General features: G+C 34.5%; 1 long non-coding RNA gene across 1 annotated transcript; it reads left to right on the top strand.

The window, feature by feature from the left end:
* Positions 1 to 51,887: 51,887 nt before the first annotated feature.
* On the top strand, positions 51,888 to 54,271 carry LOC149535876 (uncharacterized). The gene is made up of 2 exons (XR_016357292.1): positions 51,888 to 52,049; positions 53,083 to 54,271. It is a non-coding gene; the product is annotated as an uncharacterized LOC149535876 (long non-coding RNA).
* Positions 54,272 to 72,089: the final 17,818 nt, after the last annotated feature.

The following is a 72,089-nucleotide window of genomic DNA, read 5'->3' as shown; positions in this document are numbered from 1 at the left end:
CATGGACAAGTGTCTCATAGTTTACTTGTGACTGTATGACGTGGATTTATTGAATCCACATTAGTAGAGAAAGTGGAAGAAGACATGGTCACCTATCTAGACATTAATCTTAGCGATTTAAGAAGATAAGGCCACATATTCTCTTTTATCCCCATAAAATAGGGCACATTGGTGAGTAAAATTATGATTTTTATTAATTAATTAAAATTAATTATTGTTGGAAAAATGAGGTAGCACATGAGATGGATCGAGTAGGTGGAATACAATACTAAATAAATCACTTAATAGGATTATTTAGAAGAATTAGAATAGTGTACAACCAACTTCAGTAAATTAGATTAATAAATTAAATAATTTATTAATACTAATAGAAGAATCAATAATTAAATATATAAATATTTAATAACTTTATAAAAGTGAATTAACTTAATAATATAAATAATTTATTAAAGATAATATAGTGACACTATTAATTAAATATTTAAATCTTTAATTAATTGACTTGAAAATTATAATTGTTTACATTTGGCCCCTCTTTGGAAGGATGTGTGGACAATATATTATTTTAAAGACAACTAGTGCTTGATCCTATTCACCCTACCCCAAGACTTAGAATGACATATACAGTACAAGATGTTTGCTCAAAAGATTGATCAGATTCATTTATGATGAAAGTTCAAATTAATTTGACCAATCTTTCAATAGGTAAAAAGAAAGAATGGGTGAAGTGATAGAAAATGATTAAGATAATGGTATATAGTAAGTCTACTAGAGCAAAGTTTCATAGAGGTATAAATATGGAGAAAACAAACTAGGGAAGTCATTATTTGAACACTTGGCATATGGATATTGGAGGAGAGCTAGGACAACAATTATGTTGTTTTTGATTGTAGAGCACCATTTCAAGTGAGTCTGAAGGTACTAGTAGCTAGCCAATAGTGGAGAGTTGGTAAGTGATCAATACCTTTTACTCAATTTTTAGTTGTAGCATGATACTTGGATAGAGTTTGTGGCTTTTTATATATTTTTGATAGGTTGATAGGATAGGTTAGAAGTTTTTTGAAGTTGTCAATTTGTTCAGATAGATGCATAGTTGCGGTGTACAAATATGTAAGTGTACTACATCAATGCTTAGTAGTTGAAGATAACACATATTTATGAAATAAATATGTGCATTAACTGTTGGAAATATTCAGGACTAACAAGGTTATTGAGAGGGGAGGGGTGAATCAGTAAACTTTAAACAATTTAAACAAATTCAACATAATAACAAATTCACCATTCATTCATCTAATTTATTATATGCATGAAAAGATTAACACACTGATTTGATGACCCAGAAACCTTTCAATTTGAAAGTAAAACTGGGGTGGGGATGATACCCACAAAACTTCAATACTGCAGTATAAAGTTGGCCGGTTAAGGCTTACAATGATCACTTCTGGTGATCTGCCCTATTAGGAGCAAGTAGGACTGCTAGATCCACCTTGTTAGAGGATTTACAAACATACAATGAAGTATGCACTCTGTTAGGAGATTTACAAAAGACTGTTAAGTCTACCTTGTTAAAGGATTTACAAAATTAATTCACCTGTTAGGATGAAGCAGTGGATCTACTTGCAACTTGTTTGCTTATTAGTTCTTATGTATTGATCACTTGATGTGATGGATATATCTTTCCCGCTCCTTGATAACCTTGTTGAATAATCTGCTACTGATTCTCTTTCAATTCGCTCTTACTTCACTGTTACTTTTATTCATTATATATATATATATATTGTAAATGGCACAATACATTACATATATATCATTCCAATATTTATAGCAACAAGGTCGGCCAAACACAAGTGGACAAAACATTACTGAGTCAGCCATATAGTAGAAAACTCAGGTTCCTCAAACTCACTCGGTGACCTTCTGACACTCGACATCCACTACATTACACGGCATCGTCATGCACTTGGTAGAGGTAGGGGCTTGGTCCATACTAATCACTCTGAGTAGCTTGGAACTTGGTAACCACTGGTGACTCGGTAAACATTGTGTCACTCGGTAGAAACTAACTCCTTCGATTCACTTGGTAAGCACTGAATACTTCTTTTACCTTTCTGCCTTGGTAAACACTATAACCTTCATTTACCTTTCTGACTCGGTAAACATTAAAACCTTTGTTTACCTTTCTGACTCGGTAAACACTGAAACCTTCATTTACCTTTCTGACTCGGTAAACACTGAAACCTTCATTTACCTTTCTGACTCGGTAAATATTAAAACCTTTGTTTACCTTTCTGACTTGGTAAACACTGCTGAACATACTTGGTAACCAACGAATGCTCGATATGAACTATAAACTGAGTGATGAACTCGGTAAGAATTCAGAATCAAATAAGTGTTGTAACTAATGAAAAATGTATCATTATTCCAACAATCTCCCCCTTTAGCATTAGTGACAAAAACACTTATGAGCAAAAATTTATATACAAGATCTGACAAAACTGATTTAATTCTGTTGTGTTGAATATACATGGGCTACCTCACATATAACTCCCCCATACAATATACACAAGGTTTTTACATGAGTTATATGACTTTATTCTTTATTACTTTATTACCTTCTCCCCTTTTGTGTCTGATTTTCCTCTATATATTACTTTCTCCCCCTTTTTGACAATAATGCCAAGAAATAAAGAATGTATTTACATGGAGACACCAAAATGTGTGATAAAATCAGAATGTACTTGAAGAATTAGTTGTAAAGTTTTATCCCAATTGTCTTGCAAGATTTTACTTATGGAGAGAGCTACTTGAACTTCTGCAGAAAGTTCAATCACATGGTCTGCAACAGAGAAGTTATTGTCATGGATCAATGTTTTTGAATATGCAATGTGCTTCTGCATTGTGTTCATGACAGGAAGGATCATATTCTGGATGTCAATCAGAGTAGACCTAATCCTTGCTTCCTCTCTCAGCAATTCTGCCTGTTTCTTTGACAAAAATTTGATTCTCAGATGATGGGATGAACTTGCACTGTGGTCAGATTGTAGCATTTGGGTACTGACCTTTATATCCTCATCAATTTTATTCAACTTTTCTTTTATTTCCTTTGTATACTCGGTAACATCACAGAGTTTTGCAAAAAGTGAGATTACATTATTAAAAGAATTTTCAATGTTAGACAAAATTGAGGTTAATTCAACCTGTTTTATTGCTAAGTGCTGAGCAATGTGCTGAAGCACCTTATTTTCAAATTTTCTTTCTGCTTTCTCTATTAACTTTTCTTGTCCTGAGATATCCTTATTAAATTTATTCATAGCTTCTTCTAGCTGTAACAAAATGTGTTGAGATGAATCCACATCAACACTTATAGCCTCGGTTATTATGTTCTTAGCACTCTCAATGATGTTGAATTCTCTGTCCCTTTCATTCCTTAGCTGCATTTGCTGTGCCTTTTTCTCTAGACGCTGACTAACCAATCTTAGTTCATTAACTGTAGCAGTTTCTAGATTTATCTTTGGAATGACAATTTCTTCATCTAAATCTATATCACTATCTAATACTTTGCCTGTAAACAATAGTTTCAAGGGTGTCTTTGGTTTATCTACAGTACTTACCTCCTTTCCTTTTGAAGTAGATACAATGGTCAATGCTGCAGGACTAGCAGTCAAGACTGGAATGGGACCAACTAAAGGTAAACTAAGAGAAGTGCAGGCTATATCAAAACTTGATATACTTCCCAAAAATGATGTACATACTAGTGTATTTACAATTGGAGAACTGTCTGGAGCAAAAATTGGGGCCAATGTGGCTAAGGAAGACAAAATTGATATGAAACTTGGAAGACTTACTGTACAAGCTGCAGGTGGAAGAGATACACTCGGTGAAGTGACTGCTGCAGTGGATGAGTCGGTGGCTGATGATGTGCTTGGAAGCTTGGTAATTGAAGAAGTGACTGCTAGCTCGGTAGATGAAGTACTTGGCACTTGCATTGCAGAAACTTGGAGCTGAGAGGAGACGAGTGGAGATTGATTAATTGATGAGGCTATTGAGCTCACAATCTCACCAGTAGAGGTTGCTTCTTCCTCCATTTCACTTTCAGCTTCTTCCTCAATTTCTAACATTAATGATTGCAGGTCTTCTGGAATGTCTTCAATGTCATCACCATCATCATCCTTGATCTCTATGGGTTCCTTAGTTGTCTTATGCAATTTATATACATCACTCAAGACATCTGTTGCATTTTTAACAACTGGCTCAATGCTTTTTAGTAATATGAGACATGTATTAAATCTCATATTCATTATGCCTTCATGATCCTTCAATGCCCTTTTGATTTCTGCATCTGTTAGGCTGGGGACCAGTTCTCTTAATCTTTGCTCAAAAATCTCTTTAACTATTTGCTCGGTGTGCTCCCATCTCACCTTTATTTTATCAAACAGTTCAGTAGGAATTTGGGAAACAAATTGGTCTAGGGAGAATTTCCAGATTCCCAACTTCTCCATTATCAGATCTTCAATTTCTTTTTGCTCAATAGGAGTTCTAGTTTCATATTTCAATGCCTTGAAATTGTTGATTCCTGCACCAATCCTTAGTTGTTTCATCCTTTCTTTGAATGTTAGAGGAGGTTTGCTGAACACAACTTCTTTCTTGCCTCTCTTGGTTCTCCTTGTGAACACCGCCTAAGGTTTGGTAATGATTACCCTACCCTTTTTCTTTGTTGGCTCTGCTTCCTTTTCTGGCTCCTCTTCTTCTTCTTCTTTTTCTTCATCCTCACCGTCGCCCTTGGTAAGCATAAGAGGTCCAGTATCGGCTTTTAGCTTTTCTATATTTCTCTTGCCTTTAGAGATTACTTGAGGAAGCTTGATTTCAAGCTCTATTCTAACCTTTGCCTCTTCATAGGTTCCAAATGCAGGCAATTTGGGATCCACTAGTTCATTTACCAGTGCCTCAATGATATCTCTGGCATCATCAATATTTAGCTCATAGGGCAATGGTTTTACCCATGCTACTCGGGGTTTGACTACTTGGATGTAGACTCTATCACAGTCAACCATGAAATAGACATCATCCTTATAATCTTCAACAAGTTTCAGAGGTATCCTGAACCTGTTGTTCATCCTTTCCTTGAAATCTTCAAAATAGTTTTCCATTACCTTGTCAAAATTGATACCCATTTCTTCTATGAACTTGTTTATTTGATACAAAATTGGAGTATCTTTCCTCCATACAACTGCACCTTTAGATGGAAAGAATTTCTGTACATAGAAAAATAAACAAACTAGCAAAGAACCAAATTTACAGGGGTTTGTCTTTGTATTCCTTATGCTATCCATGTTTTTATTCAATTGTTTTAATAGCACATCAGCTAGGTCAAACTCCATGTTTTTCTTCACAATCTTATACGCCAAATCTACAGCCTCACAGGGTACACTATTCAGCCTGCTGGAACTATACAGTTTGTATGCAATAACACAAATACCAAATTTCAGTTCTATATCTGAGACATTGTTGAGCTTTAAACCTCTACCATCCCATTCAGCTTGGGTTAATTTCTGAAGTTCATCTCGACCTAGGGTTTTGGTGGTTTTGGCTTTGGTCAACATTGGTAAACCCGTGATCTTGTAGATCATCTTCTTCATTATGAGGATGGGTTCTTCTAACCATAATTGTCCATTATGCACAAGGCTTAAGATATACCTCACCCATTTCACTTGGAAACTTCTTGGTAGATGTGGGATATAGGTTAAACCTTTGGTTTCCAAATGTTTAAACTCAGGTTTTAGGGTTCCATCCATGCATAACTCGGCTAGGGTATTATCCATATCTAGTGTCCCTATTTCTTGCATAGTACACTTGAAATGAGTACGAATATCATTGATAAGAAGTACCTTTGGAGGGATTTGCGATTGAGCTCCATGCGGGTCGAGTGATTCAGTGATGGTAGGAACGATTTTGAAATTGGGCGCCTTCCATTCGACTCCCTTCACAAGCATTTCAGAACCTCTTTTCGCCTTGCTGCCACCGGTGCTTGCGGATGCCATTGTTGCTTTGTGAGAGAACGATTTTGTAACACAAATTCTTCGCTAGAAAATCGCTTCAAATCACTTGAACTTGCTTGGATGCACTTGAAAATATATTTGCTCTGTGAATTCTGAATTCGCTGTGAAAAATGAGATCAAATTCTGCCTTTTTGATCAAAATTCTGTCATTAATTCTTGGGTATGAAGGTAGATGAGAATTAGGGTTTTACAAATAGTCACTGACTTACTCGGTAAACCTTGCAACTCGATGAACACACAAAACCTTTCTTATTATCTCGACCAAGCTCGGTAAAGTCTGAAAACCAACCTTACTCGGTAGATGCAACACTGTGAATTATGACTTGTATCTACAATACTAATTTATCATTTCCACTCCTTCTTTCTGGAACTACTTAGGATATGGCTTGAAGATGCAGTCCCTTATCCTTCTTGATAAGTCTAATTAGGAATGGTGGAGTCACCCACTTCTAGAGTGACATTTCCATCATTTGAATTTTCTTGCTTGATAGACTTAGGAATCCACTGTTGTTTCATTTGTTTTCGAATATTATCAGCTCTAGTTTTCTTTTCATCTTCAACCTTTCCTATATTCATGCAATTCTTGGCTATATGACCAAGTTTAGTACAAGTATAGCATCTTATGGTTGTATCTTTCTTCCTTAGGTGATGCCTTCTACAGTTTGTTCCTATGTGTCCATATTCTCCACAATAGTGACATCTACACCAAGTATTGTAATCCCAACCAAATATTGCTTTGACAATTTTTCTGTTGGATTGAATGATTTTGATCTACATTCAGATGCCTTGTGTCCTTGTTTCTTGCATTTGTGACATTTGCCTTCAAACTTCGGTTTCTCCTTGCATTCATTGGCTTTGTGACCATGCTGATTGCAATTGAAACATTTGCCATTGAATTTACCTTTACCATTACTCCAACATTTGTTAGATGTATGACCTATCTTGACACAATGATTACAAGTGGGTCTTTGATTCCTTTGGGTACCTTGTTTAGAAGATTTACCTTCTTCCTTGTATCCAAGACCAGTTTTACCTTTTTGCTTATAAATTTTTTGCTCATTTTGCTGATTCAATTGATTCATGTCTGCTTGAGATTTCATCATCCTTTCATTGACTTGTTTTTCAATATTTAGATCATTTTACAAGCTTTCATTGATTTGTCTCTTAGTTCTTAAGTCATTTTGTAGACTTTCATTTTGTGCTCTGAGAATCTTGATTTCTTCATTTGCATTGGATAGTTGATCTGCTAGATCTTCATGTTCAAGGGATTGATTTTGAGTTTCATGATTTCTATCTTCCAATTCTTCTTGTGCTTTGTTTCTTTGTTCCAAAACTTCACATAGCCTGATTGACTGTATTTCTTGCTCTCTTTTAAGCTTTCTTACCTCTTCTTGTAGAGATCCATTATTTTCTAGAAGTTCTTTGATTGCTTTGTCAGCTTCTTCTGTATTACTTGATGGTAACAGATCTTCAATCCTTTCTTCAACATAAAAATGGTCATTTATTTGTCTTGCAAGTTCCTTTCTTCTTTTTAGGGATTGAGAAAAATGTTCCTTTGCTTCTTTGAGTTGAACCATGTCCATCTCCAAATCTAGCTTCTCATTCTCAATAGTTTTTTCAAGTTTGAATATCTCCATTGTCTTTGATCTTTGCTCAAGTTGTCAAGCTCTGTCCTGAGAACCACAAAGCTCTGATACCAATTGTTGGAAATATTCAGGACTAACAAGGTTACTGAGAGGGGAGGGGTGAATCAGTAAACTTTAAACAATTTAAACAAATTCAGCATAATAACAAATTCACCATTCATTCATCTACTTTACTGTATGCATGAAAAGATTAACACACTAATTTGATGACCCAGAAACCTTTCAATTTGAAAGTAAAATTGGGGTGGGGATGATACCCACAAAACTTCAATACTGCAGTATAAAGTTGGTTGGTTAAGGCTTACAATGATCACTTCTGGTGATCTGCCCTGTTAGGAGCAAGTAGGACTGCTAGATCCACCTTGTTAGAGGATTTACAAACATACAATAAAGTATGCACTCTGTTAGAAGATTTACAAAACACTGTTAAGTCTACCTTGTTAAAGGATTTACAAAACTGATTCACCTGTTAGGATGAAGCAGTAGATCTTCTTGCAACTGGTTTGCTGATTAGATCTTATGTACTGATCAATTGATGTGATGGATATATCTTTGTTGCTCCTTGATAACCTTGCTAAATACTCTGCTGCTGATTCTCTTTCAATTCATGTAGGGCCCATTTTCCATTGTGCCAAAAGCCATGACTGTTAGTGAACATGGAACACCAAATAATTAACCACCTATGGGCAGGGGAGCGCATCGCATCACCCAACAATCTTCCCCTCAATGCGTGTACCAGGTGCTTATGTGGGTCGGGAAGGCACCGAGGAGATTTGAACCCATGACCAGGCCAAAATTAGGCTCTGATACCAATTGTAGGGCCCATTTTCCATTGCGCCAAAAGCCATGACTGTTAGTGAACATGGAACACCACATAATTAACCACCTGTGGGCAGGGGAGCGCGTCGCAACACCCAACAATTCGCTCTTACTTCACTGTTACTTTTCTTCATTATTATTTTTATATATATTGTAAATGGCACAATACATTAAATATATACCATTCCAATATTTACAGCAACAAGGTCAGCCAAACACAAGTGGACAAAACATTACTAAGTCGGCCAGATAGTAGAAAACTCAGGTTCCTCAAACTCACTCGGTGACCTTCTGACACTCGGCATCCACTACATTACATGGCATCGTCATGCACTCGGTAGAGGTAGGGGCTTGGTCCATACTAATCACTCTAAGTAGCTTGGAACTTGGTAACCACTGGAGACTCGGTAAACATTGTGTCACTTTGTAGAAACTAACTCCTTTGATTCACTTGGTAAGCACTGAATACTTCTTTTACCTTCTTGTCTTGGTAATTACTGAAACCTTCATTTACCTTCCTGACTCGATAAACATTATAACCTTCATTTACCTTTCTGACTCGGTAAACATTAAAACCTTCGTTTACCTTTCTGACTCGGTAAACACTGAAATCTTCGTTTACCTTTCTGACTTGGTAAACACTGAAACCTTCATTTACCTTTCTAACTTGGTAAACATTAAAACCTTCGTTTACCTTTCTGACTTGGTAAACACTGCTGAACATACTTGGTAACCAACGAATGCTCAGTATGAATTGTAAACTAAGTGATGAACTTGGTAAGCATTCAGAATCAAATAAGTGTTGTAACTAATGACAAATGTATCATTATTCCAACATTAACATGGTAATTGCACTTTTTTTTAAGTTATGGATTGGTAAAATGTTTAGGTTCACATAGATAGAATTGTTGCACATTTGTTCAAACTCTGTTTATGATTAGGTTTACAAATATATAGGTGTACTAGATCAATTCTTAGTAGTTGAAGATAATGCATATTTGTGATATAAATATGTGCATTAACATGGTAATTGCACTTTTTAAAAGTTGTTCATTGGTAAAATTTTTAGGTGCACATAGATAGGATTGTTGCACATTTTTTCAAATTGTGTTTGTGATTAGGATTGATGCACAATTGTTTTAGGATGAGGTGCATATGTTAGAAATGTGCTTTTGTTAGGGATTGAACCTCTTTTGTGGCATATATCTACACAATTTTTAAAATTGTGCAAGAATTTTTGGATTATGTGTGTTTGTGATACAAAAATGTGTATTTGTCTTTACTAATGGAAAGGGGATAGGGAAATGAAGCACTTAGATAACTAGTATGGTAAATCTTGATGGTCATTATTTTCAATGAGGAAAACTGATGAAATTATTGTAAGTTTCATTATAGAAACATAAGATAGAAACCTAATTACACTTTGATAAATGATAGATTTGTCGATAAACATGTGCTAAAATTTGTTGTTAGATGAAACAAGAAGATCAAAATTTTAGATGGTAGGTGTTGAAGATAGCTAATTTCATGCTTTGTTTGACATGTGTAGGAGGACTTGTTAGTTATCATGATGTTGAGGGAGAGACTTCCTAAGACACAATCTTGGAGGCATTTATTGAATGAGGGTGATTTGATTTTGATTATCATATGTAGAATGTACCATGCTTTGTATTGGCCTGAGATAAAGGACAAACATGGGTTATTGATAGCACTAGTAGAGAGACATGACACTTTGACATTAGAGAATGTCTACCAAATATTGATACTTGTGATCACTACTGAGTTGGTATAGTATGATCAACACAACAGGTTAGAGGAGTGCAAGGATGTTTTTAAAAATGAGGACTTAGATGATTATGAGATTGGTTGGGATTGTTAGAGAAAAATCTTAATCTAATTTAATTTATTAAATTACCTTTTCTCCCTTCCTAATATTTCACTTTATGCACTTATGCATTTATGTTTAATAATTAATTAGTAATTACTAAATGGATTTTCCCTTTTAGGTTACCCTTTTTTTGGTTTCAATCTCCTTCTATAAGGATTGATCTTTTGTTATTATCTCTTATTTCTTTCATTTCTAAGAATAAAATTTCCATATTTTTAGAGAAAACCTTTGCCTCTTCTTGTCTTTTTCTTCTCTATAACATCTTCTGTACTCTTTGGGCTTTGTGGATTTGTATTGCGGAAATCCTTCATGGTATAAGAGCCTGATCTAGTGTAGCTTGTTTGGTATTTGGAGAAAAAGAAGGACCAAGGTTTGATAGATCAAATCTAACATTTTTAAGGCATTTTCTTTGATTTTTTGTAGTGTGATGATGATTATTCAAAAATAATAATTATAGAGGTGATTTTCAAACAATGATATCTCACTCATATAGACTCATTTTTTCGAGTAATTTTTTTTTCCGTTTTGGGGTAGAATTTTGTGATCTACATATTGTTATAGGTTGTTTGTAATCTATTTTCCTAATTTTTTCTAAAAATTTCAAATCCCAATTTTTTAACTAGAAAGGTTTCATTTGGGCTCATGTGCACACATATTCAAGTGCTACTTTTTTTTAAATGCATAATTTTTTTATCTACTTTCCAAATTTGTTATTACTTTGGGGTAATATTGATTATAAATAGTACTTTAATCATGTGGTCATTTTTTTTTCCTTAAAAAAAAATCGAACACCTTATAAAATAGTGACCAAGACCTCTTCTTATCTAGAACTTCTAACCCCTCATAACTATCACACATGCAGGACCTTGATGGCATAGCTTCTCTACTCAAAAGGGATGTGGTCTTGTTTAGATGTCATGCAACTAGTTTTATAGAGGCCTTTCAAAGTCATGCAAGATAGGAAAAGGATTGATAAGAAAATGTGATTGATTGCTTTATAGGCCTAAAAATTTATATTGATGGGTGCAATATACCTCTAGCTATGCATACCAAGCTTGATGGCTTGTTTGATATAGTGAATGAGTTGAGGGCACTTCAAATTGAGGCAGAGCTTACCTCTCTTGTACTAGATAATTTTTTTCCATCAAGGACTTCTTGATGAAGTTAAATCAATGGAGATCTTTATTATAGGGTTGTGGGAAGACCATGACTAATACTGAGTGTATCTACCTAATTCTTTCTATGTTTCATGGAAACTTTTGAACTTTTTCTTCTACCTTCTATTCCACCAAAGATACTTTGGGTAATAGATTTACTATGTCATCCTTTGAGATTTTTTGTGATCATTTGAATTGAAAGAAAGCTATGCTCTCAAATTTGGATTCTCTCACAAGCTCATAGACTTATCCATTGGTAACTTGGCCATCTTTAGGGATGAAGGAGAAGTCACATAAATCTCATTCTATAGAGCCTCAAATTAAATCTAGAACTCACATTTCATTAGGGCCAACTCCTCCTAAAAGGGTTAAACCAAAGTCAGAAAGGCTAAAGTTTTATTAGTGTAATAAGCCTAATCATGATGAGTCACATTGCTATGAGAAGATGTTAGATGGCTATTCCAAATAAATTTCATATTTGACCACTCTCCTTCAAAAGAGAAACATTGATATTCCATCTACTTCTCATAGATCTTTTTCATCATCACCATTTCATTCAGATGGTAAAGATATAGGAAAGGTTCATGAATGATGTTCAACTACTATTCCTTAGTGTTCTTTATGGTTACTAGACTAAGGTGCTTCACACATTATGGCATCTTCTCAGGATTTTTTCTCTTATTTTGATGATTTTCCTACTCCATACATTTTTATTGGGAACAACATAGTTATGATTGTATGTGGGAAATGTTCTATTAACATTGATGATGGTAAATTTTATAATGCATTTTGTGTTCCATTTTTGTAATCTAGCCTTCTCTCTATTTATCAAATTACACATAGTGGGACAAGGAAGACATTTGAGTTTGCACAAGATTTAGTGTGCATAAGAGATAGTGAGATAGGCAATATTATTGCTAGATGGACTATTTATCTTGCTTCCTATCTATATTCCTTCTCACATTTTGGTCCACCATCTCCAATATCGGAGACTCACTCTCTTTTTTCACAAGAGTCTATTGAGGTGAACTTAGGCCACTGAAACTTATGTGTTGTTCCTGAGACCAGTTTTGTGACTTCTATACGTCTACCTCCTATTGAGATTCCATCTCTTATGCATGATTACTCTTAAGCATTGCCTACTAGTTGTTGAGGATATATTAGAGGACACACATCTCCTCTTAGATGATAGATTCAATACACTTGTTATCCCACCTCCATTGAAGATTCGATTCTAGGATTCTCATGCTTTCTCCTTTGAGTATAAACTAGGACTTCTAGTTGCGCTTATGGACATGGGTTTTATCATCCTTATTCACTACCTTTATTTCCTTCAAATCGGAGCCACATTGGTATGTTCATTGATACATGAGTTTTGTTAGTTTATGGGGGTATAGATTCTTAAGCTTCTATCATGGAGGCTTTCATTGTACTTATGGTCTTGAGACATTCTATTAAGATGTTACATTTGTGCATCCTTTTCCATCTCTTTTTGGAGTAGGTTTTTTCCCAATGGGTTTTCTTTATTTCTTAATCTCATAGAGATTTTATTGTGATTGGGTACCTCATTAGGCCTTGTTATTGGGACCCATGTTTACTTTTTGCATTGCATTGTAGTTTCCTTACTCCTTCTGAATTGTTTCTAGCTACATTATTTCTCATATTAAGGGGTGTATTAGAGAAAAAGGTTAATTTAATTTCATTTGTTAAATTTCCTTTTCTTCATTTTTGAGATTTCACTTTATGCATTTATGCATTAACATTTAATAACTAATTAGTAATTATTCAATGGATTTTCCCTTTTAAGTAATCCTTTTTTGGGTTTTGATTTCCTTCTATATCGATTGATCTTTTGTAATCATCTCTTATGTTTTTCATTTCTAAGAATACAATTTTCATATTTTTGGAGTGAATCCTTCCCTCTTCTTGTCTTTTTCTTCTTTGCGATAGGTTTCTATATGCAAGTATTCTTTGGGCTTTTTGGATTTCATGGTAGGGGCATATAATCCATTCCTTGTGTTGTTAGTTGGGATGTTATGATGATACATTTTTCTAGACAGGAGGTCAAGGGGATTCCTTGCAAGATGGGGAGAGACACTGCAGAGGATGATGGAAGATGGGACCCAATTTTATTAGGGAGTGCATTTCTTGGTATAATTATATCATGATCTTCATCAACTAGTGTACTAAGGTTTTGCATTATTATCAATAGGTGTGACTTTATTTCATGTTTAGATGTGGGAGAGCATAGCTATCTCACAACCAATCCATGTGAGATTCAAAGGTGCAGGATAGGCATATGTGCATCTATACTCTATGATTTAGTCTTAGCCTAGGTTGAGAAATTTGGATTATTGGAGATATGTATTGGAAACACTACATGTTATAACATGGGGACCATATTTGGATTGTGAGGACTAGGTTGACAAGAGAGAGAGCTTGGATATTTTTTGAGCCTAGATGGTTGATTGGGAGGACATCTTGCATTATTGAGAGACAATTGGTAGACCTAGTGATGTGATATTTTGAATGGTTATATATGATTCCCTAGGGTATTATAGAGTTTTATTGTGCTCATTAGGAGTGGAGGGATTGGGGTCTCATGGCCTCTAATGGGTTTTCTCTATAGAAAATGACATATATTCCATTCTAGGCTTGAATACTATGGAGAGATGTAGTGGATCCTAGAATAACAAGGGAGTGTGAGAGGTATATAAATAGGTTCCCCTTTCCATATATGTCTTCACTAGATTTTCTACGTCTAGCATTTAGATATGACATGAGAGAACATAGGAGTGGTCAAGGTAGGAGAAGTGGTAGAGGTAGAAGTAAGAGGGATGATGATGGAAGTGGGTATGGTCGTGACAATAGAGGCGACAAAAGAGAATGAACATGGCATGGCATTATGGTTAGAGGATTGAGACCAACTCCTCAAACTAAACTGTCAAGATAGATTGATGTCTATGTAACTAGGGAAGTGAGATAGGGAGACAAGGTAGAAATGTCAATATAGGATGATCTCACATATGGTCTACATCACAATGTGAGGATGGGAGATTAGAATCCATATGTTTAGTTACAAGGTGAGGAGGAGTAGATGGAGTGGACCATAGATGAATTTTTTGAGGTGAAGACGAAGGTGGCTAAGGTGGCTCTGTTAGAGCATCAGATAGAGTAGTTAATGGAATAGTTGGCACTCAAGCTTAGGGAGAGAGATAGGGCACTAGAGATACTAGTAGTAGCAAAGGGCCTACTAGAGTAGATGGAGAGAGGTTAGATATTTGGTTCAAACATAGAGAGCATGTGGTTGATGTTGACAATAGGCCAAGATATTGCCTACTAGAGTGAGGCCTATGAGAGAGTTTTCCAAGAGGATTAGTGGATGGGGAGATTCAGAGAGAGATTTTATTATGGAAGGACACCTAATAAAGAACTCAAATAAAGTAGTGATGTGTCATCTAGACCTCTTAGGCCAAAGAATTGACTAAAGGCAAAGACATGAAGATAGAGTAGCAAAGAAGAATGTGTAGGACCATTTTTTTGACATCAAGATCAGCACATAGAGTTTGGTAGTAGAGCTAGTTAGATTATTTGTATCTTTTTTGGACATACATTTTGTATTTTGATGGACTATATATTTTGAGAGATTTTAATATTATCATGTTATATCATAAGCTATTAGATATTGCATATGATTTTTGATCATGCATAGACATAGGACTTGGATATTGGACACTTATTATGTTTTTGACTATATGGATTGTTTGTATGATGCTTATTTATGATGGATACTTACACATGATTATGCAAGATGTGACATGACATAATTTTATTTGTAGTTGTATACATGCTTCATGATGTTCTATGATGTGATGTATTATAATTAGATGAAAATATGTTATATGGGACTCACTTTATGCAATGTTTCTAAATGGTCTATGATAGATGTTATATGTTTCATTAATGCATTTTATTTTATCATGTATGGATTCCTATGATGAAAAATTCTAACCGAAAATGAGTAAAAAATGAATGATAATGATTTTTTTAATCTAAAATGATAAATGGATACAAACAAGGATAAAAAGTGAAATAAACCCTCTAGTTATGGAATTATATGAAATGCATGTTTTTTTAGTAATGTCCAATAGCTTCGATCTAGATAATAACAATGTCTCACCCCAACAGACCTAATGGAAGAATTAAAATACCTTTAAGAATTGACTTATGATCTATAAAAGGAACCTCACTCACTCAAATGAAATTAATATGGATGGAATTGAAAATGAGGATGGATAGGTAAATGAAAACTATAAATGCATCACTAAAGTTCACATTCTCTATTGCTTCAAGTAACATCTTGATTCCAAAGTTAACACAATTAGTATAATCATTCAACTCTTTATTGATGTAAGAGAATATGAGAATCAACCTATAGTTAAACTAGGATGACTAGAGAATTCCTTACATAGATTTTAATATTGCAAGCTTGACAAGCATCTAGGTACAATTGAACTTAAGATGAATTGATTTTTTCTTAAGTAATCAATAGAAAAGTAATGTTTTCCAATTAATATATTATGAATAGATATTGGCGTTGGATATATCTATGACACTTCATAATCTAAGAAATAGGGTGATAAAAAAAAATTCCTAATGGAATTCTCAATAGATATATTAAGGTCATTAGGTACAAATACCCCAAAATAAAGGTTCAATTGATTATAATAGGAAACACCTCACAAATAGGAAATACAAAAAAATACCATGTTTTGTCTCAACTATTCTAGTATCAATGGTAAATGGGAGTGATTAACACATACCAATGAGAAATCTTGGAATAACATAGGAACATGATAACAAGGAAACTAAATTGTTGAATGAATACATTTTAATAATAAATCCAAACTATCACTAGATGTGCAAATATCTTTCCACATATCTTGTTATGGTTTGATGTGTTGTTTTAGAGTTTTAGGTAAATTGAACTTTTAATGTACTTGTAACAATTTGATTGAGCATTACAAGTTATAAGTCCAAATTTTGAATTCATTGATAAGTACCATTTGGTTTTCATTTTTTTGTCTAAAGAATGTTAAAACAAAATCCTTTTTCATCCTCTTTTGAGTCATGGCTTGTCAGAGATCCAATTCTAGAACTAGGTTGAGAAAATGCCCCCAATTACATATTGGATTGACTTATTATGGATGGAGAAAGATAGGGAAGATGATAGATTTGAAGAGATGGAGCAATTTGATGGAAAATTCACAAAAATCCTAACAGATAGAAGGTATACTTTTCACCAATAATGCCTGTTCCCATGTTTTCACCATTTTCTTTTGATTTTTTTTTTTATATTTAATTTGTTGTGATTTTTCAAATTTTTTAATTTTTAAAAAAAAATTCATCCCTTGCACTAGGATTATAGACATAGAATTTTCTATGATGTTTGTTGTTGATAGGTTCATCTAATAACTTAGCCTCTGAAGTTGATAACTACTAGATCCCATATCCAAACACAATAGTGATCACAAAAGGACCTAGCCAATTTTCATAAAATTTTCCATTCTTTTCTTTGTCATGTTGATTCTTTAGATTTCCTCTTAAGAGTAGGTCACCCACTTGAAATTCTCTAGGTCTCACTTTGTTATTATAATTATAGGACATTCTCAGTTGATAAGATTTCAAATGGTCAAAATATTGTTGTCTCTTTTCATCTACTAATTCCAACTCTTGTAAGCATGATACTCTATAGTCTTCATTTGGAATAAGATCCCTAAATATCACTCTAAGAGATGATAACTCAAACTCAAGGGGAAGTGCATATTCATTACAAAAAATGAGGGAATATGAAGTGGCTCCAGTAAGTGTTTGAATGAATGTGTAGTAAGCCCACAATGTTGGACTGAATTCGACATTACAGACATGGCTAACATCATTGATAGTCTTTTCAAGAATATTGACAATGGTTTTATTAGATTAATTAGCTTGACCATTTCCTTGTGGAAAATAGACAGAGGAAGAATTATGGATGATATTAAACTTCTCACATACTTCTTTAATATTTTTATTTTGGAATTATCTACCATGATCCATGAGAACTTTGTGATGTTGGAATGCAATATCAACAAATGACATTGTTAAGGATTAACATGGAGACTTGTTTTCAAGTGGAGGTTATGAGTAGAATGGCCTCAACCCATTTGGTTAAATTATATTTTGTTGTTATTATAAATCCATGGCCATTGGAAGAAGATGAATGAAATTCCCTAACAAGATCAAGTCCTCACTGACTAAATAGACATATTGTTGTGAATGGATGAAGTTGTTGAGCTAGTGCATGAATTAGATTTCCATCTATCTAGCACTTTTCACATTTTTTTGAATATTGGAAGGAATTAGATTCCATTGTAGGGAAATCATATAATCAATATGCATATTTTTCTTATCCAAAGAAAGACCACTCAAGTGTGACCGACATATACCCTTGTGTATTTCTCATAATTTTTTTTGAGACTCATCATGTTCAAGAAAATGTAAGAGAGTACCTCCAGGACCTCATTGATATAAGGTTTCAATGATTAGACTAAATAAAAAAAACTCCTCCTTTTCTTTCAAGATAGGTCAGGTGGTAAGATATTATCTTTTAGATAGGCTTAGATTTTTCCATAAATCAATAAATTTTGTCTCAATAGATGACATATGATTGTAGAGTCAAGATCATCATAGAAAGGATAAGATAAGGGTTCCACAAAGAACTCAAAATGATCTTGTGTATTTTCTACATCAAGCCAAGAAATAATTGTTTCCATGAAATCTGCAAATTTGTTGTCCTATTAGGGAATCTGGTCAAATGTGATCATAGTGAAATACAATTTGAAGTCATCTACCAAATGTTTATATGGTATTAATTTATCATCTTTTGTTATAAATTCAACATTAACCTAATTAGTAATCAATTGGGAGCCTTCATAATTATTCAACTCCTTTATTTTCCATTGCACAACCATTATGAGTCATTTGAGCAATGATTCATATTCAGACATGTTCTTCATATAAGAGAATAATAGTTTGCAAGACATGGGTATTGTGCATTTTTGTGGTGTAACAAATAATACTCCTGTTCCATAACCATTTTGGGTAAATGAATCATCAAAATGTAATTTCTAGGATTACATTAATAATTGAATGATTCTGGCATCTGGAAGATCATCATGTATTAGATGTTCATCTCAAAATGCATCACATGCTCATCTACTAGTACAATGTTTACTAGTTGATCCATAATAACTTGTGACTCTATGGCTTTGTGATCCATATACTCAATGTCAAATTCACTTAGTGTCATAACCCACTTTTATAGTCTACTTGTTAATGATATTTTACTAAGAAAATGCTTTAGATGATTGATCTTTGAAATTAGCTTGACCTTATGAGATAACATAGTGTGAGATTTTGTGAAGAAAATACTACCACAAGGCATGCTCATTCAATTGATGAATAGTTAGGGTCATATACCACTAGAGTGCGACTAATTTAATAAATAGCCTTTCCATTTCCTTCATGATCTTAATATGACAATAAGTCTCCCAAAGAGTTTTTAGTCATTGATATACATAACAATTGTGGTATTCTATAAGCAAGTGACATCAAAGTTTGTGGATTTGTCTAGTATTGTTCTATATTGTCAAAAGATTCTTCACACATGGCATTAGAGGGTATGTGAAGGATCATGATGGACCAAAAAGTGGCAATATGGAGAAAAAAAAATTTCATTTGAATTTTATAAAATAAAGACAACTTCTTAAGGAAATTATTAGCTTTCCATCAATATAATTGCTATCAAATTATGAGTTGAGTAAGTAACAATTACTTATTTCTAATAGAATTACCTATAAAATATTGATTTACATACCAATTAAAAAAAATTATAAATTGAAAATGTTATAACCTTCTAAAAATTCAAAAGACGCATCACATTCTATTCATTTCCTACTATGAGTAAAACAAAACAAAACAAAAAATTGAATAGTTTTGAATGAGTTAAAATGGTCAAACACGATATTTTTGATATTCCAAAAAATATTTTAGTAGAAAATTCAAAATTAATTACTTCATTTGAATAAAAATATTTTTTAAAAATGCATCACATCTAGGTATGAGTCTACTTCCTATATGTGGAATTTTAAGAAAAATATTATCATTTGATTGTATTATGGTTGTTAGACATACACCTACTTCTTAGTTTTTGCATAATTACTCTATAATTTCACATTGAAATTTGAAAGTTTGACCAATGAAATTATTTTTAATCATAAAAAGGATAGTATTTTAGAAACAACATTCAATTTCCTACAAATTCTATTCTTACAAAATTTTGATATAAGGTTCATAACTATTTCACAATTTCACATCAAGTTGACTAACATTGATGTCCTAATTTTTCATTATCACTTAAGGCCATATTTTGGCCCACCATTGACCTGCATAGCCTCCCCAAATAAATGGTATATTTTTATGTAGAAGATGCATGAAAGAATAACTTCTATCAACTAACTATATGACACAAACCTTCTGATGGATTTTAACCTTCCATGTGATGATCTCAACTAACTTATATTTTTTTTCTTCTCACATCCCCATAATTGCCTTCACTTTATTATGGAAAACTTGTATTCCTTTTTTAGAAACTATGTATTCCAATAGTTTTCTAAATGTAATTCAAAAGCACATTTCTTTGAGTTTAATCTGACATTGGATTTTTCCAGTCTTGTAAATATCTTGTCTAACACTTGTAAATGGTCTTTCCTAGATTTTTATTATCCAAGAATATCATCAACATAATCTTCCATTATGGTAAGCACATGTCATGAAAATATATAGTCATAGCCCTTTCGTATGTAGAACCTACATTTTCTAGACCAAAAGGCATGATAATCAAGTAATAAGTACCCCAAGGACATCTGAAAGTAGTATTCTCTTGATCTTTTGGTACCATTTTGATTTGGTTATAAATAGAAAATCTTTCCACTAAATATATAATTTCATATCCATTTGTAAGATCTACAATAGTGTCAATGTTTGGTGAAGAAAATTTATCTTTTGGACAAGTTTTGTTTAGATCTCTGCAATCAGTGCATACCCTGATAAAATTGTTTGGTTGTGAAATAGGAATAATGTTTGATATCCACTCTACATAATCAAATTCTATGATAAAGCTTGCATCCAATTTTATTTTTTATTCATCTTTGACTAAGAATGCTATGTGTGGATGCAAATTTCTAAGTTTTTGTTTCACTAGTTTTACCCCTAGAGATATAGATAAATGGTGCATTATGAGATTTGGATCTAATCTTGACATATCAAAATATGACCATGTAAAATAAATTTGTTTATAAATTAAAATTATTAGAAACTCATCTCTTTCGACTTTGAGAAAGATGTAGTTACCTTTAGGACGTGTTGAGATTCTTCTATTCTAATTATGATAGGCATTGTTGGTTCAATATATACTTTTGATTGCTCTCAATATAAATAATAAGATAGAATTTCAATAATTTCATCTTTACATGCCTCAAAGAGGTTTTCACCCTTAGATACATATTTTATTTTTATTATTTTCAGATCTAATACTACTACAAAATGATTCTCACCATTAGGTCTATCGATTATTTTCAAATTTTTAAAACTAAAAGGATTGGCATTATCACTAAGATAAGCCGTGTCATTGATTTCAATAGTGATGTCATTGATTTCAAGTTTAGGAATAGGAGGTGAAGCCTAGTTGATAAGTTTAGGATGTAATAGTTGCAAGGGATCTCTTGGGTCAAGTTCAAAGGTTCTATTGGTATTAATAGAGAAATTCTTAATTTTTAGGAATTTATTGACAAGATCTATTTCTCTACCCTAATCTAAAATGTCTCATCCTTGATAAATCTCTATTTCTTCACCATCATTATGATTTGCATAATATGGGTTTAACTCTAATGAGTTTGACTATGAAGTTTTTCCCTCAAGGTATGGATTACTATGTCTAAAAAATTTCAATTTTTCTTATCTTTAGTGAGAATGGATAACTCATCCCACTCATAAACATTGGGATCACCTTCATTAGAATCAATATCCTCTTGTTTATCTCTAATTTAATTTAGAGTATTTAGGGTGACCTTTTGTTTTCATTTTGTTTCACATATTTGATATGGTTTGTAACCCAAACCTACAATGTATGTCTGATAATATGGATTCTTGAAAATGGGTTGTAAGATACCTTCTATTTGTAAGCCAATAGGTCCACTTCCTTTGTATCCCAATTTTACTAAGATGGTATATCATTCTCCATAATGTTCAGGAGATATATGTTCATATGGGATTGTCTCTTATTTGTTTTCATTGTAGATAAATTGCTCAACATTTTTTTCATTTTCTTCATCTGTTAATATGTCCCCACTCAAAAAAGTGCCAAAAATAGTAGTGGAAGGGGGTTCCAACTACTATTTTGCTATCAAAGATCTTCTATATGATCTAGGAGATAGGAATAATTTTGTAATATAATTTTTTTCTCCAAGATATATTCTCCCATGCTCATTTCATGGACATCAACTTTCATATTTGATGACTTGGAAGTAGATGTTATATTTATAGGATCATGATTGAGGGATGTGGATATAACTCAATTATATGGTATTAGATAGTGTATTGATGACTTTGGAGTGTTGTAATATTGAAAAGGATTGGGATCATTTTTAATTTTAATATCTTATCTACCATGAAGGAATTTCAGACACTGATGAAATCTTTAAGGCACTTCATGTATATGTTGAGATAATGGGTGTTGCACACATTGCATAATATTGTTATATTTTATTATATAATGTTGTGCCTAGATGGACGTGCAACATGTAAAGATTCCCATAGAATATTCTTGATGAGTTGTATTGTAACGTTGTGAAAATATTTCATGTAATTATTTAATATTGGGGAAAAAATTAAATGCCCAATATTAAATGTGGGGTTAGTGGGTTAGGTAGCACATGGTTTTAGCACATGGTTTATATAATACCACTTGGTGGTTTTTTGAGACTTTCTACTATATAAGTAGCCACAAGGGTAGTTGTTGATATAAGTGTGTGAGAAAGGCAAGAGTCAAGTGGGACAAGGCTTGACAGGTTAGCCAAGGGAGCATTTGTGAAGGTTGGAAGCATGGCATGGGATGTGTGGATTCATGCTTGTTTAGATATTTTGCTCGCTTGTGGCTATGGCCATGAAGGCTTCCATGGTTGTATGGAAATGGTATTTTTGTTGAAAAATATATGGTGATGGATACTTTTGGAGGTTGGGTTTTTTTCCCTCAATAAGGGTTTTTCAGGGTATATCTTGTGTCACATTTTATGGGTATGTTGTCTATTCTCTTGCATGTGAATTTTAATTCTGTGTTTATTTCATATCTATTATGGGTTATGTGGAAACGGTTATATTCTTTGTTGCCAAGTTTCCTTACAAGTGGTATCAGAGCTATGGTTTTATTATTGTAACCCTAGATTGAATCCATGGGAATGCATGAGAGGATAAAAGAAAGGGCAAGATATATGAGTTGTTTATTATAGATCTGAGGGTTTTGGGTTTGTTGTTATGATGGGATGTTAAAAGATTTGGGCATGTGAAATTTTTTGGACAAAAGGAGTTTTTTGGATGTTTCATTTAAATGAGGGTTTTGGGGGGTAGCTTGTAGAAATGACCTATTGGGTAAAAACAGACCTCACCATTAGATCTGGGTCGACATTTTCATAAATTTTGATATATAATATGCCCTTGTTTGGCCATGTTCAGAGGAAATGAAAGAGTTTTTTCATTTCAATCCATGATGGCCATCAAATTTAATGCCGTCAGAATTTTCATCATAGAAAAAAAAAAAAAAAAATCGCAATGAAAATGGTAAAAAGACTATCTTAATAAAATGCCCATAACTTTCTCTCAAAATATTAGATTCTAGAGTTCTTACAGGCATTGGAAAGCTAATTCAGAGCACTACAACATGGTATAGGTTTGGTTCTATGATTTTGAGATTTTGTCAGGTTTTAAGAGCACTAAAGTTAGATGTTATTTTTTCTGAGCACGGATTACGCCATAACATGGGCATTCGGAGTCAGATTTTGGACTTCAAGTAGTCAACGAAAAGCTCTTGGAGAGCTCTACACATTGGTTTAGATTTGGTGCAAGTTTGGCATGATTTATTTAGTGAAATATTGATCTGAACTATTTATAGATATATTTTGACTATGGTAAAATTGTGAATTTATGGCATTGGAGATTTTAGATTTGACGTCATTGTATACTTAGTTCATTATTTAGATTGGTCTCATGATGATATGGTTATCATTATTTGGTTTGGATATGTATGATGACTTATTGGATCTACAAGTTGTGCAGTGTTGTAAGAAGTCTATACTTATAGGTTGCATTTATAGCTTGGTTATGGGTTGTCTTTGCCCATTGATCTTTCACTGTTGATGCATATTCAGATTGGTGGCTTAGATTTGGGTTGTCTATGCCCTAAGTAACATGATTTGCTAATTTTATCTACATCTAGAAGGGATGAGATGTTGTTACCAGGTATAGTCATGGTGGAGAATTGGGGTTGACTATTTTATGCTAACAGGTTGGACATATTGAGAGCAAAATGTTTGGTTCATGGATGTGATCATGGTGCCATGGATTTTTTCATGATATTATTAATTATATAAGTACATCCTTGATGTTCATTAGCTTGGTTTTTTTATTCAATTATGGTGGTATATCTTCTTGGTTGAAGATCATGGTGATTTGGTTTCTTTTGAGGAGCTCATGATGTGCACTTTGAGTTCTTTGATGGTTTGATGTCTTGGTTGATTCTCATGGTTAGAGGATGGATTTTCATCATGATGTCATGGATAGCTTGGATACACGGTTTAGTGGGACCTTGTGACAGTGATGGGGTGACAGTGCAGGATTAGTTCCTAGTTTTCTTTGGATCTTCACGTAGGAGATGAACTTTATGATGCCATAGGTGACTTGGTACCATGGTTGAGTGGGAGTTGTTAGCATTGATATATTTATTGAGTATTTGCAAATGTTGGAGGTTATTCTTAGATCTTGTTGTTGCAGAAGTGTCTTTCACATTTGCATGGTACACTTGTTATCTTCATGGTGTGTGAAGATGGTTAGATCTTGAGGACTCATGGAGTTCTTGGTTATCTTCATCGTGTGTGGAGATGGTTCTTCCTAGTATGTGGAGATGGTTTTTTTCATGGTGTGTAGAGATGGTTGCATCTTGAGGACTGATAGGGTTCTTGGTAAAGGTGTGGTTTATGCTCTCATTTGAGATGTTATCCTTGGTATGAGGATGGTTTCATTATTATGTCATGGTATACTCTTGATACACGTTTAGAGTTGTGACATCTTATGGTATGTTCATGTGGAGCATGTTATCTCTTTGGCTGAGATGGTAAGATCATGTTGTCATGTTTATGTTCCTGAGGCCATGGTTGAAACTCTAACATTGATCCTGGTTTAGTTTCTTGGTATTTAGTACACTGATCATAAGTTGGATACTTCATGATATTGCTATGTCGCATTTGGAGTTGGCATGGGTTGATTGGTTACAGGTGCTCATGGATACTTAGAGATGGTGGTGATGCTGATTTCTCTTGGATTAGAGAAGTATTTTTTGAGATGGTTGATGGTTTCAGTAGGAAGTTCAAGGGGCAGTCACCTGATATGGAATTGAGAGAAGATTGTTCTTAGATGAGTCTTGGTTGGAGACTTGAGTATCTTGATGAGTATTCTCATTCACCACTCTTGGTCTACTCAGTGGTTTGCTACTTGAGAGGTATAGCCCATTGTTTCTCTCAGTTGCATTATATTTATGCTTGTCTATCATGGATATGGATCTTGAGCTATGGTACATTAGTTAGTTTTGGAGGGTTCATTTGAGAGATGGTTTATCATTGGTTATCTCCATGTTCATATGTTGTTATCCTGGTTGAGTTTGGGAAATGGTTTTATGTTGGGCATATTCCTTGGATTAGGAATGGTTATTCCTTAGTTTAGGAATGGGTTTATTTAGTTTGATCTTCTTGTGAGAGGCTTACATCCATGATTAGTTATATGGTATGGTTTGGGTGTTGTTGAGGCTTCTTGTTGGGGTTTTATGGAGGAGATCATACTTGCACAGTTTATATCTAGAGGTGTGTGTAGAAGGACATGATACAGGTTATGATTTGCATGGTTGCTTTGGTCTAGGTTATCTTCCTAGATATTTGGTTTCACTTACATTGGATTTGAGATTGGTTAGAGATTGTGATCACTAGTTTGTGCTTATGTATTTCATGTGAGAGATGACATGTTCATTCCTTTATCTCTTTCCTCTGTTCATTGTGGAGAACTTGGGAGAGCATTGGAGACCTTTTATGAGAGTTGTTCTTGTAGAATATTAGTTTATGTATTGTGGATCTCCTTGATACTACATGGATTCACTTCTTTGAGATGTTGTGAGTGGATTGGTTAAAGATTTGATGTTATCTTTTGCAGTGGCAACTTCTTGGTATATATGTGGTAGGTATTGCTCTTGAGGCTTGTAATTGCAAGTTGCAAATTGGATATGTTGATGATATGAGATTCACTTGGTATACCTTTTGGAGGTATGGATAGTTGGATGGGTTGGCACTTTGCTATGGGTTGTAATGACCCTCCTCAAATTTATTCTCAAAAAATGCTAATGAAAGCTCAAGGAATTTCATCAAACAATTCACATGCAAGGGATGTATGACTGATATAGTATTTTAGCTGACTTTAAATGACTCTTTCTTCAATTTGCATCAATGAGAATCTTGTGCTAGAAGACTCCAAATGGACTACACAATGACCTAACATGAGTTTGCTACTAATTTTGACAATATTCAATGCATATATATGATCTAAGCATGAGAAATGAATACCCACAGCCAACTGGCATTTCTACAAATAGTTGGTATGCAAACTAACTAGCTGATAAATAATGATATTGATTTGCTTAAATGACACCAGCAACTATTATCTTCTTAATTTGCAATGAAATTTCTAGTACAATGCTCATGAAATATGGCCAAGACTTTTGGCATTTACATGGATTACAAAATGATAATGCTAGTATAATGCACACTTACAGCTGAAACTTACAACACCTAAGAAATAAATACTAATAAAGGAACTTGGTTGTAGATGGCTGCAATAATTTTTCTTCAATGCTGCCCCTTCTACTTTGCTTTTCTGATTTTCTTTTTCAAACTACTTTTTCAGATATGCATTTTGAACTATTTTTACGGACTACTTTTTCTACCTGCTTTTCTGGTTCTTCTTTTTTGGACTTCTTTTTCGTATCAACTTTTTTGGACTACTACCATGTTGAATCTCAAGACCATATCTTTCAATGGCGTCAAGATTTCCAGCTTGAAGGGATTTCGTCCTTCAAACTATTGAGACATAATCTCCAGAAAATCTCCCAATTTCTTTGATATTTCAAAACATGCATAAAAGAAGCTCTTCCATTTCTTTTATATTGTTCTCACCAGAGCTCCATCCTTTGTTTTCCCATTGTGGGATAAAACATAACTCCCTTTATGTAACTTATGTCTCCAATGTGTTATAAAATAAAGGGGACTCTTTTAATTTAAACATTTCTCACAAACTATAGTCTATGCATTAATAAAGTTAAATATTTAAATTTAACTTTATAAAATAACTTTATCAATGCATGAAAAATCTTATCAATGATAAAAAAAAGTCTTCTTGTCAATTTAAAACAATTACCATCGACATACCATTGCCACTGGATGTTCGCCCATGTCCAAGATGACTTACTATAAATAGTAAGTATGCCCAAAGTTGCCTCAAAACCCCTTAGAAAGACCTGCAAATGAAACTATCTAGGCAAAATGGCCTCTAAGCCCCTTTAATGTCCTACATAGCCTATGGGACCATGGGGAAATAGGCTAACAACAACATCATGCTATGAATGCTAAAAAGGGGACACTATAGTCCACCCTTCCCAAAATTTCTTGTCCCCAAGCAATGGTTAAACAACAACCCAATCAATACACCTAGATCCCAAAGGTAGTCAAGAACTATACTGCTGTCAGTCAACATAGGCTCCTGCAACAACCTCTAAAAATTAACCAAGAGAAATCCATAATCAAATTGGCGAATACAACTCAGCCAAACTCCAAAGTCAGGAACCCATGAGAAATAAGCTCTCGAAATATCAGAACCCAAGTAGAGTAAATACCCCAAACTACCAATATAGTAAATACCATCAACACATCCCACTAGCCTATGTGGAATGTATAATACAATTTTGCAACAATGATGAATACTCCCGCATCAAACTGCACCAAATACAAAGAATCCACACACTACACACCTACTACAATTAACACAACTTTGTAGATCACCAGTCACTGTCTCATAACCATAACACCCATGCATTGTTGATTGTGAATAGTCATTACATGGCAGATAGCAAAAATGAGAGCCTAGACCAAACTTGTTTGCCATCAACTCCTCAACACATGGATCAAAAGTAAACCAATGAACATATCCTACAATATAATGTCGGTAAAAAGAACTAATCCCAGTCAAAGACTCATCTTGTAGATGTGATACAACCAACTATGACTGATCATCAGCTAAGTCAGAGGATGATATAGCCAAGAGTGCAGAATCAAAAACAACATCACTAGTCTCTGTGCCCTCCAAGTCAAACATACCACAATGCTCAACTATAATCCCCAACTCAGTTGAACTTGCCTCCAGTGGAAACGGACCAAATATGCCAATACTAGTGGTGTGGACAGATATATCCTCATCTCCACTACATCTATCAACCTCGACCATGGACATCCGCGGGTCACCAGACACCATGGTCCATGATTGTAAAGAATTTGGTAAAGATTGAAGTCATTCTAGCTCCATGGTCACCTTAGCTAAATGAAACTGTGACTCCTTGAAAGCCAATTGTGTACTCTCAAGAAACTCAGAAGTCACCTTGAGCTGCTGAGTAAGCTCACTCACCTCATCTTCCTTGACGAATAATGCATCATATGTAGTACTCACACACTCCATAAGATAATCTCTGTCGGCTACCAACTGCATATAATTCTGTCTCAAAATCTAGATAGTCTCCCATAAAGAGTGGATCTCTGTCAAGGAAAGATAACTGCTTCCCTAGTCATCACTAGTAGGAGAACCCCATCCATAAACTTCTAACAACTAAAGAACATCATCAAAATGTTTGCAAGTGATAGAAATGTCTCGCCCACCAACTCTCAACTAACTAGACACATGATTGTGCCGTCTGGTTGAACTCCTATACTCTATCCCTGGTACACTATCCAAAGGAGTAACCTCAGAATAGCTATCATCTATAATACTCAGATCCTGAGACTCTCCTGTAAACTCTGTCATCTCTAACAAATCATCAACATGTGACTTGACTGTAAAAAAAAACTGAGTCCTTGCTATATGCGGTAACTCCTGAACTAAGCTCACCTCAAGACAAAGCTCATCCACATATCTCTCAAAATCTTAGAGAGCCAATGAATACACACCAAGGAATTCTGAGTATCCTCCTACTCATGAGAAATCTGGTCAACCTCCTCCTCCTTCTTCTTCAAAGAATCTAAATAGATCCCTGCATGATTAAATAGATGATCGCGATCTAAAAGTAGTTGTATGTAACTTATCTTCATTGCCTCCATGCCTTCCTTGATATGTTGTAAGTTGTCACAAGAAGGACCTATTGTGACTCCTTTCTATCTCTCCTGTAGTTGAATCATCCAAATTTGATTCTCAATCAATCCATGTATCATGTCATGATGAGATAAAGCCATGGCAATATTCTTGTCCCTTGTCATCAACTATCTTGCCAAACCAAGTAAAGAGCTACTAGACTCTATCTCATGTGAAGAAGCATTCAACTGTGCTTGATACTCATTTTCTGCAAAGTCCTGAATGCTCACTTTTTGATCAATTATACTATCCTCAAACATGATAGTATCCTCAATTGCTGTAACTTCATCCAGCCCAACTGTGCTGGAATCACTATGTCAATCACATAATCTAGTGTGCCTGTGATATCACCTTCTGATGCTACTAGCTCAACCTGCACAACATCTGTAACCCCTTCTTCCTGTGAAGATGATGTAGATAAACCATTACCTATAGATATGCTAATGTATTCCTATATCAAATCAACATGTCTGTTAAACTCCTCATACAAGTTTCTACCTATCATAGGGAAGGTACGATCCTTAGGCCTATCAAAGCATTCAATCAGCCTCTCTGTAAACTCCACATATGAGGTAATGTGTGCATGACCCATAGTGACCATACCATGATGCCACCACTCATGTGCTAACCCATCTAGGTGAATTGCTACATACTTAATAGCTTCTTCCTTAGGCATAGGGTTCATTTGAAAGTATGTGTCAAGCTTTTGAACCCAAGCTCTTGCTATAGACACCCCAAAGCCATCATAGTATGGTAACTAAAGTTTCCCTACTTTCTTCCATACCTCATAGCTCTATTTCCTATCATGTCCATGTGGCATATGCTTCATCCACACATCTATATACTCCCTAAAGGTGATTGCAGCAGTAAAATCTAGGCCTCTGGCTTCCCAATCTCTCCTCAGCTGGTCCTGTATATCAGTGATCTGGGGCTCTACTACAGGTTGCTCTGGAGCTCTAGGAGGAAATGTGGGAACCATGGGCCTTGAACTCACTATCCTAGTTTGCTGGGGTGCATGACCGAAATTGTTCCCAACTTGTTCACCTCCATTATGTGTCCCATCTTGATTATTACCATTCTGATTATTTCCTCCACCCACATTAGCATTCAACCCTATTTGACGAGCCATTATCTACATCATAAGCTCCAATCTATGACTCTATTCCTATGCTCTCTTCTTTGCCAATCATTGTCCCTGTGCTAAGGTGTCTAATAATTGTAAGAATCTTTTCTTTCCCTGATCTGGACTGGCATTCCAGCCTCTGCCTAATCCTGTATTCCTATCATCTTGGTCACTCATATTGATGTCTTGATCAAAGAATACCTCCTCTATGTTTGTATGACTGGATTCTATGTCCACCTGCACGGATGAACTAGACTGTTCGCTTTGTAGGTCTAAAATCCTATTTTTTCTTGCTCTGGTATTGCAAAAATTATAAGGCCCTTATCACATGCTCAAACATAAATGCTTTTATTTTAGTGTTTTGACATTTTGTCAAACACTTTCCCTTTTATCCGGCTGTTCCAAATTCCCTATAAGACCTCCACAGGATGGCAGGACTTATAGCTCTGATACCATTGTAATGACCCTCCTCAAATCTGCTCTCAAAAAATGCTGATGAAAGCTCAACGAATTTCATCAAACAATTCACATGCAAGGAACGTATGACTGATATAATATTTTAGCTCCCCATACTAGAGCCCCAGATCACTGATATACATGACCAATTAAGGAGAGATTAGGAAGCTGGAGGTCTAGATTTTACTATTGCAATTACCTTTAGGGAGTATATTGATGTGCGGATGAAGCATATGCCACATGGACATGATAGGAACCAGAGCTATGAGCTACGAAAGAAAGTAGGGAAACCTTAGTTACCCTATTATGATGGCTCGGGGGAGTCTACAGCAAGAGCTTGGGTTCAAAAGCTTGACACATACTTTGAAATGAACCCTATGCCCGAGGAAGAAGCTATTAAGTATGCATCAATTCACCTAGATGGGTTAGCACATGAGTGGTGGCATCATGGTATGGTCACTATGGGTCATGCACACATTACCTCATATGTATAGTTTACGAAGAGACTGGTTGAATGTTTTGATAGGCCTAAGGATTGTACCTTCCCTATGACAAGCAAAAACTTGTATGAGGAGTTTAATAGACATGTTGATTCGGTATAGGGAGACATTAGCACATCTTATGGTAATGGTTTATCTGCATCATCTTCACAAGCAAAAGGGGTTATAGATGTTGTGCAGGTTGAGCCAGTAGCATCAGAAGGTGATATCATAGGCACACTAGATTGTGTGATTGACATAGGTAGTGACTCTAGTACAGTAGGCCTGGATGAAGTTACAATAGTTGAGGATACTGTCATGTTTGGGGATAGTACAGTTGATCAGAAAGTTAGCATTCAAGACTTTGCAAAAAATGAGTATCAGGCACAGTTGGATGCTTCTTCACATGAGATAGAGTCTAGTAGCTCTTTACTTGGTTTTGCAAGACAACTGAAGACAAGTGAGAAGGATATTGTTGCAACTTTATCTCATCATGAAAGGATACATGGATTGATTGAGAATCACATTTGCATGATTCAACTACAAGAGAGATAGAAAGGAGTCACAACAGGTTCTTCTTGTGACAACTTACAACAGATCAAGGAAGGCATAGAGGCAATGAAGATAAGTTACATACACGTACTTTCAGATTGTGATCATCTCCTTAATCTTGCAGGGATCCTTTTAGATGCATTGAAGAAGAAGGAGGAGGAGGTTGACCGACTTTCTCGTGAGCTGGATGATACTCAAAATTCCTTGGTGTGTATTTAGTTAGCTCTCTAGGATTTTGAGAGATATGTGGGTGAGCTTTTTCTTGAGGTGAGCTCAGTTTAGGAGTTAGCACGTATAGCACAGACTGAGTTTTCTTTTATAGTCAGATCACATGTTGATGATTTCTCAGAGATGATAGAGTTTACAGGAGAGTCCCAGAATCTAAGTATTATAGATGATAGCTATTCTAAGGTTACACCTTTGGACAGTGTACTAGGTATAGAGTATAAGAGTTTGACCATTCGACACAATCATGTGTCTAGTTAGTTGAGAGTTGGTGAGCGAGACATTTCTATCGCTTGCAAGCATTTTGATGTTGTTCATTAGTTGTTAGAAGTTTATGGATGGCGTTCTCCTACTAGTGATGAGCAGGGAGGCAGTTATCTTTCCTTGATAGAGATCCACTCTTTATAGGAGACTATCCAAATTTGAGATAGAATTATATGCAGTTGGTAGCCGATAGAGATTAACTTATGGAGTGGGGTAGTACAACATATGATGCATTATTGGTCAAGGAAGATGAGGTGAGTGAGCTTACTCAGCAGCTCGAGGTGACTTCTAAGTTTCTTGAGAGTACAAAATTGGCTTTCAGGGAGTCACAATTTCATTTAGCTAAGGTGACCATGGAGTTAGAATGACTTCAATCTTTACTAGATTCTGTACAATCTCGGACCGTGGTGTCTGGTGGTCTATAGATGTCCATCGTCGAGGTTGATAGAGGTAGTGGAGATGAGGATATATCTATCCACAACACTAGTATTGGCATATTTGGTCTATTTCCATTGGAGGCAGGCTCAACTGAGTTTGGCATTGCAGCTGAGCATTGTGGTCTGTTTGACTTGGAGGGCATAGAGACTAGTGATGTTGTGGTTGATTCTGCACTCTTGGCTATATCATCCTCTGACTTAGCTGATGATCAGTCACAGTTGGTTGTATCATGTCTATAGGATGAGTCTTTGACTGGGATTAGTTCTTTTTACTAGCATTCCACTATAGGATATGTTCATTGGTTTTGTTTTGATCCATGTGTTGAGGAGTTGATGGCAGATAGGTTTGGTTTGGGCTCTCATTTTTTCTATCTACTGTGTAATGACTATTCACCATTAGCACATCTTTAGGTAATGGTTTATCTGCATCATCTTCATAGGTAGAAGGGGTTATAGATGTTGTGCAAGTTGAGCCAGTAGCATCAGAAGGTGGTATCATAGGCACATCAGATTGTGTGATTGATACAGGTAGTGAATCCAGTATAGTAGGCCTGGATGAAGTTACAGTAGTTGAGGATACTGTCATGTTTGAGGATACTACAGTTGATCAGAAAGTGAGCATTTAGGACTTTGCAAAAAAGGAGTATCAAGCACAGTTGGATGCTTCTTCACATGAGATAGAGGCTAGTAGCTCTTTACTTGGTTTGGCAAGCCAACTGAAGACAAGTGAGAAGGATATTGTTGCAGCTTTATCTCATCATGACAAGATACATGGATTGATTGAGAACCACATTTAGATGATTCAACTATAGGAGAGATAGAAAGGAATCACAACAGGTTCTTCTTCTGACAACTTACAATAGATCAAGGAAGGCATGGAGGTAATGAAGATAAGTTACATACACCTACTTTCAGATCACAATCATCTCCTTAATCTTGCAGGGATCTATTTAGATGCAATGAAGAAGGAGGAGGAGGTTGACCAGCTTTCTCATGAGCTAGGGGATACTCAGAATTCCTTAGTGTGTATTTAGTTGGCTCTCCAAGATTCTAAGAGATATGTGGATGAGCTTTTTCTTGAGGTGAGCTCAGTTCGGGACATAGCGCATATAGCAGGGACTGAGTTTTCTTTTACACTTAGATCACATGTTGATGATTTCTCAAAGATGACAAAGTTTATAGGAGAATCCCAGGATCTGAGCATTATAGATGATAGCTATTCTAAGGTTACACCTTTGGATAGTGTACCAGGGATAGAGTATAGGAGTTCGACCATTCGACACAATCATGTGTCTAGTCAGCTGAGAGTTGGTGAGCGAGACATTTCTATCACTTGCGAGAATTTTGATGTTGTTCATTAGTTGTTAGAAGTTTATGGATGGGGTTCTCCTACTAGTGATGAGCAGGGAGGCAGTTATCTTTCCTTGATAGATATCCACTCTTTATAGGAGACTATCCAAATTTGAGATAGAATTATATGCAGTTGGTAGCCAATAGAGATTATCTTATGGACTAGGGTAGTATAGCATATGATGCATTATTGGTCAAGGAAGATGAGGTGAGTGAGCTTACTTAGCAGCTTGAGGTGACTTTTGAGTTTCTTGAGAGTACAAAATTTTCTTTCAGGGAGTCACAGTTTCATTTAGCTAAGGTGACCATGGAGTTAGAATGACTTCAGCCTTTACCAGATTCTATACAATCACAGACCGTGGTGTCTGGTGAGCCACAGATGTCCATGGTTGAGGTTGATAGAGGTAGTGGAGATGAGGATATATCTATCCACAACACTAGTATTGGCATATTTGGTCTATTTCCACTAGAGGCAAGTCAAACTAAGTTGGGCATTGTAGTTGAGTATTGTGGTATGTTTGACTTGGAGGGCACTGAGACTAGTGATGTTGTTGTTGATTCTACACTCTTGGCTATATCATCCTCTGACTTAGCTGATAATCAGTCATAGTTGGTTGTATCACGTCTTCAAGATGAGTCTTTGACTTGGATTAGTTCTTTTTACTAGCATTATACTGTAGGATATGTTCATTAATTTTATTTTGATCCATGTGTTGAGGAGCTGATGGTAGACAAGTTTTGTCTGGGGTCTCATTTTTGCTATCTACCGTGTAATGACAATTCACAATCAGCAGTGCATGGGTGTTATGGTTATGAGATAGTGACCGATGATCTGCAGAGTTGTGTTAATTGCAGTAGGTGTGTAGTGTGTGGATTCTCTATATTTGGTGTAGTTTCATGTGGTAATATTCATCGTTGTTGTAGGATTGTATTGTACATTCCACATAGTCTAGTGGGATGTGTTGATGGTATTTACTATGTTGGCAGTTGGGTTATCTACTCTACTTGAGTTCTGATATTTTGAGAGCTTGTTTCTCATGAGTTCCTGACTTTGGAGTTTGGGTGAGTTGTATTTGCCAATTTGATTATGGATTCCTCTTGGTTAATTTTCAGAGGTTGTCATAGGAGCCTATGTTGAATGACAGTAGTATAGTTCATGACTACATTTGGGATCTAGGTGGATTGATTGGGTTGTTGTTTGACCATTGCTTGGGGACAAGCAATTTTGGGAAGGGTCGACTGTAATGTCCCCTTTTTAGCATTCATAGCATGATATTGTCATTAGCCTATTTCCCCATAGTCTCGTAGGCTAACCAGAACATTAAAGGGGCTTAGAGGCCATTTGGCCTAGATAGTTTCAGTTGCAGGTCTTTTTGAGGGGTTTTGAGGCAACTTTGGGCATACTTACTATTTATAGTAAGTCATCTTGGATATGGTCAGACATCTAGTGGCAGCGGTATGTTGATGGTAATTGTTTAAAATTCTCAAGAAGACTTGTTTATCATTGATAAGATTTGTAATGCATTGATAAACCTATTTTATAAAGTTGAATTTAAATATTTAACTTTATTAATGCATAGACTATAGTTTGTGGGAAATATTTAAATTAAAAGAGTCCCCTTCATTTTATAACACATTCGAGACAAAAGTTGCATAAAGGGAGTGATGTTTTATCCCACATTGAGAAAACAAAGGATTGAGCTCTTGTGAGAACACTATAAAAGAAAGGGAATAGCTTCTTTTTAGTATGCTTGGAAATATCGAAGAAGTTAGAAGATTTTCTAGAGATTATGTCTCAATAGTTTGAAAGACGAAATCCCTTCAAGCTGGAAATCTTGACACCATTAAAAGATATGGTCTTTATATTCAACATGGTAGCAGTCTAAAAAATTTGATATGAAAAAGTAGTCCGAAAAAGCAAAATTGAAAAAGCAGGCAGAAAAAGCAGTCTGTAAAAGTAGTTCAAAAAGTAGATCCGAAAAATTAGTTCGAAAAAGCAAATTGGAAAAGCAAAGAAGAAGGGGCAGCATTGAAGAAAAATTGTTACAACCATCTACAACCAGGTTCCTTTATTAGTATTGCTTTCTTAGGTGTTGTAAGCTTCAACTGTAAGTGTGCATTATATCAGCATTATCATTTTGTAATCCATGTAAATGCCAAAAGTTTTGGCCATATTTCATGACCATTATATTAGAAATTTCATTGCAAATTAAGAAGATAATAGTTGCTGGTGTCATTTAAGCAATTCAATATCATTATTTATCAGCTAGTTAGTTTGCATACCAACTATTTGTAAAAATGCTAGTTGGCTATAGGTGGTCATTTCTCATGCTTAGATCATATATATGCACTAAATATTGTCAAAATTAGTAGCACACTCATGTTAGGCCATTGTGTATTCCATTTGGAGTCTTCTAGCACAAGATTCTCATTGATGCAAATTGTAAAAAAGAGTCATTTAAAGCTAGCTGAAATACTATATCAGTCATATATCCCTTGCATGTGAATTGTTTGATGAAATTCCTTAAGCTTTCCTCAGCATTTTTTGAGAGCAGATTTAAGGAAGGGCCATTGTAGTTGTATCAGAGCTTGCTTGCAAAACATTTGATGAAATGTCAAACAACTGAAGTATAAATATTTTTGGTGTTTGAAGAAGTTATAACCTATTGGGGTTATTACAGTGGCATCAGAGCAGTTTCCTGCCATCCTATGGAGGTCTTATTGGGAATTTGGATTAGCTAGATAGAGAGAAAGAACTTTGACAAAATAAATGCCAGTCTAGATCAAGGAAAGGAAAGATTCTTACAGTTATTAGACACCTTAGCATAGGGACAGCGATTAGCAGAGCAGAGAGCATAGGAACGGAGTCAGAGATTCGAGTTTATGATGTAGATGATGGCTCGTCAAATGGGGTTGAATGCTAACGTAGGTGGAGGAAATAAGAAGAATGGCAATAATTAGAATGGTAACAATTAGAATGGGAATTATCAGGATGGGACACATAATGGAGGTGAACAAGTTGGGAACAATTTCGGTCATGCACCCCAGCAAGCTAGGACAGTGAGTTCGAGGCCCATGATTCCCACATTTCCTCCTAGAGCTCCAGAGCAGCCCATACCAGAGCCCCAAATCATTGATATAGAGGACCAGCTGAGGAGGGATAAGGAAGCTAGAGGCCCAAATTTTACTACTGCAATTACCTTTAGGGAGTATATAGATGTGTGGATGAAGCATATGCCTCATGGACATGACAAGAACTAGAGCTATGAGCTACGGAAGAAAGTAGGGAAACTTCAGTTACCATATTATGATGGCTCGGGGAAGTCTACAAAAAGAGCTTGGGTTCAAAAGCTTGACACATACTTTCAAATGAACCCTATGCGTAAGGAAGAAGCTATTAAGTATGAAACAATTCACCTGGATGGGTTAGCACATGAGTGGTGGCATCATGGTATGGTCACTATGGGTCATGCACACATTACCTCATATGTTTAGTTTAATGAGAGACTGATTGAACATTTTGATAGGCCTAAGTATCGTACCTTCCCTATGATAGGTAGAAACTTGTATGAGGAGTTTAACAAACATGCTGATTTGATATAGTGGTTTGAGAGCTTGCTTGCAAAGTGTTTGACAAAATGTCAAACAACTAAAGTATAAAGATTTTTGGTGTTTGAAGAAGTTATAACCTATTGAGGTTATTATAGCTGTAATGTCCCCTTTTTAGATTTCATAGCATGATGTTTTCATTAGCCTATTTCCGCACGGCCTCGTAGGCCAACCAGGACATTAAAGGGGCTTAAAGGCCATTTGGCCTAGATAGTTTCAGTTGCAAGTCTTTTTAAGGGGTTTTGAGGCAACTTTGGGGATACTTACTATTTATAGTAAGTCATCTTGGTAATGGTCGGACATCCACTGGCAGCGGTATGTCGATGGTAATTGTTTAAAATCGGCAAGAAGACTTGTTTATCATTGATAAGATTTGTTATGCATTGATAAAACTATTTTACAAAATTAAATTTAAATATTTAACTTTATTAATGCATAGACTATAGTTTGTGAAAAATATTTAAATTAAAAGAGTCCCCTTTATTTTATAACACATTGGAGACATAAGTTACATAAAGGGAGTGATGTTTTATCCCACATTGAGAAAATGAAGGGTTGAGCTCTTGTGAGAACACTATAAAAGAAAGGGAAGAGCTTCTTTTTAGTAGGCTCACAAAATATAAAAGAAATTGGGAAATTTTTTGGAGATTATGTCTCCATAGTTTGAAGGACGAAATCCCTTCAAGCTGAAAATCTTGATGCCATTGAAAGTTATGGTCTTGAGATTCAACATGGTAGCAATCTGAAAAAGATGATATGAAAAAGCAGTCCAAAAAAGCAAAACCAAAAAAGTAGTCCATAAAAGCAGACAAAAAAGGAGATCCGAAAAAGGAGTTCAAAAAATCAAATCGAAAAAGCAAAGTAGAAGGGGCAGTATTGAAGAAAAATTATTACAACCATCTACAACCAGGTTCCTTTATTAGCATTGCTTTCTTAGGTGTTGTAAGTTTCAACTATAAGTGTACATTATACCTGCATTATCATTTTGTAATCCATGTAAATGCCAAAAGTCTTGGCCATATTTCATGAGCATTGTATTTGAAATTTCATTGCAAATTAAGAAGATAATAGTTACTAGTGTCATTTAAGCAATTCAATATCATTATTTATCAACTAGTTAGTTTGCATACCAACTGTTCATAAAAATGCCAGTTGGTTGTAGATGTTCATTTCTCATGCTTAGATCATATATATGCACTGAATATTGTCAAAATTAGTAGCACACTCATGGTAGGCCATTGTGTAGTCCATTTGGAGTCTTCTAGCACAATATTCTCGTTGATGCAAATTGAAAAAAGAGTCACTTAAACCCAGCTGAAATACTATATCAGTCATACGTCCCTTGCATGTGAATTGTTTGATGAAATTCCTTCAACTTTCATCAGCATTTTTTGAGAGCAGATTTGAGGAAGGGCCATTATAGTGGTATCAAAGCTTGCTTGCAAAGTGTTTGACAAAATGTCAAACAACTGAAGTATAAATATTTTTGGTGTTTGAAGAAGTTCTAACCTATTGGGGTTATTACAGTGGTATCAGAGCAATTTCCTGCCATCCTATTGAAGTCTTATTGGAAATTTGGATTAGCCTGATAGAGACAAAAATGTTTGACAAAATGAATGCTAGTCTAGATTAGGGAAAGGAAAGACTCTTACAGTTATTAGACACCTTAGCACAAGGACAGCGATCAGTAGAGCAGAGAGCACATGATCAAAGTTAGAGATTGGAGCTTATGATGTACATGATGGCTTGTTAAATGGGGTTGAATGCTAACATAGGTGGAGGAAATAATTAGAATGGTAACAATTAGAATGGGAATAATTAGGATCGGAAACATAATAGAGGTGAACAAGTTGGGAACAATTTCGGTCATGCACCCAAGAAAGCTAGGATAGTGAGTTCGAGGCCCATGATTCTCACATTTCCTTCTAGAGCTCTAGAGCATCCCATACCAAAGCCCCAGATCACTGATATACAGGACCAGCTTAGGAGAGATTGGGAAGCTAAAGGTCCAAATTTTACTACTGCAATTACCTTTAGGGAGTATATACATGTGCGAATGAGGCATATGCCTCGTGGACGTGACAAGAACCAGAGCTATGAGCTATGGAAGAAAGTAGGGAAACTTCAATTACCATATTATGATGGCTCGGGGAAGTCTACAGCAAGAGCTTGGATTCAAAGGCTTGACACATACTTTCAAATGAGCCCTATGCCTGAGGAAGAAGCTATTAAGTATGCAACAATTCACCTGGATGGGTTAGCACACGAGTGGTGGCATCATGGTATGGTCACTATGGGTCATGCACACATTACCTCATATTTGGAGTTTAAGGAGAGACTGATTGAACATTTTGATAGGCCTAAGGATCATACCTACCCTATGACATGCAAACACTTGTATGAGGAGTTTAACAAGCATGCTGATTTGATAAAGGGAGACATTAGCATATCTTCAGGTAATGGTTTATCTGCATCATCTTCACAGGTAGAAGGGGTTACAGACATTGTGCAAGTTGAGCTAGAAGGTGATATCACAGGCACACCAGATTATGCAATTGACATAGATAGTGATTCCAGTAAAGCTGGGCTGGATGAAGTTATAGCAGTTGAGGATACTGTCATGTTTTAGGATAGTACAATTGATCAGAAAGTGAGCATTTAGGACTTTGCAAAAAGTGAGTATCAGGCACAGTTGGATGCTTCTTCACATGAGATAGAGGCTAGTAGCTCTTTACTTGGTTTGGCATGCCAGCTAAAGAAAAGGGACAATAATATTGTTACAAATTTATCTCATCATGATAGGATACATGGATTGATTGAGAATCACATTTGGATTATTCACCTGTGGGAGAGACAGAAAGGAGTCACAACAGGTTCTTCTTGTGATGACTTATAGCAGATCAAGGAAGGCATGGAGGCAATGAAGTTGGCTCTCCAAGATTCTAAGAGACATGTGGATGATCATTGTCTTGAGGTGAGTTTAGTTCGGGAGTTAGTGCATATAGCAGGGACTCAGTTTTCTTTTACAGTCGGGTCACATATTGATGATCATATCAGTACATCTAGCATTCACACTCTGGATTCAAAGACTATAGACAGGTGCATGAAGTCAATTGGTATTGTTCACATTACTCAGGTGAGAAGTTTACTTGAATTGCTAGTTGGTTTCTGTTCATGGATTAGAAGTTGGGATCCTTATCTTAGTACTTGGGATCGATTTGACCAGAGATATTTATCATTCTTTGGTAGTAGTATCTATTGCACCATCATGGACTTGATTAGTAGCTTGCTAGGTGTAGTTCTCATCCATGCCAGTAGCTTGTTTGATGCTGGGATTAGTTTTTACACACTTTTTTTGGGCATTGTTCATGTATCCAGTTGACCATTCTTGTTGGAATGGGTTAATGATCTCTCAGATATGACAAAGTTTATAGAATAGTCCCAGGATCTGATTATTACAAATGACACCCAGGGGGATGTTGTGGATAGTTTTGAGGACTTAGTCTCCTAAATAGTTTCCTTTGATATGGAGGTTTATGTTGATGCCTCAGTCACTCCGTTTGATGATACAAGTTCAGCAGTTGGACTACAAAATTTGGATGGCAGTATTACAGATGATAGCCATTTTGAGGTTACTCCTTTGGACATTGTACCAGGGGTAGAGTATAGGAGTTTGACTAGTCAACACAATCATGTGTCTAGTCAGCTGAGAGTTTGTGAGTGAGACATTTCTATCGCTTGCGAGCATTTCAATACTGCTCGTCAGTTATTAGCAGTTTATGGATGGGGTTCTCCTGCTAGTGATGAGTAGGTAGGCAGTTATCTTTCCTTGACAGAGATCCACTCTTTATGGAAGGCTATCCAGATTTTGAGATAGAATTATATGCAGATGGTAGCTGATAGAGATTATCTTATGGAGTGGGGTAGTAGAGCATATGAGACATTATTAGTCAAGGAAGATGAGGTGAGTAAGCTTACTCAACGGCTTGAGGTGACTTCTGAGTTTCTTGAGAGTATACAATTTTATTTCGAGGAGTCACAGTTTCATTTACCTAAGGTGACCGTGGAGCTGGAACGACTTCAGTCTTTACTAGATTCTGTACAATCACTGACCGTGGTGTCTAGTGATCCGAGGATGTCCATGGTTGAGGTTGATAGAGGTAGTGGAGATGAGGATATATCTATCCATGACACTAGTATTGGCATATTTGGTCTGCTTCCACTAGAGGTAGGTTTAGCTGAGTTGGGCACTACAACTAAGCATTGTGGTATGTGTGAGTACTTGGAGGGCACAGAGACTAGTGATGTAGTTGTTGATTCTGCACTCTTGGCTATATCATCCTCTGACTTAGCTGATGATTAGTCACAGTTGGTTGTATCACATCTGTAGGATGAGTCTTTGCCTAGGATTGGTTCTTTTTATTGGCATTATACTATATGATATGTTCATCAATTTTCTTTTGATCCATGTGTTGAGGAGTTGATGGCAGATAGGTTTGGTTTGGGCTCTCCTTTTTGCTATCTACCATGTAATGACTATTCACCATCAACAATGCATGGGTGCTATGGTTATAAGACAATGACCGGTGATCTACAGAGTTGTGTTAATTGTAGTAGGTGTGCAGTTTGATGGGGGAGTATTCATCATTGTTGTAGAATTGTATTGTACATTCCACATAGGCTAGTGAGATGTGTTGATGGTATTTACTATGTTGGTAGTTTGGGTTATCTACTCTACTTGGGTTTTGATATTTCGAGAGCTTGTATCTCATGGGTTCTTGACTTTGGAGTCTGGGTGAGTTGTATTTGCCAATTTAATTATGGATTCCTCTTGGTTAATTTTTGGATGTTGTTGCAGGAGCCTATGTTGACCAACAACATTATAGTTCATGACTACATTTGGGATCCAAGTGGATTGATTGGGTTGTTGTTCGACCATTGCTTGTGGACAAGTAATTTTGGGAAGGGTGGACTGTAATGTCCCCTTTTTAGCATTCATAGCATGATGTTTTCATTAGCCTATTTCCCCACGGTCTCATAGGCTAAGCAGGACATTAAAGGGGCTTAGAGGCCATTTGGCCTAGATAGTTTTAGTTGCAGGTCTTTCTAAGGGGTTTTGAGGCAACTTTGGGCATACTTACTATTTATAGTAAGTCATCTTGGATATGGTCGGACATCCAATGGCAGCGGTATGTCGATGGTAATTGTTTAAAATATGCAAGAGGACTTGTTTATCATTGATAAGATTTGTTATGTATTGATAAAGCTATTTTATAAAGTTAAATTTAAATATTTAACTTTATTAATGTATGGACTATAGTTTGTGGAAAATATTTAAATTAAAAGAGCCCCCTTTATTTTATAACACATTGGAGACATAAGTTACATAAAGGGAGTGATGTGTTATCCCACATTGAGAAAACAAAGGATTGAGCTCTTGTGAGAACACTATAAAAGAAAGAGAAGAGCTTCTTTTTAGTAGGCTTGGAAATATCAAAGAAATTGGGAAATTTTCTAGAGATTATGGCTCAATAGTTTGAAGGATGAAATCCCTTCAAATTGGAAATCTTGATGCCATTGAAAGATATGGTCTTGAGATTCAACATGGTAGCAGTCCGAAAAAGCTGATACAAAAAAGCAGTCCGAAAGGGCAGAACCAAAAAAGTAGGTAGAAGAAGCAGTCCGTAAAAGTAGACAAAAAAGAAGATCCGAAAAAGTAGTTCAAAAAAGAAAATCAAAAAAGCAAAGCAGAAGGGGTAGCATTGAAGAAAAATTATTATAGCCATCTACAACCAGGTTCCTTTATTAGTATTGCTTTCTTAGGTGTTGTAAGTTTCAACTATAAGTGTGCATTATACCAGCATTATAATTTTGTAATCCATGTAAATACCAAAAGTCTTGTCCATATTTCATGAGCATTGTATTAGAAATTTCATTGGAAATTAAGAACATAATAGTTGCTGGTGTCATTTAAGCAATTCAATATCATTATTTATTAGCTAGTTAGTTTGCATACCATCTGTTTGTAAAAATGCCAATTGGCTGTAGGTGTTCATTTCTCATGCTTAGATCATATATATGCACTGAATATTGTCAAAATTAGTAGCGCACTCATGTTAGGCCATTGTGTAGTCCATTTGGAGTCTTCTAGCACAAGATTCTCATTGATGCAAGTTGGAAAAGAGTCATTTAAAGCTACCTGAAATACTATATCAGTCATACGTCCCTTGCATGTGAATTGTTTGATAAAATTCCTTGAGCTTTCATCAGCATTTTTTGAGAGCAGATTTGAGGAAGGGCCATTATAGTGGTATCAGAGCTTGCTTGCAAAGTGTTTGACGAAATGTCAAACAACTGAAGTATAAAGATTTTTGGTGTTTGAAGAAGTTATAACCTATTGGGGTCATTACAGTATTGTACACACATCAAACGGTATGAATGATCCCATATAAGTGTTTCTAAAATGAAATGCATAACACACCACAATACTAAGTTGGTTAGGATGGCATCTATTGAATTCCCACTTAGACTAGGTCCAAAAATGCTAACTCGGTGTGGATTAAATGGTAGCTTGGAGGAACATGCAACCCCTTACAATACACTCACTTCTAAGGTACACCAAGATACAAATTCCAAAATGAAGAAATTCCAATGAGCCACCACCCCACAACAAAGCCATGAGAGGTATGGGATGTCCTTAGGGAGCCTTACCATCATTCAATAGAAGGTTTTTGATAATATACTTGATAAAGTATTTAGTAAGTTCATCCATGTGGAAGATTGTGCTTTTGAATGCTTTCATTATCCTAATAAAATATTATTACAACCACTCTATGAAACTTTTTATAATGGATTTTCATTTATATGGATCACAAGAGCTTGGCATTAGCCCATTATTACTTGGGGCATTCTATCTTACTAGCTTTGCTAAAGAAAATATTGGGAGGCAGGCCCTCTAAAGGTTAGTGTGAAGTTTTTCTTACACCTAGGATCTATGAATGACAAGGGGAGAGGATAATTTTTTGTACTAAAATTTGGAAAAATATAGAACATGGCTATACTAAGAGACACAATTGACATGAAATTGAAGAGAGAATGTTTTATTTTAAGCCCAAATCAAGCTTATGGTTTTCATTTAACAACCCCTTATAGAAACCCACAAACAAAGGGACAATTAAATATATTTTTGATAGGCCTTCTATACAACATCCTACAAAATAAGTCTAGAAAACTACTAGAATGAATAAAAACTTGTGAGCACGTAAAAAAATCTAAAATAAAACTAGAAAGTCTATCAAAATATTACTACTAAAATGAGTGTATAGTTCTTTAGTACATATGTACAATAAAAACAAACAAAAATGCAGAACTAAGACATGCATAGTAGAAATAAATAAACATACATAAATGTGAAATGAAAGTACAAAAAAATGAATGTAGATTTTATATAAATAAATGTGAGTACCTTGATAACAAATGTGCAGGATGAACTAATGCATGCGATGAACAGATTTGTGATAGAAATTAATAAAAGTGAAAGAAGGTAGAACATATGTCAAAATAAAGATGGAAGCATAGAGGGAATGAATGAATGCACAAATCTATAGAATAAATGCACTAAAACAATCTTTACATCATGTGCACACATAAAAACTTCAAACAAAGATCAAATTTTGGAGGTTGGGCCCATGTTGAATTGCAAAAACATATGTAGAAATTAGTGACAAAATCTAATCAATTAATCAAACATAAAAAATGTATATACAATGAAGGATTACAAATCAAAATGGATATTTACCTTTCCTTACTAGTTGTAATGTCCCTACATTGTTCTCCTAAAGTTAAGTTTCCTATTTTGTGAAACTTTATATTGTGATAAGCTCCATTCTTTAAGATGCTTCAAGGTTTTGGAGACTGTAAACTTCAATGCAAGATCTTATCAAATGATCCTGATGGATGGATGGAAGAATTAAGATTCTAATGGAGATTAGACATGAACAACTATGGAGGTTATGAATAATTGCTAATGAATTTTTAATTTCTAATTATGATTCTAAGTGTAGTACTAATTCAAAATGAAAAATCTCGTCCATTCACTGGTTCCAAATCTAATTATTGGTATGATGGAATGGGGGTTTCCTTTTAAGACTCTAGGAAGACCCTAGCCTAAGTGAAAACATATGATGGTGGAAAGAAAATTAAGGACAAATGGATGGACAAGATTGAATTAGTTGAAGCAATGGAGGAAATCAAGGACTTAATTAAGATGTGAGAGAAAAGTTAGGGGGAGGAAAGACACTTGGCAGACATCTCATCAAGACTTCTTGAGAGGACTTTAGCTTCAAGGAGGACTCTATGGACCGGTGTCTCATGAGTCATTGTTCACTACATGAGGTAGATTGACTGAATCCAAGTTAGTAGAGGAAGTGGAAGAAAACTTGGTCACTTAAAGGCATGTGTCTTAGATACTTAACAACACAAGGCCACATAACCTCTTTTAGCCCCATAAAATAGGACAAATGTGTGGGGATAAATAGGATTTTTAATAATTAATTAAAATTAATTAAATTGGTACAAATAATAGGTGGCACATGACATGGAGTGACTAGGTGTACTAAAAGACTTAGTCATTTAAGTTAGTGGATAGTTAAGCAAGTTAAACAAATCAGTTATAGTGTAACTAACTTAGATTAAATAGCTTAACAAATTAAATAGTTTACTAATATTGATCGATAAGAGGCCGAAGCCAGGGTTAATTATTATTACTTGTTGTGATTAATTATTATTATTATTAGTTAAGCTCAAGTAGATTTGAACCCAAGACCTCCCATTCAAGAGGCTCACAATTTCCCGTTGTGTTGTAGGCTCTTGCATATTAGAATAATTAATTAATTTAGAAAAAGTTAATTGACTTAATAATTTCAATAATTTATTAAAACTAATAGAGAAAAATAATTGGTTTTTTAAAATATTAAAATATTTAATCTATTGACTTGACAATTTTTAAGTGTATACACTCACAAACTATTATATTCTACATTTCTCTAGTTTTGTATCATTCTTTGTGGTCATATTTTCTTGCTATTTTCATGCTATGTAGTGTTTTGTTCGATTTGGTGAGCTTTTTGCTGATTACATGGCATCTTACATAGTTAGGAGCTGACTCCTAACACACGTTTGGACCTACCTTTAAGTGCGCATCATCTCATATTGTCGTTTGTATGAATCTTGGTTTACTCTTCCAAGTATGGATATAGATTGTAATTAAATGCTTGACTAGCTAAGTTTTGGAATAGCTAGCTATAAAATATTCTTGGTTAGCTATCTAGGGAAGAAAGAATCCTTATGGAAAGGAAGATAGAAGATGCAAGATAAGGCTCTAAGATTGTAAATAATTTCATTGTATAAGGCCATAGCCCAGAAGGCATCTAAGTCAACCATGTTGTGGTTTCTTTATATGTGAAGTGAAATAATTATACCTACAAATACATTGCATCTTGCCCTGATTTTCTTTGTGGTTTCATTAATTTATGTGTAGCTTTAGTGTGCATCTCTAGACAGGGAGTGTTGGTTAGGTTTAAATTGAATTTAATCAACATGTTGTACTTCAATTCATGTTTCTCCTTGCATCAAGTCTATTCCTTTGAGGATTTTAATCAATTCTTAATTGTGCACTCATGGTTGTGACAAGTTTTTTTCCTATTTCTAATCCTTGGTCTCTTTGATCATCTTGAATTATCTATCACTCATAGGTTGGCATGAATTTTTCTATGTTATCATTTTAGTGTCTCTTTGATATTAATTGACCTGCTTTGCTACTATAACCATGCGTTGGTTGATCTCAAGAATTGATGCATTGCACATCCTCTATATGGATTGTGTTTGTCCTCCTATATAATTGCAATCTGACACATTTCCATCATGTTCTTGAGGATTTGTGTCCCTCCATAGTTTACCTTCCTTTGCAAAGTTACACCATTTCGTCATAATTATCATTTCAAAAAATTACAATCCTTCATTATTATAATCCTTTTTAAAAGTACCAACTCTACATAATTTTAACCCTTCCAAAAAGTCACAATCCTTCTTAATCATTAACCTTTGGAAAATTCCTTAAACATAATAATTAATTATTTTTGAAGTGTTAGAATAATTTATAATTACAAAATCTTTGAAGGGTCACATCTTTTCTCCATTGCTACCTTTTGAGAAATTCATTTCCTTCTTTTTTCGTGTTGCTTTCATATTAATCCTTCTTTAACTCCTATCTTTTGCTCTTTCTCCTTATTGTTTTATGTAAATTCTCCTCCTCTTTATTTCTTATTTTCAATAAGTTATTTCTCTTTATTACATATTTCTTGACATTTCATTAGATTTAATTAGCTTTGATTATTTTATATTATATTCTTTATTTATTTATGTACTTTCTATAATATTCTCTCATGTAGTCAATTTTATTTATTTATTCATCATTATAGTTTTATTACTATTTAATTTTACCTATTTTAAAGTCATTTTAATATTAATAGACTATCATATTATTTATTTTTATATACTATATTAATATTTTATTTTTATTTATTATTTTTTTTAAATTATAGTATTACTTCTAATAATGTAAGAGGCTAAAACATAGTGGTAAATTGTGAATTTCAGATTATCTAAGAAGTTTTGGTTTTGAGTCTATTTGATTTGAATAAATAATTTTAATAATTAATTATAACAACAATAATATTTAATCTTGGCTTTCTCTCCTTATCGATAAAAGATGAAAATATACTTGCAATAGATGGTTCTTGTATTATTAATTTTTTATCTTAGATTATGAAAACGTTAAAATGCCTAGTCTAAATAATGGACCCTATTATGATCGTGGTGGCAAGCAAAGTGTTTTGAGTGTAGAGGTATATAACAAAGTTAATGGACTATTTATCTTTGCTCCACGAAACATCATTGTTATAGTCATTTAAGGTGAGGGATAGCCCATTTAAACTAAGCCCTAAGTATTACTCTTACTATCACATTGACAGCTAAATCTAACCAATTTAAAGAACTCACTAGAAAATAAGAAACAAGTTGTCAATCTATGTTGAATGCAATACAAAACATCTTTATTCACATCCTAACAATGACACATTACATGCACATTAAATAATGAACTTATATGCTGACACATTACAGATTCCCACCAAATTCTTATTTTGTATCTTTATTAACTTATTCAAAATTTCTTCCTCTGATAAAAATATGTTTGAACAATACTTGTCGTTACATGAAAGCTTCCCATGAGGAAAAAATCTTGTGATTTTTAAACTCCGTAAAGATTACACTATACAACTTTGTTATTTTTTTGCATTTTTGAACATTAGTGCATTTTCCAACCCAACGAAGTTAAGACTCATAAAAACATGGCTAAGGGATCTCTAGACTAAGGGATCTAAATATAACATAAAAATAACAATATTTTATCATATGTCCAAATTTCCTAAAGATATAATCTTTGACCCTTGTTTGACCAAGTGGCTAACATAGCCTTATTGGGACTTAAACAAACACAACTAAAATCAAACCAAAATGAACCAACTCCTATACATTTATAACGCTAAATTATATCTTATTGATGGCTTTCACACCACAATTCAGGTAAATGATGATGAACATCAATGGTGTTTCTACACTATATCAAACAAAGACATGAGAGATTAAGGCCAACTAGGAAGACTTGATACATCTATTTGAACATGGAAATTATTCATGGTTCTACAATAACCACTATGAACTTACTTTGTTACATGAAATTCTCTTTAGAAACACTCCATGTTTTATTTCTTTATTTCTATAGGTTAAATATGACTTGTCCTCATTTTATCTTTGCAAGATACAGATAGTATCGTTTCACCTTCTATCTCTACAACATATAAACACTACTAATTCACCTTAAAAATTCAATTCCCTTCACTCTTACCCATTCTTATGCTCAAATCACTATGCCTACAACAAATTATCATATCTACTAACCCTTGGATTTTAAACATCTCAATCTTCATGCTTTGATACTAGTTCATAAAAAGAAGGAAGCATTAGTGTGTGATAGATGCATGCTATTTTTGAAAGAGTGTTAATGAAAAATCAATTCATAGAGAAAGAACAAGAACATTTTATATATGGAGCAAATAGAGTTGTTCGAGAATACTTTCTATAATTAGGTTCATCATACAATATTATATTTTTTAATGAGTTGTATTGTATGTATATAATACAAGGACAATAAAAGGGTTTTGAAAACTAATTCAAAACATAAATCTATGTTTTTATCATCTAGAAGCTTTAAAATTTGAGCTAAGTATATGGATAATAGACAACATTTCATTAGAAATCTTGTTACAAATGGACACATTGAACTACAATTTATAAAAGTAATAATAACTAGTACATTGAGTTGCAAAAGAGATATTAAAGAAATGGTTTATTAAAATGAGAGATTTATTAGACATCGCTATGGTAAGCATTAAGGGGTAGAATGACCCTGGTAATGCTTAGCACCGTCTTATTCACTAAGTTTCTCAAAATTTTGCTAATTACTTGCCAACTATCCTCCAAGTGTTATTTATCATTTTATAGACCATCATCCATAACGAGATGTTTAACTTTCTTTTCATTAAATGTTTATGAATTTCCATCCATTATATATAATAGAGGCTATTGCAATAATTAATCATCATATACAAAAAAATAAAAAAAATAAAAAAAAAATTCTGAGCTTTGTTTTCTGTATCTATGTTATGTACTCTTCATTAAGATTAACAATGGCTTTGTTGTTGTAAAAATCCATTAATTATGTACACTACTTTGTGTATGTTTTATTTTTTCATTTTTTTGTTCCTTTTCTAGTATCATTTTTCAATTATAATTTGTCCAATTCCAACACTAATGAAAACTAATATTTGTTTGGCACGTTTATAGTCGTCCATTATTTCATATGTTGATTTCAACATTGGCATTGCTAAAGATAAATTCACTCTTAATTATGATGTTGTTAAGGTTTCAAGATTTAATGAATAATACAACCTATAGAGCTCTTGCTTCATATTACTTTTCGATTTTCAATTTTTAATTTTACCAAAACTTGTAATCTAATTTCTAGATAAATTGCTTATAGTACATCCTACACTAAATGGGCATGGGATACTATATAAATCATCAATCTTCAACTTCCATGAACCTTTCTAAATAGTTTCTAATTATTTAGACTACTCAATTATCAACATATGGAAAAATAAAGAGGAGATCCTCTCAATACTAAAATTGTATTACATATCCTCACTTTCTATTATTATCATTTGTAAACTAAAAACCTACAAAGAAAATTACAAAATTGCTAGATAATATTATGAAAAAAATTATAATATATTAAAGATCATTATATTTCCTTAAAATGAATTCCACTTTATTTTTGAGTAATCAAATTATAGAAAAGCCAAAAAATGGGATCATATCAATACTAAATATAAGTTACGTATATTAATATTAACTATAATTTATAATAAAATTTAAAAGAAACTTTAAGATAAAAACTAAATTTTAAATAATAATTTAATTTGTATTTAAAAAAATCATTAGATAAGTTTATAATATTGTAAAATATAAGAGCTGACTTTAGAAAATGTTCTAGAAGTCATTAGAAAATATGAGTCACCAAAAGATTGTAAATTCAAGAATCTTAAAATCTAGAATAATTTTGAATTTTTATAAACGTGAAAAAAAAATCAAAGATAAAAAATAAGTTAATGATTGCAATTATTGAAATGAGCTAGAGATCAAACTCTTTAGTCAATTATACGATTGATCTATACCTGAATCTAACATATAGTAAAATATACAGCGATTTTTCTGAACATCGAAAGCGAAATCTTGCTTTTGCATCACCATTACGTCACTCGAATTCGTAAGCTACTGTTTGATTTTCTCGCTATAAAATAGTTTGATGGCCGTAAAGATTCCTAATTATTTGCTTTGACTAACGCGGCCACGCCTACCTTAGTTTCTAGAAATAGACGTCCTTCATTTTCATGTATTGCAAATATTTATCCCATTTGATATGTGATCAAACAAACAAATATAGACTGGTCTGAAACAGCGAAGAGATGAGGATGACGTGAATGGATTTTGAAATCTTCTGTAAATAAGAGGTAAGGATGAAGTGAAAAGTTGTAGAGTACAACTTGATCTATGTTTTAGAAATTTGAATGAATAGTCAGAAATTTGCAGATTTTCAATTCTATGCATAGCATTTCTTTTGTTTCTAATTTCTCTTAGGTGCAGAGTTATAAGTAACATCTTTATCTGTGTTTTAGCAAATTGAATGAATAATCAGAAATTTGCTTGCAGGTTGTTAATTTTATTCAGAACTAGAGAGGTTTTCTGTGGTATTTCTTTATTTCATCAATATTTCTATGATCTTATTATAGTATAATTCAAAGAAGACCGAGTTCTATGCTGTATTATTCTTTTTTTTTAAAGCCAAAGTGGACAAGCCACCATATTTATATTTATATTTAAAACTGATTCAAAAATTCCTCTGGGAAAGAATCAGGAAGAAGAATCCAGAGTTGTTGTCATATACATGCATTATATAGCGAGTTACATATGATTTACAAAAGGTTTACAATAAATTCCCTCAATGTAATTCTCTAACATTCTCACCAAAAAGCCCTCTTTCAGAGATCAAAATCCCATGCCTTTTCCCAACCAGCAAAATGCTGTAATATTCTTAACATTGATGCATAATGGTAGTGTCAAAAGATTGATCGATTAATCCTTCAAATACTTTGAAAATTTTATCCAGATTCCTTGTTTGAATATATATATATATATATAATTTTATTTTCTTGTGAATATGAGAGTCTATATGTGATGACCCTTAGAAAGGTTGTAGATCGATATCAGGTGCTATTGGAATATTTAGGTGTTTTAATTTTTTAATTTTAATTTATTTTATTAAAAGATTTCAGTAAATTCAAACATGTCTTCCATTTGAATCTTAGTAGATGACACTACCTACTCTTACCATCAAGCTCACCAATTGTACTCCAATAATACTTAAATTTAAAAAAAATTCTAAAAAGTTGTATCTAAATTTTTTATATAATAAGATTATACTGATACTTCATACATCATCAATTAATCTGATTTTTTTCCGTTTGATATAAAATGTTTTCTCAGGTCACTCATCGCTAGAGAGTAGTTATGGTAGACTCCAAGGAAGGTATCAAAGTGTCAAGAGCACTCTGGGAAAAATAAATGGTATCACGCCCAGCCTGCTACAGTGAAAGAAAAGTTCTGAAAAATGTGACTTGGTTCCTCGTTTTCCTCCGAATGATCCATATAAATTTGTAATGTACAGAATGTTCTGACATATAAATTACTCTTTTATATATCCCAAACATGCCATATCACCGGTGTAGCGAAAGTATCAAAGTAAAATGTGGTAGATGAGTATTTTGGGGCTTTCTAGAAGTATGGAAGTACTCATTTATCAGATCTACAATTGTTCTCTGCCCCACTGTGAACTATTATGAGATCATCTGGAGGAAAATGAGGAGCCAGAACACATTCTTCTGAACAATTCTTGCATTGTGGTAGATCTTTCATTTTTCAACTAAAGATTTGCGTGGAATAAATGAGACAGCAGAAATGACCTTTTACTGATGGATCAACTATGTGAATTTCCGCGAAGCTGAAAGACAAAGGTCAATGAAAATAAGAGGAACTACGAGGAAAGTTCGCACTGAAAGCCTCCCTAGCAAACCGAAAAGCTCAAAAAAAAATTGAGGTACTTATTTTATTTTTTATTTTAGGTTAAAAGTATTTCACGCCGTATGGGAGGTATATTCTAGGAGTGCTATTAGTCACATCAAAAAATCTATGCGACAATTTTAAAAAAAATTTAAAATTTTTTAATATTAGGTAAGTTCATTTAATTTTGAAAATTACCTTCCTTTAAAGATTTTAATATATTAAGTCAATTGTAATATATTTTTACCATTTAATCTAATCAATCATAAAGTGTTCATATATGTAGAGAGTTCGTTGAATATTCTAGCATTATAAATATTTGTGATCTTTTGTATATCAAGATGTCCATTCTTCCCTTCAAAATCTTTTGATCCACATTTTTTTCCTTTGGAAATTTCTAAAAAGTTGTTACTCAAGATTGACCAAATTCAATGTGGTTTCTTCTCAATATGTTTTAAGAGTACAAATAAGATGAAGAGTGTATTAAATGTTCTAGCATTCTAAGGATTTGTGATGTTTATACATCAAGACGGTGATAGTATCAACTAAAATTGAAGAAACATTAATTATGTTCAATATGAAAATAAGTACAATTATGTATTTGATTCATTCTGTAGTGCTTGCCCTCGTTCACATTTTTCTAGATACAATGTTGCTATCATTGCCAAACTTTGTTAGGTTGGTTTTATGTTTATGGTTAGTAGCATTGTTTTGAGACTATCAGATATTGTGTTATGGATTCAGTTGATATATGATGAGATTACTTAGAATCTACATTTCATGTATGCATGATGATTATTATATTATTTTCGGTTATTGATGATGATTAGTTAGATGGTTTATTATCACATGTGTTTTCTTATGGATATTTATCCCATACTTGCATGTGTATGGTGTGCGTGTTTGTTTTCTTATGTATGGCATTTCTGATGTGGTTAAGGAAGGGAGTCGTAGTCACCTGCTAGTTGGGATCTACACGATGCACCACTTCTTGCCATTGCTTGTTTAGCTTAACATATATATATATATAGTATGTACATATATAGATTTTATGTAAGTTGCAGGTACCGGGTATTGACTTCTCTGAATTGTCAAGATGAGTGTACCCTATCGCACTATCTCAATGGTAAGAGAGGGGAGATAAATTCTCAAGTCCAAATCCTAAACCCTTAAACTATTGTCCTAGAAAGGTAGGGCAAGTATTTGAGATGTTTTACCTTTCGATTCCATTGGATGATGTAATTCGTGATTTTAACCCCTTAAACTGATTTTGTATGGATTGTTCTATGATGAGTTTTCATATTTTATTTTGGAGGTCTATGGTGAATTTCCTATTAATTAAGTCTTAAATTAAAAGATTTAATTAATGATTTAATTATTTTGAAAAAATTAATATAATGTTATGATATTTTGATATTTTGATTTTCATTAATTAAATGAAAAATTAATTGAGTAAAAGAATTAAATAAAAGAAAATTAAATTAATAATAATAATAAAATAATAAATAAATAATAATAATAATAATGATAAAAGAATTAAAATAAAAGTTATAAGCCCACATAGGAGTAAGCGCACCCCTTGATTGCACGTATGTCTACAATGTAGGAGTTAGCACACAAATTAAGCACATCGTGTCTACAACCTTGTGACCCATCTAGAAGGTTGGAATAGGCTCGTGCTTAGTTGTCAACGCTTATCTTGTATTCTGGTTGCTTCTAGAGACATTTTAGGTGCTTCCTGAGAGTTCCTTATATTTAGGCACTCCTAGTAGCTCAAGGAGCATTTTTGGGTGGATCTGCGAATGTGGAGAAGGAATGAACTTGCTCTACGGTTTCTGAGGAGAAGTGATTTAGCATCAGTGTCCAACTAGACACTTGTGATTTTGCATATGCTATTTTTGCTTCTTCCACTTCCTATCTACTTAGTGTTTTTTGAATGCTTTCTGAGGAATCCATGTGTGAATGTTTTAGCTATATTTAGTCTTGTTATGGATGTTCAATTTTATGTATGAGAAAACCACATTATGCCTAGATTTGATGAATTTATGAAAGTAGGGTTTAGTTGGTTATGGACAAACCTATTAGAAGGATTAATTGGGAATGATCATTATAGAGGAATTCTTAGAGTCTTTAAAAAAAAAAAAAAAAAATGCATAAATAAATATATGTATATGTATATGTATATGTATATGTATATGTGTATATATATATATATATATATATATATATATATATATATGTATGTATGTATGTATATGTATATATGTATATATGTATATATATATACATATATATATATATATGTCTATGTGTGTATTAAAGAGCGTTGCAATTAGAAAAAAAAAATGACCTGCTAAAAACATTTATTAAAAATGTTTATATATATATAAAATTATATATGCAAACGCTATTTTTTTTAAAACATCACAGTCAAAAATGTTTTAATAAAAAAATCTGTGAAGTGCATAAGGGAAAACATTTATTGAAAACCTTTTTTTGTTTTTAAAAAAAATTTTAAAAAATTAAATTGAATGTGGGAAGGTCGAAACCCATGCCCCACGTGCTCCACACGTCATAGAGTACTTATTATCATAGGTACTATGACGACAGGGGTACTTTGTACCGGATGTCGTCTCAAGCCCTGCAACAACAGAGTACTACGTACCACGATAGTAGATTTATTTGTATTGGTTATGTTTTTTTTAAAAAATGTTTATGATATACATAATGTGAAATCAATTATTGATATTTTGATTTTCATAATGTTATTAAATTAATTATTAATAATTAATAATTATTATATTTTAAAAAAAAGTTATTAATAGTCTTACTTCTTTTAATAATTAATCATCCTATAGTATTTTAGTTCATTAATATAAATTTAATTTAATTGGATGTAATTTGTTAATGAGGGAGAAATTACATTTGCTCATAATATGTCCCATTGGAACACGATGGGGGTCATTTTCAAATAACGTATATATATATATATATATATATATATATATATATATATATATATATATATATATATATATATATATATATATATATATATATATATATATATATATATATATATATATATATATATATATATATATATATATATATCATTAGAACAATTAGAAAAATTGATTCTAAGAGCTATGGGGAAAAACTTTAATCTATCCAAACAATTACATGGGTTAGTTATAAGGAAGATGAACAATGTTCTTCCACTTGATATCTAAAACTAAATTCAACTATGAGATTTTTACAACCAAAAAAAGTGCTTGCATTTTGTGTTTTCTCTATGCTATTTGTTTTGTGTTTTTGGGTTGACTAGATTGTTGACCAGTTATAGGATGGCTACTAGAGGCTTGGGGGTTATGATTTGTGATGTCATGATGATGCTTTTGATCTCAATCTTTTTAAAACCCAACCATGGTTATGATATGGCATGCTCTATGGTGTATGTGGTTTACTGATTGATATTGCTTCTAGTCTTCTTGTGTATGCTGTGATATAGGTAACCATTTATGAGTTATTGATCAGTTGTATTTGGATTACTTTCTAGTCACCTCGATGGGATTGAAGTGTTTATCTGATCTTGTTGATGTCATGTTGTGACATGTTTTGACTCGATCATTTTGGAGAATTTGATCAGTATTATTTTCTTGATATGCCTTTTTGGTTGCTTGTTGAGAACCAATGGATATTGTGATTATCATTGATACCTTCAGTTGCCAAAAGATAACTATTGTGGTCATGATTATCAATGTATGTTTTTCAGTTGCTAATGGAGATTTGATACTCTATTTGTGGATTATATTTTGGTATTTTTCTAGTCACTTGTATAGGACTGTGGTGATTTTGTGATTTATGATTCCATGAGCCTAGGGTAGGTTATCTACTTGTAGTGTCGGGAAGTGGCTTGCAATGCGGGTTGGGGCCCTAAGTGACTGCCAGGGTAACTTATTGTAAGTTATTTAGTAAGTGAAAACATGACACCTAATACTGACTTAAATGAAACTAATAAGATAATTGCTTGTTCTTGCCCATGCCTCGAGTGCTAGTATAGACTAGGATGGTAGTAGAGAGAATTCTTGGTTGCAACCTTGCATTCCATAGTATGCCTCGTCAGTACGAGAGGATACTAGTGGCTGCACAGGGATCACTAGGGAGCCAGGGTCTATTGAGAGACTACCAGGGTAAGTCTAGCATGATTCATGCGATGACATTTTCCCACTTACATAGTTGGTTCCTACATGTCTTTGTTGTGCCTCTGGGTTTAGATGTCATTTTATGTTGGAACCTTTGAGTTAATATACTTTTAGGATTCCTGGATTGAGAGATTATTTTTGTTATGTGATTTGATATCCTATTTGGGACATGAGATTATCTCCTCAACGTGGTGGGAGTGGACCATTTAGGTTCCACGCAGTTGGTGGTAGTGCTTTTTCACTCTTACCATTTGAGATCCGTCTGAGACATCATGGTTGATGCATTCCTTGTTGACATTTACCTTCATTTTTTTCTTGGATTATGATGATGGACACATATCCTTATATTTATGATTAGCATATGATAGATGATGTTATTTACTTATCTTATGTCTTATTTTGCATGATTATATTTTTGATGCATATGTTGTGGCATGTTAGATTTCATTCTACATATGATGTAATATGTTTTAGGAGTGACATTCCTACTATGTTAATACCGATGATCTCTTTAGTGATTTGGGATGTTACGCATGGAGAGTTGGCTAGGGCCCACAATGGTCTAATGATGCTATTTACGATTAGGAGGAACCATGCACTTAGATAATTATGTGTTGTGATTTTTGGTTATCTGTTATGATGGATGTATATATCTTCTATGATGATGTCTCATGTATGACATGTGGTTCCATTTACTTTATTGCACTCACATCATGGATTAGAATAGGATGATGTACTTTATTTTCACACAAGTATATTCTTTTATGTCTTTCAAACCCTATGGCATGTACAATGGATGATTGAGCATTCTGAAATGTAATTTACTAAGGGACATTTGGAACCAAAGTATATTATTTAAGAACGTTGGACTTTTCATTGTTATTTCATGTGGATGTGGTATTAGATAGAATTAATATTAGTTGATTTAATTGTGATTCAACGTTAAGGGATCCTTAAGGAATGTAACCTATTATGTATGTTTATGTATACTTTCAGTTGAATGTTGTTATTGCTTTCACTACTATGTGTATGTTGTGAATGGTTTAACTTTCATGTTTCAAAAAAAAAAAATGCTACCAAACTTAGTGAAACTTTAGGTTAATTCTTTTGGAACCCTTGGTAGGGTGTTACATTTGGTATTAGAGCCTGAGTTTCTACATTGGGAGCTCTGGGTATTTTGGAACAAAACAAGGACTTTGAACTATCATGTGTATCTCTTTTAAACTTGAAACTAGGTGAACTGAAACAGAATCTAAAAACTGTTATTTTCATATGTTTCACACTTAGCTTTCAACTAAAATTTTTACTTAAACCTAAACATAGGCAAACTGAAATTGAACTTGGTCTATTTGCAAAACATGTGCCTTTAATGCTATATAGTAGCATGCATCATGGTTGTAATAGTATTTTACATCTTGGATATTTTTGTAGAATGGTATTTGGGATGAGGTCTTCTGTTAGAGGCCATGGTAGAGGCCATGGAAGAGGCCGTGGTCATGGCAGAGCTATCAGTGTCCATGAGTCTATCCATAGAGGGCCTGCTCAAGAAGAGAGTGGGGGAGAGCATCTTAGTGAGTAGAAAGTAGAGAACCATAAGTGGGACCAAGTTGAGTCTGAGGAGGTTAACTTGAGATAGATGATGCAGACCATTCTTGATTACCTACCTCCTGTTCATGATCAACATAGAGCACATTAGTCAAAACATGAGCATAGATCCAGGTCTAGGAGCCCTAGGAAGGATCAACATAGATCCATTGTATCTACTCAGATGAAGGACCTTTCGAGATCCAAGGTCAAGCCCTTTAATAGGCAGGGTTCTAGATATGTGGCCGAATAGTGGCTTATTGCCCTTGATAGGATTTTTTCCATGCAAGACTTTGATAGTAATGTGAAAGTGAGATTTTCCATTACCAATCTAGAGATTTTTGGGGCCAGTTGGTGGATAATTAAGGAAAAGAAGCTGGGAATAGATATGAATAGTGTCACTTGGGTGTTATTCTTAGAGAGTTTCCATGAGTGATTCCTACCAAAGGAATGGAAGCAGCAAAGAGAAGATGAGTTCCATAACCTTAGGCAGTATTCTATGATTGTAACAAAGTATGAGCGTAAAATCTACGAGCTCATGTCCTTTTTGAGATTCAGTGACAACTCAGCTCAGTTGACTCAGCACTTCATTAGAGGTTTGAACAATCGTATAATTGGGGTTGTCAAGGTATTTGAGCCTAAAACCCTCAAGGATGCAGTACGATGAGCCATCCTTGTAGAAAAAAGTGTCAACCTTGGACAGGGAGGTTTTATGGGAGCACTTGTAGCATCAGGATCTAAGGGCAACCATAACTCAGGTGGAAACATGAAGCCTCCTTTTTCTAAGGGGAAAAAGTATTAGCAGTAATCTCATTAGACACAACAATAGAAGGGATCGTACCCTCAGGCTCAAGGTGGTGGAAGAGGTTCTAACTTCAAGAACATCTACAATGCTTGGCACAATAAACGAAATCAGCACACTCAGCTTGCTCAGAGTAATCAGTCTTTTGTTAGCAGGGATAGCCATCAACAATCAAATGTACCACCTTTAGGGAGAGGATCTAGTAGAATTACAAGATGTTTTACATGTGGGCATATTGGACATTTTGCAGCTCACTATCCACAAAAAGCACCTTAGTATTTAGGTCCTAGGCCAATAGCATCAGAGCCTACAATTGGAGATGTAGGTAGAGCAAATAGAGTGTTTGTAGCAGTAGATCACTATAAGGAAAACCACTAGGGAATAGTGGTTGAAACCATAGGAGCTATTCAAGGTACACCTATTTTAGTGTTGTTTGATTCAGGTGCTACAGATTCATTTATTTCTCCATCTTTAGTTGCTAAGTGTAAGCTGGATGCGGTGAAGCGAGATCATGGTTGGCAAGTGGAACTAGCCTCGGGCATTAAGGTCTCCACAGATTCTGTAGTTCTTAAGTGTGGGCTTAGCATAGGAGGATTTTATATAGCAGTTGACCTTTGGGTTATACCTCTTGGTTCTTACAATGTAGTTTTAGGAATGGATTGGCTTGGCTCTCATAGAGCTAGAATAGACTACATGAAGAAGATTATTATGTGTCAAGATGACTAAGGGAATGATGTGAAGATTGTTGGGATACCAAGGCCTATATCTCTATGGATGATTTATGCTATGCAACTGAAGTAGAGTTTTTATAAGGGATGTCAGATATTTGTTGTGATGATTAATGAGCTTGATGAGGAAGATCCTGTGAGGAAGACTCTAGATCACCCAATTTTACAGGACTATGCAAACATTTTTCTGAATGAGATTTCAGGCATGCCCCTCAAAAGGGATATCAATTTCAGCATTGATCTTATTCCAAGAGCGGAGCCTATCTCTAAAGCTCCTTATCATATGACTACATAGGAATTGGGTGAGTTGTGTCTTCAGTTAGAGGAACTTTTGGCCAAAGGGAGCATTCGACCTAGTGTATCACCGTGGGGAGGTCCAGTGTTCTTTGTGAAAAAGAAAAATGGTTCTTTGTGCCTTTGTATTGATTATAGACAATTGAATAAGGTGACAATAAAGAACATGTATCCTCTACCAAGGATTGGTGACTTATTTGATCATATCAAGGGAGCTACAATATTCTCCAAGATCGACCTTAAGTTAGGATACCATTAGCTTTGCATATAAAAGAAGCTGACATTCACAAGACTACCTTTTAAACTCGCTATGAGCACTATGAGTTCACAATGGTAGCTTTTGGGATGACAAATGCTCCATCAGTTTTCATGAGCTTGATGAATGAGTTGTTTTGATATTATCTTGATAGGTTTGTACTTGTGTTCCTTGATGATATATTGATATATTCTAAGACTTAGAAGGAGCATGAGGAACACCTACGATTAGTTTTATAGTGCTTGAGACACAATTAGTTTTATGCCAATGCAGCTAAGTGTGAATTCTTCAAATAAGAGATTCAGTATTTAGGGCACCTCATATTAGGTGATGGTATTTCTATAGACACTTCAAAGATCCAGGAAATAGTAGATTGGCCTACACCTACTAATGTGTTAGAGATTCATAGTTTCATGGGTCTAGCTGCTTATTATCACAAATTTGTCCAAAACTTCTCCAGAATAGCGCATCTTATCAATTCCCTTTAGAGGAAAGGAAAGAAGTTTATATGGACGGAGAAATGTGAGGAAGCATTTCAAAAGCTCAAGGAGCTTTTGACTAGTGCACCAATCTTATCAGTACCTAATCTAAAAGGTGATTTCATGGTATGTACAGATGCTTCCCTCGAAGCGATTTGAGCAATTTTGATGCAGAATGGATGGTTGATTGTGTATGAATCACACAAGCTCAAGGATCACGAGCTAAATTACCCTACACAGGATCTTGAGTTAACAGTAGTAGTTCATGCTTTGACAATTTGGAGACATTTCTTGTTGGAGAACAGATTCAAATTACATAGTGGTCATCGCAGTCTTGAGTACATTTTCACGCAGCCTAATCTGAATGCTTGCTAGAGGTGATGGATGGAATTTTTATGTGAGTGTGATTTTGATGTAAAGTACATTCAAGGAAAGGATAATGTGGTGGCAGATGCTTTAAGTCATAGGATACATGTGATATCATCTATGAATCTTAGTGTTTATTTGAGGAGTCACATTCTTTAGGCACTTCCTATAGATTCTTGGTACTAGGAGGTGTGCAGAGAAATAGATTCAGGGAGACCTTTGCAGGGTAAGTTTTCAGGCTATGTCCTAGAGTTAGATGGTCTTTTGAGACAATCAAGAAGGATTTATGTGCCACTACTGGATGAGCTTTGAACTTTGATCCTAGCAGAAGCCCATCGTCCACCTTACTTGGCGCATCCAGGTGTCAAGAAGATGCATGCTGATTTGCAACATTTATTCTATTGGTCCAAGATGAAGTGAGACATTGCTGATTATGTGGCTAGGTGTCTTGAGTGTCAGAGAGTTAAGGTAGAACACCAGCATCTAGCAAGACTCTTGCAACCAAATCTCATTCTTTCATAGAAGTGGGACATCATCTCTATAGACTTTTTAGTAGGATTACCTATGACTGCTCGTCGTCATGATGCTATCATGGTCACTGTTGATTGGTTGACTAAGGTGGCACATTTTTCACCAATCAAGTCTTCCTATATGGTGGCTTCTGCAGCTAATGTCTTCATGTGTGACATTGTGAGACTGTTAGATTATGGTGACTGATCAGGAAAGTACTGTACATACTTCATAATTGGTGGGGTTCAGGGCCTAAATTTTTTTTGGGGCCATGGCCGATGTTGTAGCTAACATATTATTGCCAACATATGGCCGACATGTTGTAACCCTAAAACGGATAAACTACTTGTATAAAATGGTTTAGGGTTAGGTATTTTCATTATGTTGTCATGCAAAATTGGTTCTTGTGGCAGTATTGAGCTGTAAGGGATTACAGATTGTAATCATGTTGTAATCACTGGATTGTAATAAGATCGGACTTGCTATTTGGTGGATGTAGCCTAGGGATTGGGTGAACCACATTAAATCTTACTGCCTTGTGTTCATTTCTGTGTGATCTATTATTTTTTTGTTATTGGTTATATTTTCATGTAGTTTTTATTTATGTCCATGGTGTTGGAAATGAGAATGAAGTAACTGAGAGGGGGAGGGGGTGAATCAGTTACTACAAAAACATTTCACAGTCCTTTAGATGTCTAAAAGTTTGATCTATTTTATAGATTACTGAAACTTGATATTGCAGCAAATAATAACAATCATTAAGAACTAATATCAAAACAATTCAGCAAACTCAAACACTAGAGACACTAGATTTAACGTGGAAACCCAATATGGGAAAAACCACCAATGTAACTAGTTACTGATTTTCACTCTTCTGAAGTGAGCCTTGTTAGGAGCCAACCCTGTTAAAGGTTACAAAAACACACTGTTAGGTGTGACCCTGTTAGAGGATTTAAACACTCTGTTAGAAGTGGCCTTGCTAGAGGTCTTTAGAACTATTCAACTGAATTGTCACCTTGTTAGAGGATTTACAAAATGGTTGTTAAACCAAATCTGTTAAGAGATTTGGATTCACTGTTACAAAGGTTATAAAGCAACAATGAAGTGACCTAAATAATATGCAACTTATCTTTTTCTGATTATAGATCTCTGTTCAGCTTGATTGAATCCTTACTGATCAAATACAATTTTACAGCTCCTTTAATCCTTCATCAGGATTCGCTCAGTCTCCTCGCATCCTTGCTTCTCTTGTTCTTCACTTGTTTTTACACTTTTTTCACACACTTTTACAACTTGAATAACTCTATATATATATATTTCAAATTATCAAGTTGGCTCAAATAACTTGGAAAACAATTATTCCAACAGTCGACTGAATTGCAAGATTTAACAAATCCCTTAACTGGCCGACCCAACACGGTAAACTCTGTTCAAAAATAAATCTTGTGTTAATCGACTGAGCCCAGTTAATACAGAGAATTTCATGAAATCCTTCAGTCACTAAGTGAACTCGGTAAGCACTGAGTTCCCTGTGATGATCGAGTGAGCTCGGTGAAATCGACTCCACTTTGATGACCGAGTGAGCTTGGTGAAAACTGACTCCTCCATCTTTTGTTCGATGACCGAGTGAGCTCGGTGAAAAATGACTTCTCCATCTTTCCTTCGATGATCGAGTGAGCTTGGTGAAAACTGACTTTTCCATCTTTCCTTCGATGACCGAGTGAGCTCGGTTATTACTGTCTGTTTTATTTTGTTCGATGACTCGGTTATCACTATCTGTTTTATTTTCTTCGATGACCGAGTGAGCTTGGTTATCATTGTATGAACTTGGTTAATTGAGATTAAAGACTGATATGAAATTTTGTGTGACATCAAGGACAACACTATCCAACAATCTCCCTCTTTGACATTGATGGCAACACAACATGTCATAACAGAATGAAAATTTGAAAACAAGATAACAAACTTCTCCCTCTTTCACTAGTCTCCTTCTTTTAAGGAGCTTCATAGCAAATTTTTTAAGTCTCATAAATTTCAGAAGGATATGACAGTAAATCTCTCCCTCTTTGACAACACATGCCAAAGACAAAAAAAGTAAAGTGAATTGCAATGTACCTATAGTAATTATTCATATGCAATGATTTCTGATTAAACTGCATCAACAGATAGATCTTCAATCTGGTATGCGTTGATGCATCACTAAAGCTTCCTTTAGTGAACTTTAGATAGGGGAATAACCCCTAACTTACCTCTAAGATATAAAAATGCATCCTTAGACAAGGGCTTTTTGAATATATCAGCAATTTGTTCCTTTGTGTGGACATATTCCAATCTGATCTCCTTGTCTTGCACCAATTCTCTGACAAAATGATATTTGATTGCAATATGCTTGGTCTTGGAATGCATCACTAGATTCTTGGATATATTGATTGCACTTGTATTATCATAGAACATAACAACTGGTTCTATGATTTCCATCTTCATTCCTTGCAATAGTTGCTTAAACCAAACAATATTAGAACAATTTACTGCTGTAGCAACATACTCTGCCTCTGCTATAGATTGGGATGTACAATTTTGCTTTTTGCTTGTCCAAGAAACCAATCTCTTTCCAAGAAAGAATGCTCCTCCACTTGTGCTTTTTCTGTCATCAAGGTTCCCTGCCCAATCAGCATCAGTAAAAACTTTCAAATCCAAATTACCTCCAAATTTGTACCATAGCCCATAATCTTCAGTTCCTTTCAAATATCTCATTATTCTCTTGATTGCCATCAGGTGAGTTTCTCTTGGTTTTGCTGAAAATCTTGCAACAATACCAACTGCGAGAGCAATATCTGGCCTGGTATGAACTACATACTGCAATTTTCCAATCATAGATCTATACAATGTTTGATCTACCTCTTTGGATTCATCATCTTTTGTAAGTTTCAATCCAGTACACATAGGAGTTCCAACAGGTTTATAGTCCTCCATACCAAACTTTTTCAATATCTCCTTGATGTATTTTGACTCAGTGATGAAGATGCCATTCTTATTTTGTTGGATTTGAAGACCAACAAAGAATTTTATCTCACCAAACATAGACATTTCAAACTCCTTGTTCATTTTTTCTAAAAATTCTTTGCAAAGATCATCATGCCCTATGAAAACAGTATCATCTACAAATATTTCTGCCAAGACAATCTTATTATCTGGACCTTCCTTTATATACAAGCTACTATTATCATTAGCTCTTTGAAAACCAATCTGAATAAGATAATTATGTAATCTTTCATACCATGCTCTAGGAGCTTGTTTCAGACCATACAGTGCCTTGTGTAATTTGTAGACCATGTTCCTTTTATCTGGATCAACAAAACCTTCAGGTTGTTCAATGTAAACTTCTTCATCCAGTATTCCTTTGAGGAATGCTGACTTGACATCCATCTAATAAACTTTGAATCCTTTGTGAGCAGCATATGCAAGTAAGGTTCTGACTCCTTCCAATCTTGCAACAGGAGAAAAATTTTCTCCATAATCTATACCTTCTTCTTGTGAGTATCCTTTGCATACCAATCTAGCTTTGTTTCTGGATACCTTACCATCTTCAGTCAACTTGTTTCTGAATACCCAATTGGTTCCAATTATATTCTTGTCTTTAGGCCTGGGTACAAGAGTCCATGTCTTTTTTTTCTCTATCTGTTCTATTTCCTCATTCATTGCCTCAATCCAACTATCATTTGCCAGTGCATCCTTAATACTTCTAGGTTCAAAATCTTCAAGTAAACAAGTATTTTTCAACTTACTTCTTGTCAGGGTTCCTTCAGATTTGTCTCCAATGATCTGATCTAGTGCATGATGTCTTCTGACATATTTTGCTAATACGGGTTCCTTGCCTCTTGAATGAATTTCATTGTTATCCTTTTGTACTTCAGATTCTTGTTGTTCTGGCTCGGTAGATATTTGCTCGGTTGATTCAAACTCGGTAGACACTTGCTCGGTAGTGTCTGAAAGTTGTTGAGGCTCAGTTTGAACTATTTGCAACTCAGTTACTGAAGACTCAGGAGTTGAGGATTCTTGAGTGAACGGTATACTTGGTATAGTATCTGGTTCAATGTAAACAAATCTCTTGTAGTCTTCAGGTACCTTTTTTCTTTCTTCTTCTAATTTGTCTGAAAACTCATCAATTTTCACATGTGCACTTTCTATGACCTTTTGAGTGGATAGATTTAAACATCTATATGCTTTGCTTTTGCAAGAATATCCCAAAAATATTCCTTCATCACCTTTTACATCAAATTTTCTTTTTCTAGATTCTTTCAAAATATAACATTTGCTTCCAAATACTTTCAGATAACTTATATTGGGTTCGTGGCCATACCATAATTCATAGGGAGTCTTGAATGAGTCCTTTTTCAGCTGTACTCGGTTTAATGTATGAACTGCAGTGCTGATGGCTTCCTTCCAGTATTTGATAGCAATGTTCTTTTCTATCATCAGGGTTCTTGCACAATCCATAATGGATCTGTTTCTTCTTTCAGCTATTCTATTTTGTTCTGGAGTTCCTAGTGTTGAAACCTATCTTTTAATACCTCTTTCAATGCAAAAGTTATTGAATTCATGTGAAATGAATTCACCACCTCTGTCTGACCTTAAACATTTTAGTCTTTTCCCTGTTTCTTTTTCTACTCTTGCCAAATACCATTTGAATTTATCAAATGCTTCTGATTTATTTCTTAGATACATGACAATCATTATTCTTGAGTAATCATCAACAAAGAGAATGAAAAATTTCTCTCCAGTATAGCTTTCTATTCCAATAGGTCCACATAAATCAGTATGCACAATTTCTAATATATCTTCAGATTGATAGTTTTTACCTTTAAAACTAGTCCTTCCCATTTTACCAATCTGACAGTTCTTGCATAGACCAACCTCAGGTTTCTTAATGTTAGGAATGCCTCTTACTTTCTTGAATTTGCTTATTTTTATCAAATTATCAAAATTGACATGACACAACCTTTTATGCCATAACCAACTCTCTTCAATTTGAGCAATAAAACATGAGCATTCACCAAGTTCTAGATAGAATAAGTTACCTTTAGTTTGGGTGCCAGATCCTATCAACTTTCCTTGCTCATTCAACAGTCTTGCCTTTCCATGCATGAATTCCACCTTGAATCCAATATTGAGTAACTGTGCCACACTTAGCAAATTATGTTTGAGACCTTCAACCCAATAGGCATTATTACAAACAAGTTCTTTGGTTAGATAGATTCTTCCTCTTCCTTTTATGAAACGAGGTTCATGATTACCAAACCTTACACTGCCACCATCATAATCTTCAAATTGATCAAACTTAGTTTTATCACCAGTAATATGATGTGAGCAACCACTGTCTATAATCCATGTATCCTTCTTACTTATATGAGAGATAAGAGCAATTTTATCTTCCTCATCGTTGTCAGAATCATCTTTAACAACAATATAAACAATTTGCTCCTCACTATTATCAGAATCTTTAGAATTTTCAGCCATGAAACATGATTTCTTACCTTTGGTCTTGAATTATTTGAAATCTTTCTTGCCATTCCATTTATGATCCTTATTTTCATCATTGTTCTGCTTGTTCGGGAACCTAGCTGCAATATGACCAATTTCTTCATATGAAAAACATATTAGAGGAACTTTACCTTTATATTTTCCTCTGCCTCTGGAGTATTGTCTTGCTAGAAGAGCTTCAATTACTTCAAGATCACTGTCTGAGCTTAGATCTGATTCATCTTCACTTTCTGACTGAAGTTTCTTTTTTCTTTTCTCCTTGAGTGAAAGTTTGGCCTCAAATGCTGATTCCATGTTCTTGGAAGCTGGAACATAGTTATCAAAGTTATCTAGTTCAAATGCAGTTAATCTCCCAACTATGGCCTCAAGATTTATTTGATGATTTGCTTCACATCTTTCCTGAATTGCAGACACTCTGATTCCATAAACGTGAAGCAAGGTTCTGAGAACTTTTCTTACAACTGTTTCTCCTTTGATGTCACCACCAGCTGCCCTGATTGCACTTACACATGCTTTAACTCTTTCAACATACTTTGCAATGTTTTCATCCTCTCTCATCCTCATTTGATCAAATTGTCCTTTTAGACTTTCTGCTTTTTCTCTTCTCACATTGTCATCCCCTCCATAGTTTTCTTTTAGCTTGTTCCACATGTCAAAGGCAGTTTTGCAGTCCTTAATGTCATCAAATTCTTCATAGCTGAGAGCAGATGCTATGTCTATCATCATGTTGTTGTGAGTTTTCTTTTCAGCAATATCATTGACTGACAGTGTGCCAGAAGGTTCTTCATATTTTTCTTCAACGTATTTCAGTCCAGTATCACCAATAGTAGCCAGATGAAGTTTCATCAGTTCTTGCCATGCTGAGAAGTTATCTCTATTAAGTTTTGGAATTTCTATTTCATAAGACATCCTAATCTTTTGCTTAGATCCTTGAAATCTTCTCTTGCAAGTACCAATAGCTCTGATACCAATTGTTGGAAATGAGAATGAAGTAACTGAGAGGGGGAGGGGGTGAATCAGTTACTACAAAAACATTTCACAGTCCCTTAGATGTCTAAAAGTTTGATCTATTTTATAGATTACTGAAACTTGATATTGCAGCAAATAATAACAATCATTAAGAACTAATATCAAAACAATTCAACAAACTCAAACACTAGAGACACTAGATTTAACATGGAAACCCAATATGGGAAAAACCACCAATGTAACTAGTTACTGATTTTCACTCTTCTGAAGTGAGCCCTGTTAGGAGCCAACCCTATTAAAGGTTACAAAAACACACTGTTAGGTGTGACCCTGTTAGAGGATTTAAACACTCTGTTAGAAGTGGCCTTGCTAGAGGTCTTTAGAACAATTCAACTGAATTGTCACCTTGTTAGAGGATTTACAAAATGGCTGTTAAACCAACTCTATTAAGAGATTTGGATTCACTGCTGCAAAGGTTATAAAGAAACAATGAAGTGACCTGAATAATATGCAACTTATCTTTTGCTGATTACAGATCTCTGTTCGGCTTGATTCGATCCTTACTGATCAAATACAACTTTACAGCTCCATTAATCCTTCATCAGGATTCGCTCAGTCTCCTCTCATCCTTGCTTCTCTTGTTCTTCACTTGTTTTTACACTTTTTTTCACACACTTTTACAACTTGAATAACTCTATATATATATATATATATATATATATATATTTTAGATTATCAAGTCGGCTCAAATAACTTGGAAAATAATTATTCCAACAGTCGGCTAAATTGCAAGATTTAACAAATCCCTTTACTGGCCGACCCAGCACGGTAAACTCTGTTCAAAAATAATACCTGTGTTAACCGACTGAGCCCGGTTAATACAGAGAATTTCGTGAAATCCTTCAGTTGCCGAGTGAACTCGGTAAGCACTGAGTTCCCTGTGATGACCAAGTGAGCTCGGTGAAAACTAACTTCTCCATCTTTTCTTCAATGACCGAGTGAGCTTGGTGAAAATTGACTTCTCCATCTTTCCTTTGATGACTGAGTGAGCTCGGTGAAAATTGACTTTTCCATCTTTCCTTCGATGACTGAGTGAGCTCGATTATTACTGTCTATTTTATTTTCTTCGATGACTCGGTTATCACTGTCTATTTTATTTTCTTCGATGACCGAGTGAGCTCGGTTATCATTGTCTGAACTTGGTTAACTGAGATTAAAGACTGATATGACATTTTGTGTGACATCAAGGACAACACTATCCAACACATGGTCTATCCTAACAAGTGGTATTAGAGCCTAGTTGTTTTTTAGTTATCCTCTACAGGAAAGTTTCACAGTTGAGTGGGAGTCTCACGGTTGAGTGGGAGAAATGGCAGATGAGGATAAGTTGAGGGTTGATAGGTTTAATGGGCAAAACTTCCAGTTATGGAAGATGAAAATGGAAGACTATCTTTATCAGAAGGATTTGTGGAAGCCATTAGAAGGCAAAGCCAAGAATTAGGGAACTATGTCAGAGGCTGAATGGGATCTTTTGGATAGAAAGGCACTTAGAAGCATTCTGTTATGCTTGGCACCATCGGTGGCATTTAATATTACAAAACCAAAGATGAAAAAAGACTTGATGAAAACCCTAGTGACACTATATGAAAAGCCCTCCACTTCAAACAAGGTATTTCTCATGAAGTGTTTATTTAATATGAAAATGGAAGAAGGCGGATCTGTTGCAGATCATTTAAATGAGTTTAATACTATTACTAGTTAGTTATCTTCTGTGGGTATCAATTTTGATGAATAAATTAGGGCTCTCTTGATTTTGTGTTCTTTTCCTGAAAGCTGGAATGGCTTGGTAATGGCTGTGAGTAATTTTGTTCCTAGATCTAATACCCTAAAATATGATGATGTGATCGATGTTGTATTGAGTGAGGAAACTTCTATGAAATCCTTAGGTGGATTTACATCAAGAAGTGCTTTGAATGCACAAAGTAGGGGCAGAATGACTGAGAAAGGAAGTAACTCTAGAAATCATGGGAAATCAAGAGGAAAGTCACAAGGGAAAAGGTCTCAATCGAGAGGATCGAACGATTGCTGGTACTATGGGAAACCAGGTCATAAAAAGAAAGATTGCTGGAATCGCAAGAAAAATGAAGGAGCTAAATTAGATGGAGACAAGGAGGCAAATGTGGTAAGTAAAAAATTTGAAGAGGATGCTTTTTTTCTATCTTTAGAAAGTGTAAATGATTCATGGGTTTTAGATTCTGGTGCTTCATTTCATGCTACACCTCATAGAGGTTATTTCATTGATTATGTCCAAGGAAATTTTGGGCTTGTTTATTTGGTGGATAATGAATGCTGTCAAATTGTTGGAAAGGGAAAAATTAAGATTAAGTTTCAGAATGGGAATCATTGGCTACTACATGAGGTAAGACATGTTCCAAGGCTGAGTAGGAATTTAATTTCAGCATGGCAACTCGATGATGAGGGTTGTGTAGTTACTTTTAATGATAAAAATTGGAAGGTTTCAAAAGGTTCCCTTGTAGTAGAAAAAGGTGTTAAAGTAGGCATCTTATATCTTTGTATAGGTCATATTGTTCCTTCTACTCTGATTGTTTCAGAGAAAAATGAATGTTTAGGAACAATCACTGCAGTTGAACAAGGAGAACAAATAGCTGTTGTAGATTCTGATACAACGTTGTGGCACAA

Source organism: Cupressus sempervirens, chromosome 10 (assembly GCF_028749045.1).
Source record: "Cupressus sempervirens isolate cs-2001-9-10 chromosome 10, ASM2874904v1, whole genome shotgun sequence".
NCBI classification, from domain to species: domain Eukaryota; kingdom Viridiplantae; phylum Streptophyta; class Pinopsida; order Cupressales; family Cupressaceae; genus Cupressus; species Cupressus sempervirens.
The sequence above is the reverse complement of the archived record's forward strand: the minus strand, read 5'-3'. Positions and strand labels throughout refer to the sequence as shown.